This window comes from Pseudopodoces humilis, chromosome 3 (assembly GCF_049639895.1).
Source record: "Pseudopodoces humilis isolate 2021_Gansu_Grassland_sample_001 chromosome 3, ASM4963989v1, whole genome shotgun sequence".
NCBI classification, from domain to species: Eukaryota; Metazoa; Chordata; class Aves; order Passeriformes; family Paridae; genus Pseudopodoces; species Pseudopodoces humilis.
In genome coordinates, this window is record NC_142202.1 from 107,714,659 (window position 1) to 107,786,747 (window position 72,089).

General features: G+C 40.4%; 1 long non-coding RNA gene across 2 annotated transcripts; it reads left to right on the top strand.

Annotated features, from left to right (window-relative positions):
- Nucleotides 1-25,895: 25,895 nt before the first annotated feature.
- Nucleotides 25,896-42,940, top strand: LOC148184718 (uncharacterized). Of its 2 annotated transcripts, XR_015772331.1 has the most exons (4): nucleotides 25,918-25,983; nucleotides 36,797-36,840; nucleotides 41,978-42,056; nucleotides 42,612-42,940. It is a non-coding gene; the product is annotated as an uncharacterized LOC148184718 (long non-coding RNA). The 2 variants fall into 2 exon arrangements; XR_015772332.1 differs by lacking the exon at nucleotides 36,797-36,840 and having other exon boundaries at nucleotides 25,896-25,983.
- The last annotated feature ends 29,149 nt before the right edge of the window (nucleotides 42,941-72,089 follow it).

Here is a 72,089-nt window from a genome sequence, read left to right on the forward strand (position 1 = left end):
AGCCTCAGCTCTGCTTCTCGTGTAACAACTCAGTGAGGGCTTTTATGAAAACATAATTTCAGTTAGGGGAAGTACTCCAAATTAAATGCATAAAATTGTGTTTTAATTGCTTAGATACTTCTGGCCTCACCTGATTATATTTTCCTTTCTGCAGGGACATGAGATGCTTTGAGGCACAAGTTTGTTCCCCTTAAACACCCCCAAACATGCAGTTAATTGGAAGGCTGTGCCATAACTGCTCCTGGGTCAAAACTCCTTCCAAAAAACATTTTAGTTTCAATATTACCTGTTCTAATATTGTTACACATGAAAAACAGTAAGTGTAGAGTCATAATTATTTCCTAATAGGATTTTAAAATAATGGAATCAATCTACTTTAGGCATATGCTTAATTTCATTGTCTTTTCTGTCTAATTTTACATGAGAATTCTATTTATTAAACAAAGGCTGGCAGTGTTGTTAGCACTGAGTATATGCAGATAGCAGTTTCAATCTTCCTCGTGTTTTTTTTAATTAATCTCTTTGATGTAATAGACCTTTCCTCTGTATTATGGGGCCTGAACACAATTTTAGAAATATATTTGAAAACTAATAATACTGCTGTATTTTCATCTGGCATTGAAAAAATTCCATGCCTCCTCTTTAGAGAGGAGTTGGAAAATACAGAATTGTTGAGTTGGAAAATATAATTGTTATGACTCTGAAGACACTGATAGAAAGTTTGGTAAATTTTAAGAAATTCAAAGAATAAAGAAAATTCATACATGTTCTTGATACTGACTGCTATCAAAAGGGTTACAGACCATTGGGAAATGGGAATTTCACTTATTTTCATTTGTGTACAGCCCACGTGAGTAAAAGCAGAGAAACAGTAAAAACTGCAAATGTCTGAAGACTGCAAATTTCAAGGAGAAAGGGATTGTAAAGCCATTGTTAAATGAACATGAAGGAATAACTGTGTCTTTGGGAGAGAATTCATGAAAGGAATTGGTTTCCTTTGCATACTTCCTGCTGTGATGAACAGTTGGGTGCAAGTCAACATGGAGATTCACTGGGGAAATTAGTTTCAAATTCATTTTTCAGGATATTTTTGAATATTGAGTTGTCTCTCAAGAGAGGACCGTGCCTCCCATCAGGAATATTTGGCATAAGGAACCCTAGGATATGGATGAGATAAACTCTGTACAGTCATCCCCACTTGGTATGTACATTAGGGCTGTATGAGTCCAGAATGTGGGGCAGGAAAAAAATAAAGAGAATAATAAACATGTCTAGTTTGAATGCTAGAAAAGGTCAGTTTGTTGCTTTCCTTTTCTCTCATTTTATGGATATGGTTTATTTCCTTCCAACAGTCTGGAAAACACAACACTAACAATGACCTAGGAAAAAAAAACCCAAAGCAAAAGATCTAAATAAATTTAATTTCAAAATGAGGACATCTTAAACAGAAGATATAGTATAGAATTATTTAATTCTGTTTCATGATACATAGTCAAATTATTATTCAGAAGCTTTACATTAAAAAAGAACAAGACAAGGAGAAACACTTCTGGAGAAAATATCTCTGTTGGGATTTATTCAATAATTTTAATTATTCTATTTGCTTATTACCAAACCGTTATTTTGTAACATCTCAGGAAGGAGAAATTAGATATTAACACAACTGGCATCTTCTGGGTGCTTTCAGCTCTGTGATACATTTCATGACAACAAAGGTTGATGCTAGGGTCTGAGGTGATTGTCATGTGTGTTCTCCAACATCTCAGGATATCATGCCTCAGTATTTCCCCCCTTCTTTCCTTTTTCTTCTTCTTCCCTTGAAGTTAAAGCCCTGTGAAGTTAGGCCAGGACCAAGGCAGGAAGAACAGCAACAAGGAGGTATTAATTCTCTGGCAGGACACTGGCTGGTGAGTGGCATGTCTGGGATTTGGGACTCAATTTGCAGGAAGGGGTTTTTCAGGTGATGTTCTCATCACAGAGTCACAGAATGGGTCAGGCTGGAAGGGATCACAGTGGCTCATCTGGTCCCACCTTCCTGCTGCATCAGGGCATCCCAGAGCACAGAGCACAGAAGTGTGTCCAGATGGTTCTGGAATATCTCTATCTATATTGAATATATATTTATATATATACAATATCTATCTATATTGAATATATAATGTGCAAGAAAGGGAGAACTGCTAGGACTCTGCAGCCAAGAGTTCCTTAACTCCCAAGCTAGGACAAAACTCCCTTCAGCCTGGTCATTTTCTGGTCCCATGATATTCTCCTGTCTCAACATCAAATTGGTTTGTAGAATATGTTTATCATGGCACAACCCACTTTTTCAGTCTCTCCCCCAGAATTTTGTACACAATTCCCCCTCAGTACAAGGCCTTCCACTCTGTGGGTGAGTGCACTAAAGAGGAATTATCCTGTGGAATAATTACAGGGTGTTGGCACAGGTGGCCAAATTACTTATATTTCTATCACTGTTTGGTACCTTGGGCTATTTTAGAGCCTCCAGGCAGTCCTGAAACCTGGAGGTTTAGCTTGGTTGGTTGTGCTTCTCTAGGGAAAAGTGGTGCCCATCATGAAGAAAACAGAGCAGGGAACTGTGCTGCATGCTCTGAGAAGTTTCAGCCTGAGCAGGGTGACATTCACAGCTTTGAGATTCTTCCAACCAGCTTAATCAACTCTGGAAAACAGATGGGACTGTATGTCATGGGGGTCTGAAGGCTTCTGCTGCAGCATTGGAAAAGTGCTTAGAAGAACAAGTTCTTAAAAGGGGTTATTATCCAGTTATGATAGGTCTGGAGTAAAAGAATAGACAACAATGAAAACTGGTAATGGCATTAGCATTTTTAAATGGCCAAATAATATTTGGAATAGGTAGCTAGCAATATTTAATAGACATAATTTTTTAAAAGATGCTTTTCTGGTCTGGAAAGCTCATGGTTCCTGCCCTCAATTTAGGACAACCAAATGTAGCCTTAATGAACAGATTTGTTATTGTAGCAGCTTGGAAGGAACTAAAAAAACCCAAAACCCCAAACCATGAACCCCCTGTCCATTGCATTACAGCCATATTACTTCCTGGTTTTGGATGAGGACTACAGATCCAGATTTCATGTCAGCTGTACAGACATTGTCAGCATTATGTTTTGAACTTGTCTGCTTGCTCATCACATTTTAATTAATGAGGGCATGAGCCAAAACAGGTGTTGGTAACAAAACAGACAGCAGCTGGCAAACAATTTTTAGATCTACAATTAACTCATTTAAACTATTGTTCTAGAACAGAGGGTTCATACAATTTTACAGAGGAGGAGTTCATGTAATTTTACAGAGGAGGTTATTATCAGGCTGAGCTGTAGAGGCACATTCATTTTTTTCTGTTTCTGTTTTGCTAGATTTTTTAAAATGACTTTTTTCAGGCTTGGTTCTCATGGTAAAGCTGATTGAAAAGTTTAGGTTATTTTTTCCAGCAGCAGGCAATTTATATTACTAAAACAGTCTAATCAAGGAACTACATGGTCTTTGAATAAAGAACCCTAAATTCATTTCATTATCATATATTTTCCAGAGAGAAAATGGCATAAATTGCTCTGGAACTAGAGCTCAGCAAAACTCTTTTCCAAGTGTTTGTCTGTATAAATTGCCAGAATGAAAGTTGTATGAGTCCATCAAAACTTCAAGCACATTAAAAATCTAGTCAAACTCTCAACTTTCTCATTCAGGTGTCCCAGGCTGTTTAAATGATATAACTGACTTTCCATGTCCTTGCTGTTACCCATCCCAAGACTTTTCAGATATAGCTCTTTAATTGTGAACTTTTGGCATTCCCTGGTGTCTCTGCCATTCCCTGGAGGTTTAAACCTGGATGTCTAAAATGAGCAGGCAAGAATCCCATTGATCCACAAAACCATCAAAGGTAATAATTTGATAACTAGATACTATTTGCCATCTCCACATGGTTTTGTGTCACAGCAAACTCCATTAATTAACTGAAGAGGGAGTCAACAGTCTGAGAGAGAGCAAAGACCAGGTAGTTCTGATCAAATCATTCCTCAGGTCAGTTAACTGATTATTTTGAAGAAATGTTTCATGTTATAGGGATAATCAATGGCTCCATTTTAGGAACATTGCAGGGGAGATAGTGAACATCAGTCTGGTGACACAGCAAGCACAGAAAGGCTGGTAACCGAGGGGGGTGCAATCAGCTTCTATGCTAGATCTGCAGAGTGTGACTTCTGAGGCTTAAGGAGTGGGAGAAGACTTCAAGAAAAATTTTAACGTCTCCATATCCTTCCCTACCCTTATGAGCCCTGGAGAGGAAAACATGCACCCTGAGATCCCTCAGGATGGTCAGCCTGCTTGTCCAAAGAGGGGAACATCTTGACATTGGTATTGATGATCTCCTTGAGACAGCCGTGTGGATAAGGAATTTCCTCATCCTTGTTCTTTACCCACCAGCAGTTTTTTTTTAGTTATCTGGCTTTGATAGCAGCCATGTTAGAGTCTCAGTGGTGTATAAACTGCAGCTGAGATCAGCCAGGAACAAACTGGTGCCAGGATTCAGGCTCAGGCACGACCTCCAAATGCCTGTAGGGTTTAATGGCCAGCACAGCTCCTGGCACACTTTTGGTGTGTGCTAATTAGCACAGCCACAGACAGGGCTCTGGCACTGGCTGGGGACCACATTTCTCAGAAACTATTCCCACTGATAATTTGAATTTACACCTTATTTCAGGGGAAGGAGAATTTTGATATATAACCATCAGTAAAACCATATAATTTGGCCTCAGAGAAATGTCCTTAATAGCTTTACTTAGCAGGATAGGCAGAGCTGGGGGTCCAATGGACAACTAAAAAGCTTGCAAGCATCCCTTGAAATTGAAGGTTAGACCTGTGAGTTATTGCATGAATACCACAGCGTAAGGGAGTGCAATCTTTAAGCAGGAAGAGTTTATATGCTGAATGACCCAAAAGGCCAAATGAATATTAGCTGCTGTACAGGATATTATTCTGTGCATATAATATGCCTGGAATAATTATCAGAGTAATGAATTTGTGTTACTACAGTAAATTTATACTAGCCATAATAATTTTAATATATGCACATGCCTTTGAAATGATGGTAGCAGCTGTAAAACTTGTGGATTTCTTTGTTAAAAACAGCTAGATCAAAGGGTTCAAAGAAGGGTCAAGGACCAGATTTGTCAGGTAGCACTGTGGTTTAACCCCTGTCAGCAACAGGACCCCACACTAATTCCCCACTGCCTAGGAGTGTATTTATGATTGGTTAAAGAAATAGATGGAAATTAAACTCCCTTGGATAGGAAAACACTAGATTTAGTATTATTTTGATGGGAAATTATTTCATTAACTTGTCAGGTATTAGATGGGTTTAAAACTGTTTCAGTGCCAAATCTCCAACAGGTGCAATTCATTAGCTATTACCTGTATGGGTCCTTAGGTAATTTTTCAACTGCACTTAATATTTTTTTCATTTTATTTTAGGAAATAAAAATGATTTATAGCTAGACTGACTGATGATGTGAAGACTGACATAGCAGCAAATATGGGGAAAATTTATAATTTATTAGAATGATCTGAATATCTTGGTTTCAAGCCTGGAGATTTCAGCTTTTCCCACAGTAAATCTATATTAGATCAACTGAATTTCTGGACCTGATTGACTGCATTGAGTAAATCTTCATTTCCTGTCTAAACTTAGACATTTAACCTTTCAGTGCAGATAAACAAAAGTAATACACAGGGAAGGAAGGGGACAGGCTTTGTCATGGCATGTGGAGACTTGCAGAGGACCTGATGAAGATTCTGGGGCCTCTAAAAACTACTAATTCTGGGACCTGCAAAAAACTACATTTCAGACATGAAAAAAATATCCTTCCCATAAATAAGGCCATGATAAGATTTGTCTAAGTCATTTCTAGTTGTGGGACACCCATATTAAGATGTGAAAATAGTATTAGGGAGAATTCAGGAGAGGATTCAAGCTGGAAACCAGCCTTCCAGTGTAAAGCTCCATGGAGTTAATCTAATTCACTTCATTAAAGAGATGAGTTAATCCCTATGTGCAGCTATTTATATGTAGAGATGTGTGGCGGTGAGGTTCTCAAATTTATGGACAATGGCTGAACAGGAATCACAGGCTGCAAAACAAAGGTAAGGAAAATTGACCTTCAGACAATTCATTCCTGTACCTTATGTAATAAGGATGGTTAAATGCAGGAGTAGCTTATAGGGAGAGGAAATTGAAGGTACCACCATTAGAAAGATTCTCAATAAGAATGGGGTCTTTTAAGAGAAATTATTTGCTCCCTGAATATGGTGTTTGTGATGGTTCACTCTGTCACTAGATTTTGTACCCATCTTTTTTAGATGCAAACACTTCTAATCCTTTGAATAGTTCAGATATTAGCATAAAGATAACCTACAATTAACTAGCAGGACTTTCCCTAGTCACCAGGAGCAAAGCAATTATAAGAAATGGTACAATGGAAATTCCTGGACTGTATTTCTGGGAAATGTATTGTTAGCCATTCATTTGTGACAGAAAGATGAGTGCTGTGATGCAAATATTCCAAAAAGTCACATTTTTAAAAGTCAAATTTGGAACATATGCCTCAAAACTCAGCATCAGTTTTTGTGTGGAATTGATGTCTTGATGTGTTGTTATTTAGTCCTTCTAAAAGCTAAAATGAGGGGACATGTTAGGCTCACAAGAAAGAAGACTGTCACTTACTGTTGAATCAATATTTTTAAAGCACAAACACAATTTGGCACATTTACTGGAAAGTGTTTTTAAATGGTGATAGTAAAAAAGAAAAAAAAGCTTTCTCTGCTTCCATATTTTTTCAGTGTTTAACTTTAAGATGCAGAATGTGTCAACCTATAAAACCTCCTGTGAAATGAGTATCTGGAAACACTGATGTACCTCTGGGGAAAGTGCCATATTCCAAAACAAAATATTTTAAATATTCTCTGCAGCAGCAAAAGCTGTCACATACTGACCCCTTGCTCCTATCACACGCAGGCTGCAGACGTGGTTTAGTGTCCTGGAGTTAATTTCCTCACTTGTTACACCCTTTGGTGTGGAGCACAGTTGATTTGTAATCATGTCAAAGCCCCATTCTATTACTTTGGTCCAGTTTTTCCAGCACACATTTTATTTTATTTTCACTTTACCCAGGCTCTTGTTCCAGCACACAGTTTTCTAAGTAGTTTTTCTAGCTTTCCTAGCAGTATAAAGTAATGCCTACTTATGTTGGAGCCAGGGGGGTTGCCTTGTTTTGGGTATTGTGGTAGCACAACAAACCAGGCAGTTTTCCTTGCTTTTGTTTGCTGAGTTCCTAACAGACTCTGGGTAGTTATAGCTCTCTTCAGAGCCATTTCCCTCTGGATCCCATAAAGCCCCGTGGCAAAATGAGAGCTGCACTGGACAAAGCACTATAAAACAGGCTCCTGAGAGCAATGTGCAGTGCCTTGGAGCTCTAAGAGGTGCCTTGAATCTGTTTTCTGTATTTCATTCCCTTTAGCACTGTTAAGGTGAAAAGTTTCCCAGAGAGCTTTCATCCAAACATCTGGGAGCAGTGCAGAAAACAGCACAGTGGAAGTGAGCTCCCAATGGGCTGGGGGCTGTTCATTGATATCCATGTCCTCTCCAGCCTGGGGGGCAGAAAACTGGTTTCTCTTGCAATAAAGTAGGTTATGAAAGTGAATGGATGCCTGGAATTGGCTTGCAGATGTTATCAACAGCCAGGTGATAAGAGGATTTGCTTTCTGTGTTTGCCACCTAAGTTGTGAATGGTAATTCCCTCATTAAGAAGCTCTGGAGGGAAGCAGTAATGAAGGACTTACTGCTGAACTGGAAGTTACAGTCCATGGTAGAGGGACAACAGAGTTAGAACCCAGCTACTACTAGGGTAGTGGGAAAGGAGGGAATGAGAGAAAAAGAAAAATATTCTGTTTATTTATTTTGCTCTTGCTATCCCTGCCCCTTCCATTTCTATAATCTGGAATAAAAATGAAGATGCAGCACAGAAGTGTTTGTCTAACAAAGCCAAAATGTATGTACTGGATCTGCAGACTAGCAGTGATTGTGGTTTCCCCAGGTGACTGATGCAAAAAAAACCTTAACTGTGATAGACAGATGAACATATAGCCTTCCTTCCTTCCTTCCTTCCTTCCTTCCTTCCTTCCTTCCGCCACTTCCGCCACTTCCGCCACTTCCGCCACTTCCGCCACTTCCTTCCGCCACTTCCTTCCGCCACTTCCTTCCGCCACTTCCTCCCTCCCTCCCCCCTCTTTGGGTGAGCTGCCTCTTCCTTCTCTGCAGTAACACCTACAAGCCAGCTCTCTTTGATTCATTTGCCTTTCTGCTCCACACGATTTGTCTCTCAGATTCCTCTGACACCTTCCTACTTACCACCAGCTCCCCTGCTCCTGACCTGTGTCCTTCAGAGCTCTGTCAGGGTAACAAAACCTGCCAGAAGCTCTCCCATCCCAGGTGGGGGTTCACCTTTTAATGGCCCAAGCTAATGAGGCCCCAGCCTGCTGCTCTCTGGCACAGGGAGATGAGTGCTTTATTTGGAGATACATCTAGCCTAGGTGCTGTGTAGATGCCAAGTGGGAGCTGTGTTCTCCCCCCTAATTACACAGTCTGCATATTTCAGAGCAATTGCAAGGTTGGAAGTTCCTACTTGGCTGTGAGGGGTGGTAGTTTAAGGTAAAGGATTCAGTTCAGGAACCTTTAAGTAGAGCAGTCCAGCACCTTTTAATGAAAATGAAGGCATTCCATGCCACAGGGGATACCTAGACCCATCCTCTGGTCCTGAATTCAAAGGCATGGTGAGGTGTGTGTATATTACTGAGCTTTCGAAACTCTCAAGTCATAGGAAGGAAGCCTATGACTGTTTTGGCAAAGGAGCTGAGCTACCTACCATGTCCCTTCTTCCACTTTTTTCACCCATGCTTCTCATTCTATCCCACTGAAATCTGACCCTGACTAAATTTCAGCGACTAAAATGAATGCTCAGATGGCTTTATGCAATTTTTCTAACACGTTTTCTTTTTTTCACAAAAAGAAAATCAAAGGTGAGCTCAAGTTCTGTAAAGGTCTAGCCCACATCCCATTGACTTCCCTCAGTACTTGTGCAGATCCTTGGTAATGGCTCAGGCTGGTATTTTTCCATGTTGGAAAAAAATCACAAACACTCTTTGAGAAGTTTTCAACAGATCTGAAAGCAACATGGAATATATGTGCTCTAATATAGCTACAGCATTTTAATTGCAGGCATCTGCCATCCAGCTAATGCAGATATTCGTGGAAATGTTTACTTCATTACTGCCTCACAAGAACTTAATTAGGCTGACTGGAGACTTGAACAAAGGAGGATGAAAAGGCATCAATTATGTGTGTTAGCACACTGAATGGGGCTCTGAAACTCAGACCCGAACCTCCATCAAAAGGGGCTGTTCCGGAACCCAGGCTGGTGATTGCAATCCCTTCATTCTGCACGCCCCGGGGCAGGGCTGAGCTCCTCTGGAGGCAAAGGCAGAGTTTCATTTCGGTGATTCCACAATCACTGCTTGTTCAGTGGGAATATCAGCAGGGGATGGGGGATGAGCTGACAATTAAACCACTGCGAGTGACAGCAGGGGTGTCTCTCACATCCAGCAATCAAAGCCTGCCGTGCACCAAACCCAGAGTCAGGTGCAGTGCATAGATACAGATTTTCCATCAAAAGCCTCTCTGAGTTTAAGTTATGACACAGAACCTTTTCTTAACCAAAATATGAAGCAGCACTATGAAGAAAAATAAAATACCTCTGAAAAGAGTTTGGGTATGCATGAGGTATAACATGTCCATTCAACCTTATTCCTCCCAAATCCCAATGAAAACTACAGATACATTCTGGTAAATGTGTTTGGAATAAGAAGCATTTGAACAACAGCCCAGACTAACTAGTATTATATATTTTAGATAGGAAGAAATTATTTTTATTAAAGAGAAATTAACATCACTGGGTTTTCTTCAACATGCCTTCAAAAGTTTCAGGACAAAATTTGAGTTCAAAATAATTTGGAAAGCAATCAGTCTTTTGTTTCTTTCATGGCAGTTACTATATGATTTAAATATATTTTTATATTAATGGGATCTTAGGTCTTATTGTATTATAACATAGTAAAATAACAGGCAATTAATCATAATATTCTGAAGGTGAAATAATGTAAAAGTAAATCAAATGTATTAACTACTACATGAGTAGCAATAATTAACTGGAAGTGGAACTGGATTTTAGTACAAAAAATACTGCAAGGGCTGCTGAAAACTTTCAGCTTTTTCTTCTTTATTATTTTGGTGAAGGAATTTTCATCTGATTCAGATAAAGCTGCACAATTGTATTTGTAACAGATGCTCTTAAATGTGTTACTTTATATTTTTGGATCACAATATAAAGTGAAGAAATATTGTCAAAAAAAGGGTAAAAGTGTGTGTTTCCCAATGATATAACCCCACATTCAGTTCAACCTGCTACTCTGAAAGTCACACGGTGCTTAGAACTACATGAGATTCAACTGACAGAAACCATCTCAATACATAACTTTATTACTTCTGTGGTGGTTTGTATTAATTGTGACCTTATTTCCACTCAATCATTTTTCAGCTGGATGGTTGAACTGAAACCCATTTTAACTGATTACATTTGAGGCGTTTCTCTGATTCTTTCCTGTGTAATGTAATATTAATTCTGGTTATGATTAGTAGCACCAACCAATTTGAGACTTACACTTTGCCAAGTGATGTATGATAATGTTTTCTCTTTCTGTTGTACTTTGCAATGATCTTTGCCATTAACACTGATAAGGACAAAAAGAAACCAACAGAGGCTGCTGCAGAAGCAGAGACCAATAAAGATAAAACTCTTGTGTGTGTTGGGATTTCTGCTGGAGCACACAGCACTGTAAACAGCATTCCTCTTCCATAAAGAGGAAAACAAACAAGCTGGTGTCCTTTGAGGATTGCAGCCCATTGTTATATGTGTATGCATCTTTCTTAGCTGATTTTATTTAAGAATGGGGACATTTTTCCCCCCTTTATTCTGCAGCAGTTTTATTAGGTGGACTTCTCAGAATTCAGATAAGCCATAATCTAATGATCCTGCTCCAATACCGTGGTTTCGACTCAGTCCACTGCTCTCTTGAATAAAATCATTCTGTGCACATTGACAGTGATGTGGGTCACTTGATAAAGTCTCTTTCTAGAAAATCTTCAATCCAGAATTTCTCCTACTTTGAAGAGAGTCTGCAGTACAGAAGAACTTACAGAAACCTCAGGGGAACGAAACAGCATTAAGAAAATAAAAGTCATTAAACAAATCTGTTTTCTATTGGATTTCACTTAGTGAAATAGGCATAGCAACATCAAATCATCGTGCCTTCAGCTGGCATTTTTAGAGTGACAAAATGTTTATTGCTTCATTTCAAAATGTCTAATTCAGATTTTTTATTTGCATTACAGGAAAGTCAAACTCAAACCATATATTTTGAATATGTTGTAAGGCTGTTTTTATTTCTCCTCACTGGTTGTTTCAGTACTTACCTGTCCTTTGCAGTGGGGTTTGAAATAAAGAATTTTCAGTCTTGAAATCTGGAATTGATCTGCTGTTTTCTGTGACAGAATTCCCTTACAGCATGGAATTAACAATTTTTTTGTTTGTCTCTTTTTAATTTCTTAGGGACTGGGGCTACCTCAGGCTGAAGACCATGATTACCAACATAAAGCTGGATTTTCTTCTGTAGATGTCTGGCAATGAAGAAGTCAGATTAATTAAGGTCCCTCAATTTAATCAGTCTCTAGGCCTCTTCTGGACATCTACAGTTTGAATATTGGACCTGCATTGAAGACACTGTTTTTATATTCTAATTCCAAAAATTATCAGAATACATAAGATACGCAGAATAATTTTTGAACTACCATTGTGAATTAAGTTCTTAAGAAACAGACAATTGTTAAAATTAGGAGGACTGAGAAACAAGTTAGTTCATGTATTTTGGTGAGAGTTCAGGATATTTGTTTTAACGCTAATATAAAATTTAAGATTAAGAAAAAGCCAGCACCCCATTATCCTCTTTGTAAAGTTGCTGATAATACAAAGCATTTATTTATGAGGTGCAGCATTTCCTTTACCTCCAACACTCATGCTTTGATTGAATTTTAGAAATCAGAGTATTGGCATCCTAATTTAAAGACACTCCACAGATATTTCCTTTCTGTTTCCATGCTGTTCTTTCTTTTCTGCTCACAGATGGTATTCTGACATTTCTAATATATACTGCATTTGTGTGATAGTTTCCCAGAATATATTGATAAGGAACTCCAAAACCAATTTAGTTAGAGAGCAAATCTGATGTCAAACTGGAAAAGATTTTCCTTCCTATATTATTTTACCTTTCTCTCTCTCTTTTTTTTTTTTTTTTTTTTTTTTTTGCTAAAAGGAAAAAGAGAAGCAAGCAAACCTCTTCCAGGAAATGAAAAGATAGACTCTTCTTTCTCTTCTAACAACTGAAAACTCTGAGATATGTCAGGTTTTATCCTGACGTGATTCTTTCCTACTTACAGTTAAATATGGGAATGCTTTTGATGCCTGATATTTCTTTCCTCACCTGCAACCTTTTTGTTTCTGACCTCACCTTCCAGATCACTTAGGTGCTTTTAATCTAATTTTGAAGGTGAAAATATAACGTGGATTAAATACCACAGCTCTTTGTCTAAGCTAAGTTTTACTCGTCGAGGTATTCCAATTCCTTTCGTTTCCCTGAGTGACATTCATCCCTCTGAGTTTTGGATGTCCAAAAATTAGCTGTTCTCTCCAGGGTGGCATCTTAGTTCCCTCTGCAGGCAGTGCAAAAGGATTATTCATTCTCCCTGTCTGAGATATCTCTGGGGGGGAGTCAAATGTTTGCACCTAACAGTCTTTCAGTACTGACTGTGCTGGAAAACCAGCATGGCCTGCCAGCTGGAAAAGGAAAGGAGACTCCCACTTCTCAAATGCAGGAAGTTGCCACATAAAAATTTGCAAAATCTGTCTTTTTCATAAAGGTCACAAAAAAAAAAAAAAAAAAATCAGAAATGTCATAGTGTATCTTGTACACTTATTTTTAAAAGTAATTTTTAAAGAGAAACGTATATTTTGAGAAATATCAAAAATTCTGAAATGTCAAAGTGTTTTTCTAATGAAATCTAAACTTTCAGTATCTAGAATCATAGAATCATTAAGATTGAAAAAGACCTCTGAGCCCATTGAGTCCAACCTTCAGCCCAGCACTTCCAAATTCACCACTAAAGCTCATCTTTGATAATATTTCATGACCATCTGAAGGAATGAGTTCAGCCTCAATGAAGTACAAATGTGCAGCCTTTTTGCAACCAGGGCAGCTGGTAGCACCACATATATTTTTAGCTTGGATTTCAGCATAGAACAGGTCTCATTTGCTTAGTTGGAGTAGCAGGTTCCAACAGCACTGGGTGCCTTTCCATATGGGAATATGAGATTTCAGCTGACTGATGTGATGATCTCTTAACACTGTGTAGAAACTCAGCTTGTGGGCTACACACAGCCAGCCTTCACAGCCTTTCAGAGTAAGACCTTCAGGTTTTACTGACCTTGTCCTGGAAGCACTGCCAAAATCATTCTAGTGATTTCAAAACCCAGAGATGAACAACTTGAGAGCAAGACTTGTGAGAAATCAATTCAGCAGAGAGAGAGGGAGTGGGAATAAGGTTCAACTTTCAGATTTTCTGGCAGCACCAAGTGACATTCATGTGAGCCATGGAATACCTCCAAATTACAGAACAACTTCATTCCTTCTACTTTATTCCTTATCCTGAGAGATGTTATTCAATCCTTCAGAGTGATGACAAAGCACCGAGAGTGCACATGAATAGTAATTATACACAAGTGTGATCATTATAGGCAAATTTAGCGCTAAGTAAAGAGCTGTGCAGCGCAGAACAGAGGAACTGAAAACTGCAGGAACCTTTGCAATCTGCAGAGATACTCAGCACATCTTAACAGCAAGCAGCAACAAATCTGGGTTGTTTTTTTTTTTACAGGAATGTTGCACAGAAATTTCTGTAGCGAGTTATTTCTTCTGAGATGCTAAGTGTGATTGTACTTGCCCATTGATATTTTCCAGAAACTCTATTTTTTTTTATTTCAATATTGTCCACCAAGCCCCTTTGATTTTGATGAAATTTTGTTTCAAAAATCAAAAGAAAAAACTTCAAAACAGCAAATGTTAACAATTTAGAGGTTTTGGAATTTAAAAGTTTTGGTGTTTGTTTACAAAACCTCTTTTAATTACAAGCTGACTTATTATTTTCATAAATAAAGGTAAAGGATGAGACTGTTCAAACAAAAGGATCAGAAAAAATGTTTCTGTAAATGTGAAAATCTGGTTTGTTTTTATTTTTTCAAATACAGATTGTGTACTCATCCAGCATTCAGCAATGCTCCACTGACATTGCATTTCTCTGATAAGCAGGCACAGACACAGACACACTGACATTGTCACCTTCACAAAGAAATCCGTTCCAAGTAAAATATTAATTAATAGGGCAGTTGTTTCAGGGAGGGGAGTAGATGCAGTTGATAAAGCACCAATTAGAAGGTGGGAGAGGGAAGTGTGCTGTTGACTTACAAAGCTTTCCTGGACTTGACTGCTTTATACAGAATTACACTGCTGAGATGTGACTGATTAACTCGCAGGCTGCATAGTTCTCTTGCAGCTGAGAGGTCATTTAAAGCTATAAATGCCCCCTGAATGTCCTGAACATTTGCAAAGTGAACTGGTTAAGAACACAATTGAAGGGACATTGGGATCCCACTACTGTAAAGAAAATGGATCAGCCTAACACTTGGCTTTCCCTCCTCTCCCCCCACAGACTTGCCAAGCTGGCTCTGAGCTTCAAACTGAGGTTTTGGCCTTCACTTCAGGCTCTCCCCACTATTCTGCACTACTTCTGGCTGTCCTTGTGCCTCTCAAACCTAAAGCAGAGAGTGGTTATTTGACTCCCTATTCCAGAAACCTGTGGTCGTCCCACCCAAAGAAGAGCAACAAACTGGGTGAAGGCTCTGAAGGATCTGATGAGGAGCAGCTAAAGGGAGCTGGGGGTGTTTAGCCTGGAGAAAAGGAGACTTAAGGGGAATATTCTCACACTCTACAATCACTGAAAGCAGGATGTAATGAGCTGGGGTTTGATCTCTTCTCAAGTAACAAGTAATTGGATAAGAGGAAATGGTTTCATGTTGTGCCAGAGAAAGTTTAGTTTGGATATCAGGAAAAAATTTTCACCAAGAGGGCATTGTTAAGCATTGGAAGAGGCTGTTCATGGATAGTGGTCAAGTCACCATCCTTAGAGATATCTAAAAGATGTGCAGATGTGGCATAAAGGTGTTGCTGAAATTGGCAGAACAAATTCCTCAACAGCAATGTTGTTTTAAGGAGCAGGAATTCTATATTATAGCTCGAGGATATCTCCACCTATTGCACATGATGAGTACAGAAAAAGCTCCTGTTGAAATACTGTATTTTATGTGCATATTAGTAAGTTTTCCCAGAAGAAACCTGCATGTAACAATCGTTTCTCAGAAGTCATTAACATTTGCCCTCCCCTTGACCTGTGCATTCTCTTATCCCAAGGTCCTTCTGGTGGTCCTTGGTGGTCATCAACCCCAAAGCTCTCCATGAACTTGGTGTCACTTCCCAAATATTGGGCTGAGCTGGCATAACTAGTCTGGTTCACTCTTTTGTGAGACACTTGGTGAACCAAGTGTACATTCTTGTTCCTTTCTGTGTTTAATGTTTAATGTGACCCTATGGCGTAAGCATTGTATTTTCCACCAGTTGGGCAAATAGTTCTCCCTCTGGCAACATCTTCCCTCTTTGGGGCTTTTGAAGCTTGTTTTCCCCACCTGCCTTCGTAAGCCTCATTTTGCTTCTTTATAAACCTAACATTTGTTCCTTGTGTTGCATTTACAATCACATTTTTACACAACTTAAAGCAAGTATCATAATCACGATTATCACTACAGTCACAATTATTCTTTGCAAGTCAGAGGCCAACCAACCAGAGAAAATCTGAGTCCTTTCTAGAGTTTATTCAACCAACCATTTTCTAGTTACTTAATTCTTAATTCAACTTAATTGTCTGCTGGATGATGCAACTGATTTTATCCTCTCTATCCGGTCATCCAATTTGGCAATCATTTCTGGAATGTGTATAAGGCAGGTTTTGCCAGGCAGCCAGGAGACTGATTGCAGCAACTTATAAAGGACATTCACCACATGGCGTAAGATGCCTGATAAAGCACCCACGGTGTCCTGCTCCATACAGGAGTTCACTTCCATGACTTAATCCCCTTTTATAACATGATCCAGGGCAGGAGTCCTCTATGACTGGATTCCTGTGGCTTGAGAGACATCATTTAGCCTTGTGTAGCTGGGGGCCAATGGTTCTGTCATGTAAAGAAAGACTGAGGGATGGAAAGGCTGTAAAATAGAGTGAAAACCATCATCCCCACCACTGAACTAATAATTCACATTAATTTATATTAAGGATGACAGTATTGTCACTGGAATAGCTTATATGGAACAGAAGTACTGCTGGAGAGCCCTTGCCAGTGGCTGGCAGACCATGAGGGGAAAATATAATAATTTACTTAGCTTTTTGTTATACTCTTACACGGTATGTATTTGCTTGTAGTTGTTGTTGGTGACAGCACGCTGCTAAAAATGGACATTTACTATTGCTTGGAATAGGCATTTTTGTGCTCATATGTGGTTACTTAGGAAATTTATACAGCAAGATCACCCATCCATGAGTTTGTGAAGACTTACTGGAGCCCCCTTCACCTTCAATGTTTCAAATTCATCTCTGAGGCAGTTGCTTCAACATTTGATATGGTGCAATTTCAAATCCTTCCAAGGAAAAAGCTATTAAGGAAATCTGTCTAGGGAAGAAGTTATTTGGAAATAAATTTTGACTGCTTTTCAACTGTTCTCAACCTTTAGAGTCCAAAATGCGTAGGAAACAACAGAAATGTGTTTACAGTCACATATTATAGAATTAATAGCTGGAGACATTCAGGGAATAGCAGTGTGTTTAGTTTCCAAAGATAAATATTTATAATGGAAACATTTAATGACTTAATCATCTTATTTAACTGGCCTTCCCTTCCACTGCCTGGTCTAAACATTGTACAGAATTCTACTGGCACTAATTTCTGGAGTAAAACATTTATATCAGTGTTGTGTAATATGCTGGACAGGTATCTCCAGCAGATGTAATGCCCCCACACTGGTTAATAGGAAAATGTCATTCATTCCCTGGTGTGGTGGCAAAGAAAGAAGTGGGTAAACTCATTTATTTGCTGTTCCAGTGCAGGCTGTGAAAACTTGGCACAATGTTTACTGCCCCCATAGGGGTTGGTGAACCCTGTACTTATAAGCTATAAACAGAGTAATCCTCCAAAGATGGGCATGGTCTTTATGAAATTCACTTTCACGTGATGACAGGCTCCTCAGTGTTTGATTCCTGAGACTGGAATACCTGAAAGAGTCTTTTTTTTCCACAGGGGGGCAAGCATATGCTTTTATTATCTTCAGTCTAATTCAGCAATTAAGTCTATACAGAAGGTAGCCTTTATAGTTACATGGTTTAAAGGAGATGGACTGCAGTCTAATGCCATCTTCATACACTTCCAGCCTCCCACGTGGCATTTCCCTCAACAATTTTTCTCCTTTTTCTGTTACTAGCACACCTCTAGCATGTCTAAGCCATAGCACTGCCTTGTACGTGAATTATCATCCTGTTTCAATTCACGAATCTTTTCCCTTGTTAGACCCCAAAGTTCTCCCTAACAACACAGAATTTTCAATAATTTGAATCAGTTAGCCAAGCAAGACTAACCTAAAAACAATCAAGCCATCAAGTGTTGTTGGTGTTAAAAAAAACCCTTTAATGGTTACTTTTGGCTTTCTAGGTCAGACCTAAGATGTGGTGGATTTCTATCCCTGTAGTGTTCAGGCAGCATTTTCACTCCTGTGTTTCAGAAATACATGTTTGTCTGTTTGTGTGTACATACAATATATAAGCATACATTTTAAATGTCAACCTGTGTAAAGAAATCCAGTCTGGGAGACTGAGATGAAGACAGCCACTTTTAGAGGTCTCTTGCCTTAATTTTCCAGCAAATACATTCATTATAAAGCCAAAAGAAAATGAAACCGGATTATTAAGTATGGGAATGGATTTAAGGAAGGTCTTTGATCCAAAGGAAAATAGACATTTAGACCAAACCATTGAAGGGAGGAATTGTGAAAGCATTAAAAATGAATTAAAATTAATAGTGGAGGGAACAGTGACTGCATTTCTACACCTGAGCAGACAGTGCTTCTAAAAGAAATCTAATAAATGTGGCATGAAACAGAAGTGACAGAGCACTGGAGAAGGAGAGGAACAGAGTAAAGAGGCAAGACAGGCAGGAAAGTGCCCTTTGGGATCTGGAATGGAGTTCACTTAAAAGGAGCTCACACAGGCCACAGTGCAGCGTGGCTGATACTGCTTCATTCTTGCTTTGAAATTCCTGTAGCCCAACGTTCCGTTCCAAAAGACATCCCCTAATGTCTGAGCTCAGAGGTAGCAAATAGAAAAAAGTCGAGAAAGACACCATGGGACAATGTACAGTTTGATAAAATGAATTCTGGCACACATTAGTGGGATATTTGGCTATTGCTGCAGGTTTCTGGTGCTGTCCTAGAGGAGTGATAGGAGTCAGATATAATGGAAACGACATCAAGCGTAATCAGGGGGTGGTGTCTTCGCAAGAAACCTGCTACCAGCAGCACCACTGCTGCTGCTCCTGGCCGCTTTCAGGTGCTCTGCTGGAGGAAAACAGATATGTTTGCACCAGAGTATTATACTGTGTTTATAAATAGGTCATGATTTGTACCACAGGCAGAGCTTTTGAGGTGGTGGAGAGAATGCACACCCACCCCTTACAGCCTAGGTACTATGACTGATTTATAGATGTAGTTAACTTTATGGATGGCAAATGTTCACCCTGGTGATATATTTAGGAATGTGCCTGAATATTTTCCAGGAAGGGCTTTTGCTATCAGCCCTCTTCTGTCCAGACAAGGACAGATCATTTTCTTAAGGTTATGCAATAACTCAGCAGGGTGCCTTTCTCTTGTGGTCTCCCTATACCATTCAAATAGGGATAATAATGGGAAAGGAAAAAAAAACCAACAAAAAAACCCCAACAATGTTCTGCTTCAGCATAAGCAAATTTAAAGTTGAGAAACATTACTGCTGTGTATTTACAGAACTGTTCTGAGATCCTGATGCTGAATTCACATACACTGAAATTGTTTTCTAACTGGAAGCAAACTCCAGAGGAATTCACAGACAGAAATGGACCATCCTAGTAGATTATTTGGCTTGCTTCACTAACTCAATTTAGTTTGAGTTGACTGAATTTATAGAACTAGATAAAGAGTAGTTGTAGACTAGTAATAGGTATGATGACAGCTTTAATATACTGGTATTGCCAATAATATTAATTGCTTTCTTCAGAGGTTTTATCATTATAACACTCAATGTATAATTAATCCAAGGTTATCCTATCAGCAGAAGCACTGGAAACAGAACCCAACATAAACATTATTAATATCAGTTTATGTCTTCAGAGCTGGCCACTAATTGCTATGGACATATTTTTTATAATTTTATACACATATGTTATGTTACTATCAGGAAATAAAATTCTTCCTTTTTATTTTCTCCTTATTCAGAACAGATTTGACATAACTAGAAAAGGAAAAATGTTAAACAGTGAGTGATTGGAAGTGCTAAGTCCAGCTGGGGGCTGGCTCCTGGTGACATCCCGTTGGGATCCATACTGGGGCCAGTGGCTACAGCGTAACCAGTTTATTAATGAATTGGATGATGTGCCAGAGTTCTCTCAGCATGTTTGCAGAAGATATTTGCTGTTCAAGGAGACGTTGCCAGGCTGGAGATACGGGCTGACAGGAGCCTCACAAAGTTCAACAAAGGCAAAAGCAAAGTCCTGACACTGGGACAAAGTAACCCCAGCACCAGATGGGGGGCTGGGACTTCTGAGAAGCAGCTTTGGAGATGAGCAGCTGAGGATGGAGCACAGGCTGACTAGGGATCAGCCCTTGTAATAAAGAAGGCAACACCCTCCTGGGCTGCATTAACAAGAATTCAGCCTTATTAAATTGATCCTTCTCTTCTAGTCAGCACTTGTTACACCCATCTGGTGAACCTTGTCCTGAGCTCTCCAGTGAAAGGCAGACATGGAGATCCTGGTCTGAATCCAGTGGATGGAGTCAGTGTAGGTGAACCCTCAGGATGGATGGGGAGCAGCAGTGCCAGATGTAAAAGAAGAAACAGAGAAACGGAGTTTGTTCTGTGTGAATTAAAAAAAAGAAAGCTTCAGGGGTGATTTTTTTTGCTGTCTGCATGTCTCTGACTGGAGGATATAGAGAAGATCAAGAGACTTTTCAGAGAAGTGTGAAGCGACAGTATGAGAGGCTGTGGATCCAATCTGTAGCATGCACAATTCAAACTCAATATAAGGAAATTATTTTTTACCATGAGAGCAATCAGAACTTTATCACTGGTACCTGCAGAGAATCTGGAATCTCCATCCTTGGATATGTTCTCTCCCTTATTAATCCAAGTTCCAAGAAACAGTTAAAGGATTGTCTTTTTGTCAAAACTCTAAAAATTACTTCTAAAAACATTTTGGATGCAGCTGTTCCAGAAAGGAGGTCAGATAATTGGTCCAATTTCAGTGTCTAAATAGAACTCATTAATTTTCCGAAATGTATTTTTTAAGAAAATATTTCTTTAATGAAGTTTGCATGTCCAACTTGCCTTACTGAATTTACATCTGGGATCATCTAATCTTCTTCAGAAGCACAACAAATACTGATTTCAGTGCTGCTGCAAACTCTAAACAGAAGGTGAAGGTCTGGTTGTATTAGTTCTTTTGCCAAAGCAGGAGAAACCTGACTTTAATCCCTTAGATGGTGGGATGAGTATTTTTATGGTATTTCCACTAGACTAAGAACATCTAAGTGGACAATTACATTGCAGATATCAATGTTGTGTCAATTTGATCCCATCCTAAAATGGTGCTACAGCATGATGCACAAACAGGGTAACACTGGGGCACTACAAATCTGCCTTCTCTATTTTAAATCATTAAACCACTTGTTGAAACTTGTTTTTTCCCCCACAGTCTGGCTCTCCCAGACAACTTCTGGGCACAATTTGAAAGTCAGCATTAGCCAGACACTAATTCAGACACCTATCTTTGGAGGTTAAGAGTGTTTAAGGGTTGGGACATATGGGAAAAGAATGGAAGACGGGCAAGAAAGATTGTAAACATGCTCAAGACACTTGCAGCTGAGGGTCAAAACCCACACATATTATACTTGTTGTTGTTTGGCCTTGTCTGTTAAGCAAATAGAACATTTGAGTTTAGATAGCAGGCTTCTGGTGGGCTTAGAGGCACCCTATCAAACATGCTTGTGATTTCTGCTTTGCTGTGGAAAATACAGAGCCCAGCAATAAATTACACCTGTGTGGATGCCTGGAATACAGGTGAAAACAGCAAGTTTGTTGGTCTTACAGCACAGATCAATGGTGCCTGCATCTTCACTTGTGTGCCTCTGCCCTGGTGCTGGTTTAAGGATCCCCTCTTTGACAAGGCAAGGAAAATAAACTTGTTCTTTGCATTTATCCATGGTTTTGTGGTTCCTGCCTCTTACCCATGCCAGGTCACACAGCACACAGAAAAGCACATTTTATCTCAGATTTAGGAGAAAATCTCTGGTGCTGCTTACTTTGCTAGTAGAAATGTAGCTAAGGTCTTCTCATGTTTATTCTTCAGCATCTTATTTGTACAATAACAGAAAATAAATCTTTTCTCTCCCTCTCACCTATTAAATTGCTCTTTCCTTGTCCAGGAATCACCTCTTTCACTGGGAATAAACAGCACCTCACACAGCAATCTTCTCATCTCTTAGGAGTTCTAGACAAAAGAGGAATATAAATAATTAACAGAAATAGTAATTACAAGAGGCCATCTGTCCTTTTGCAACTGTTTTACATTCTACGGAATGTCAATACCAAAATACATTCATCAACTTTAATAGACATCTGGAGCATAATCATCCAGCAACCACTTGTATAAAAGTTACTGTATGAAATAATTATTAGTGAAATATGGTAAATTAAAAAAACTGTCTTTGAAAGCAGTGAAACAGAAACCAGATTTTTCAAGCTCCAAGAATAAACAAAAAGAGAAGCACAGCTACCACCAGATTTTGCTGCCGTATAGTCTTTGGTGTCTCTTTTTCAGACAACTTATTTAGTCTGTGTATAAAACCCACTGGCATGAGCAAAAACTTCTAATGTTGGAGGATTTAGTCTTGATCTGACTGTTCTAGTTTTTTCCTTCTTTCCTTCTCTTCTTTTTTTTCATGCAGCTTGCAAATTTAAGAACATGGCTAACATTCAAAATGTCTCCTGGCTTGTTACTAGGCAGACCCAACGATGCTGATTCCATTCTTTCCTCTCATTACTGCTTATCATTGTGGGGTCTGCAAATAGCTCGTGGGACACAGAAATATCCAAGAGAACAAAGACTGTGTCAGAAAGATGAAGGGCACCTGAATTGCAATGAGGTAGCAGACCTGCTTTTAGATCAACGGTGGTGTTAACTATTGAGCAAAATCTGCCTTCCTTCTGTCTGGAAGCAAAAAATACAGCAGTGCTGGGACTTTATTTCTACATAAGGGTACTGCCAGGAATGTTGATCTAGGATTGGTCATTCTGTGATGTATTTAGGCATTGGCACAGGGCAGATCAGAAGCTGCTGAAGCCAATATGTTATGTCCTCACATATTTCAGAGCTCTCTCTCAGGTTCCTGAAGCGTTAGAAAGCAAATAAGTTAATTTCCATCTCTTTAGCAAGAAGAAGTTTTGGTGCAATTTTCTCTGGCCTCCAGGCACCGAGCAATTTGCACATGCAGTACAGTCCCATTTAGAGGAAGCAGAAAATACCATGTCATAAATAGGATACACATGACAGTCCTTCCTCAGGTATCGGATGTCTTTCTGGAGACCTGATTTGATCACCCAAGTGCCTGGGTATTGCTAAAACATTTTGGAGTAAAGCAGAGACCTGTCAGTATTTTCCCATAAATTATTATATCAGGAAACTGCTTCATTTCTGGGTCGCAAACTCTCTCTTCCCAGAGCACCAAAAGACAGTAGGTTGGTTAAATATGACAGAACAACACACAAATAATGTGTTCATTGTTAACTTAAAATATCTCAAATCCTGGTTTAATTGCCAGTCCTTTAGTCCCCATGCACTTTTCTTTTTTTTTTTTTTTTCCTTTTTTATCAATGTATTTATTGAATCAATCTAGCCACTGAATGGCAGGAACACCATCTTTGTGAATCATTCCAGGTTTTATTTCTTTTCCAGAAACAGTCTCACACAGGTACAGTTGCAAGTTATTTCCATATTTTTCCTCAAGTAGTTAAACCCCAATTACTTCAGAAAGTCTCTACTGAAGTGTGCAGTCATCAGAGACTGAGAATAGGCTTTTGTAGGGGATAAAATGAGCAGGACAACAAAACAAAACAAAACAGGTCCTCCTGCTAACATAGCAAAGATCACCTCCTTCAGGAATTGTCTGGTTAGTAGATGTCATACTGGCCTCTTGCTGGACATTTTAGAAAGTTTGTTTTCTATCATCAAGCACCAAATGATGCAGCATCTCTTATTAATATGAAAATTCTCAAAATAATTTGCATTTAGCATGGACAAAGCACTCAGAGTGTGAAAGGGAAACTGGTAGCAGATGTATGAGGTTCTCAGATATTTGTTCTGTGCTGATATGTAAGTAAGTAGCAGATGTTTTTGAAGTTTCTCTCATTACTAAATGATGAAAGGGGGAGAGGACACACTGGATTACCAATTCACTTCCTCATTTTAAATGCCAATCATCAAATCCATTTAAATACCAATTAATTAAACCCATTAAAACACCTCTGTAGTTCATTAAAAGTTGTTTAATCGCTGAATTTCTGCCTTTTCATGTTTTTCTGAGAGCTGCTACTTTGAAAACCTTCAGCAGGTTTGTGTCCTAGACTGAATGAATTGTGTCAAAAGAGTGGAAGAAGCCAATGGGCCGAGTGCACCGGGTGGGCCACAGGAGGTGTGTCTCCACCTGGGCATGGGTTTGCAGGCAGGGCTGCTGCCTGTCCCTGCCCAGGAGAAAGGTCCAGAACCTTCCTGCAGCCTGAGCTGCGCTCTGCATTGAATCACAGAACTCCCTGAATGGGAAGGGGCCCACCAGTATCACAGAGTCCACCTCCTGGCCCTGCACAGGACAGAGTCCCTGAGAATCACACCACGGATTGTCACACACTCAGTGTCCAAGTGCTTCTGGAGCCCTGTCAGGTTTGGTGCTCTGATCATTCCTTGGGAATGTTCCAGTGCCCAACCACTCTCTGGGTGAAAAACCTTTTCCTCGTATCCACCCTAAACCTCCCCGGTTTCAGACCAGTCCCTCGGGTCCTGTCACTGGTCACCAGAGGGAAGAGATCAGTGCCTTCCCTTTAGCACCTTTGTAGGCCTCCTTTGCTTGCTGCCTAACACCTTTATATCCTTCTTATGTTGTGGCAGCCCAAACTGCCCCCAGGGCTCAAGGCGAGGTGGGACAATCCCCTCCCTTGCCCGGCTGCTGTGCTGGCTGTGCCCCAGGACAGGCTGCTCCTTTTGTCCACCTGTGACCACACCACTCCTGTGGTCACTCCTGTGTCATTCCTGGGACATCTCCAGACACAACCTCTGCCTTCAGCAGCTCTGTCTGTGTGCAGGCATCGGCCAGCCCTGGGCAGAGCAGCAGCCTTTCCCCAGGGCTCTGCCTGGAGGGGATGGCAGGACAAGTGCCCTTGGCCTGGCAGGAGGCCACACACACAGAGGTGCTCAGTTGCTGAGCTTTGTGGGCTTTAAGTCCCTCCAGTCAGCCGGTGGAACATCCTTCTGTCAAAAAGTTGTCCTCTCTGCACATCCTCCTGCCTCAGAGGCCACACAAAGATGCCATCCTGGGCCTTGGCTCAGGCACTGGCCCTGTGTCACTGCCCAGGGCTGCCCTTGGTAGGGGTGGGGGCTGGATGCCATTAGCCCTGGCCCCCCAAAGCCTCATTAGCTGCTCTGGAGAGCTTCTGGAGGATCTTGGCACTCCCCTGGGCTTCCCCCATCCAGGAATTCTCTCTGTGTACTCTGTGATCCCCTGACCTGACCTGACCACCTGCAGAAGGAGCCAAGAGCCTCTGAGAGTGATAAATACAAAAAAGTTAATTAGATTGCTAACTAAATGCCATCCAAGATGAAATGATTAAACATTTATAGGAAATTTTCTAAAGATATTCTCCTTCAGAACTCAGTGAGCCAGCCTGGATTTAATTTTTGCAGCAATATGAAGTACCAGTCCCTTAAAAAAGTTCTCCTGCCTTCAGTGGGTGCTGTGCTCGCCCAAGGGCAGAACTGAGCAGTGTGACAGCTATTCTAGAGGTTTCCAGCCCCTTCTCCTGCTCTTCTTCCCAGAGGATCTCCTTACACTACTGACAGGATCCTTCTGATGCAGTTATGTCCTGCCCAGGTGCTGGATGTGAAGCTGTGAGGCCTCACAGACACAGCCGTGCTGCCACTCCTGGGCTCTGCCAGGGCTTCTCTCTCAAGAGAGATGAGTTCTTGCACGGCAGGTCCTGACATTCAGCTTTTCCCTACACTCCATAAAACAGGCACAATGCCACGGAGACACCTCCAGTGAGACTTCGGAGAGCACGTTTTAAGTGTGAGTTACAGTGCTGATAGCCGATTTCATTTGTGCTAAAGTTCTGTTCCAGCTATTCTGATCATCAGTGAGATAGTAGCACTTTTTTAGCTCTGGCTGGGGGAAGAATTTGCTCCTCAGAGCCCTAAAAGCATTTTTAGTGTTTTTGTAGAATATTCTCATTAAATGTTTTTGGAGTGTCAGTAATACCTCTGCAATTCCAGAGATAATGGGATAGGTTAGATAGAAGTTTGTGCATTACAAATGTCTCCCTGAAACAATTTCAGCTGCAATTCCTAACCTGCACTTAGAACATGTGTATGAAAGCTGCTATTTTTGCTGCTGTTGCAGTCATTGAATCAGGGAACTGAGAACTAAAGAACACGAGCTATTACTTTTAGGAGCTGAGGCTGTTTTTATCCTGTACTTTTGGGATTAGAGCACAGGATGGATTCTGTGGCATGGACTCCTCAGAGCTCTGCCTGTACAAAGCTGTTTTCTGTGTGCTGCCCTCAATATTTTGGGTAGTTTGACTTTATGGAAAACAGAAGTTAATAACTTCTGCCTGCAGAAACACACTTGAAATGAAGACAGCTTCCCTTGAGTCAAAGGGCTGCTTTATAAAAAACATTGTATTTGAGCCACAGGCTTACTATTAAATTCAAGTAATTACAACAGAAGGAGAATTTGTAACTTGAGTAACAGAGATTCTTAATATGTCACACGTCCCAGGTCTGAAACTGTACAAAAGGTTTCAGATCATCTTTTTTCCATTGCAAAAAAAGGTCAGATTTCATGATACTGCTTAAAGTTTTCCGAATTCCCAGTTCCTAAAGCAACAGTAATATAATTAGAAAATAGTCACCTTTCTTTAATAACAATGGCCAAAAAGTGTTGATCCAAAATTATACAAATTTTCAGATTTCTTTGGATTTAGCATTGGAGAAATGACCAAAACTGAAATGACTGTGGAATCCAAATGATATTTATTTCTGCATTTTGCCTTGAAAGTCAGCAAAAATTATCTGAAGGTTTTTTGTTGTTTCAACCAAAATTTTGGGGTTTTAGTTTTTTATTTGTTTTGATTTTTTTTCCTTGAGCTTCTACTTTCCAGAAGCATCAACAAACCACAAAAAAGTAAATTAATCTTTTATCCTGATTTACCCCAGTGCAATTTCCAGCACCTGCAGGACTGAAATACGACTGGTTTTCTTTGTCCCATTTAAAACCAGCAGGTGACTCATTCTCAGCTCTGATTGCCAGGATATCATTACCACTGTCATTTGCAGTCACCAGCCTTTGGGCACAGGAAATTGTAGGCATCTGCACATTCTCCCAGGCCTCTGACACACCAATGCCCTCAGGCTGGATTTCATTGAGGCACTGAGCAGAAGACACCTCTAGTGTCCTGGAATTACCTCCAGTCTCATGATGCCATTGAGCACAAGCTCACAGTGTCTGATGGGAAATGGGGTAGGAAATGGGATGAAGACAGGAAGTTTAGGAGCTGACCAAAAAAACCCATAAATTGAACTGGATTTTCTTCTGTTAATTCCGTTGTGGGTGGGTTTGGTTTTAATCATCCCTTCTCACTCGAAAATTTTTATAAAAGGGATTTTCAAAAATCAGACCTCTTCTAACTAAAGACCTACTGTTATCTTGATTTAAGGTTATATCAGTTAACACATACTGTAATAAAATCCATGTGCCATTGGAAAGAATTGGGAATGTACTGTAGTTGTAGTATCTTTGCTTAGATATAATTAATAGATACTTATTAATCACTTCTCATAAACTTCACCCAACCTAAAAGCCATCCCATATAACAACCCCAACTGAGTCTTGGAATGATAGTGAGACACAAAGAGGGATGGATTAAGCTTGTACATTATCAATTCCCACATTATCAATTCTGATTTTTGCCAGAATGCTAGATTTATGTCATGGAACCTTCTTTATCATTTGGATTCTTATCAGATGAATATGGTGCTGGAATTTTAGATGACAAATGAATACTAAAATTTTGGCCAAGAGCAGAAAGTGGAGACAGTAAAGCTAAACAGCCAATGAGGTCCAAAAAGCAGAGTTCTCACTTTGCAAAATGTGCTTGCCCAAGTAAAATTGATGCTCATCCAAGCCCTTGGGGGACCAGTCAGTAAAAAATATGAGCAAAAGTTGCAAAAAATAGTTTTGCAAAAGGTATCACCACTCTTTTTCCTTGTCAAAGTATCTAATCCTACTAATTCCTATGCACCTGCATAATCTGAATCACAAATTTTTATCATTGCTTTGGAGTTGCTTCTCTGCTGATTTGTGTCAGAAATGCTCTTCATGCTGTTTCCATTTTGTAAAAGGCAGCAATAGGAAATATTCACACACACCTTTAGGCCCTGGCCTTGCTCTGTGCCAGAGAGGTGATGGTTACTCTTTGCACAAGGGGCAATGGAGCTTTTCACATATCACACTTGATTGCTGTCTGGATAGGACTTGCACGCTTCCAAAAGCATAGGCTTCTGCTGGAAGGGGCTGCTATTGTGCTTCTAAAGGTGGAAGGAGAGATACAGGAGAGTCTGGTGCTGCAGATGAAGGTCAAAATAGTCTCCAAGAGTTCCCAAGTAATCCTACATATGTACAGCACACACAAATCAAGGTCTAAAGTAGACCTCACCACTCTTAGAAACACCATACAAAGAGTAAACTGAAGAGGAATGACACATTTTTGGTTTTCATTGAAACCAGAAAAACAAAAAAACAAAATCAAAACAAAAAAACCAAAAAAAAAAGTATTATTTAACCCCAGGAAAAGTATTTGGCTGCAATTTCAGGTGTCCATGCTAAGATCCATCTCCCTTCTCCACAAGAAGCAAGAGCAGCAGCTTCTTAATTCAGTTCACCCAAGAGATAAATGAGGGTACTTTCTGGAGTGAAGAAGAGTGGACTGAACTGTTTTGAATGGGGCTGATTCTCAGGAAGGTGTTTATTTTCACAAACACAGAATGTCTGTGCTGCACAGCTGATGCCAGGGAGCACCCACAGTCTCTGATGGTGGCTGGTGTTGTCTTACATGGGAGGTGTAGGTGGACCCTGGCAGACCCCAGACCCCCTGAACAACTCAGAGACTCCAGGCAAAGCTTGTGCAAAGGGCTTCTAGTGAGAGGGAACAGTCTTTTGGGAGCTGGCTGCTATGGCAGTCAGAGCAGAAGAGAAGTTATTTGCACAGACATTTTCTGGGGCTGGTTCACAGGATTTGTCTTTGGCAGGTTAACACCATGAGAAACAGCTAACACTGACCAGGTTAACAGGGACAGAAAGCAAATCATAGAATCAGTTAGGTCGAAAAAGACTTTCAAGATCACTGAGTTCTTTGAACAGCTTTCTCCATATCTAAATAATATCTAGCTAAACCATAGCACTAATGCCATGTTCCGTCATTTCTTAAACACTTCCAGGGATGGTGACTCCAAAACATCCTTGGGCAGATCATTCCAACACTTGACAGCCCTTGCAGAGGGGAGCAGAGCCAGTGATTCTCCAAGGATTATCTGGAGTCAGGGTTGGCATGGCTTTCTGCTGGTTGTTGAGGGAAAATCAAAGGATTCTGGGCAGTGTCAATTTGCAATGACAGAAAACTAACAAAGGCTTCTGACTCTCTGTATTTTACATTTGTGACTGAATATTACTTTAAAGTGGGGTGGCTGTGATAAATCCTACCAGTGATCCCCGGCATACCAGCAAGTCCAGCATGGGTATTTGAATGGCTACAGGCATTTTAGCCCACAATTAATGGGCTTTTCCTTTCCCTGGAAGCCCATCTGCAGGGGGATAAAGCCAGCTCTCTGTTAGACACCCCTGAGGCCAGGCAGCTCTGACAAACATGGTTGTGTTGTTGGCTGAGCACTTGGCAGAGGCTCTGCGCCTGACCCTTCCTCTTTGCTTTGGCTCTCTGGCAAAGCACAAGTCAAACTCCCTTCACCACCTGATCGTTTCAAAGAACATTTTGTAATACAGATGCCACACAGCTGAATGCAGCCACTTCTTTCTAGGGCAGACTGATCTTGAAGGGATTTAATGTTCAGATGGAGGGAACACGACCTTCCATTTTTAAGCTTCCATTTCAACACTGTTTATAATTAATTGCATGCATAGGGCTTCATGTACTTTGAAAGGCTGAGGTTATGCTTGTGTTGCAGAGCCGGGGCAGACAAGCTTGTTGTCCTGATATACTTAGACCATCAAGCTGCTTTTCAAGGAAGAGCTGAAAAATAGTTTTAATTAGTAATGCTGTAATGCTTTGATGTGTGCAATGTGATGATCAATTGACTGACCTGGTTGAATTTTTAAAGCAGACCATCAGATTCAGTGTGTTTGTGGTTCTCATTTGCTTTGATCCTTACAGCCAGAGATGGTTGAGCAACTGCCAGAGGAGGGTGCCACCAAATAAAAATTCCCAACAACTTTCTCTTTCCAGATTGTTTCATATCAAGCTTTTAGAAATTAGGCAAGGAAAGCTGGAAGCCAATGGAACATCAGTCCCAATACCAGTTGATTCAGACATACTCACTTTGACAGTCTCCTCTGTATTCACAGATAAATTTCCATGCATCTTTTAGTGACACCTTTCCCCCGAAGTTCAGCTTTAATTTCTGGGAAACAAAGCAGCAGCACTGCAGCTTTCCATGCTAGGTGCATTTGAAATACAAGGATCTGACTGCTTCTCTGCCTCTTGGGCCAGGAGGAGGAGATAATTCCAACAATAGTTGCAATTGAACAGCTCAATTACAGTAGCAGCAATTTTCCAACATGATTACTTGTGTCAGGTGATAATCTGTGAGCCCTCATGCACAGTGTCACTTGGCAGCAGCCCTTCTTGCAAGACTGGTCTGCCACACAGCAGGAATGTGAGGCTTTGCTTCACTATATGTTAGCAGCGTGAGGTCACTCTTTAAATATTAGCTGAATGTGTAGGCACTGTCAGTATTGGGCCTCAAAAACTAGCTCCAGTGAGCTTCATAACAGTCCCCATTCAAATTAGCAGACAATGCATTTTGTCTCAATCAGATGTTAAAGCAGGTGGAAGAACTCTAATATGAGCAAGACTGGTAAAAAATACTGACTTTACTAGTTGTTTTTTTTTTTTTCACAAAATCTAGTGAAATTTCATTTAAAAATTATGATAAAAATAAGGAGAAATTTTTGAAAGAGTAGTTTTGACGTTTCCAGAATTACTTAAAAATGTTTTTACAATGCACTTCAGATTCATTTTCTAAAGGTTGAGAAAATATTTCATCTGTCATGAAGAATATCTTTGTGTTCCTTCAACTTAACATTTTAGGTGGATTTTATCTAGTTAAATTGTTGTTATATAAGATCCAGTGCAATGGAGTGGAAAAAGAATTGACTGAAGAAGCAAAAGCACTTGACTCTCCACTCAGGTATTGAGTTGCATCTCCTACAAATGCTTTAATTTGTGGGATTTGATTTTGGGGAGTCCAAATCTGTCTGAAACTGTCTGAATCTGGGGGTACACAGGCAAAGAGATTCCTTGCCCTTGCAGAAGACTGTGGCAAAGGTACTCCCTTCAAGCAGCCACCCTGCTGAAGCTGACACAAATTGCAGGAGCCATCCAGTAATCTTTCATTCCATTCCTCAGCAGAGGAAAATACCCTTTTAGCTTCGTTTTGGAGAGGAGCCATTTCAAGGCTTTTCAGCACTGCAGGCAGGAATGAGATAAACTGCCTTAGGATGATATCCAAAGGATGACAAAACTCACTTTTGCTGTGGCAGCAGACTTGGTTCAGGAAGAAAGGAAGGGCTTGCTGCAAGTTTGGGGAAAGGACAAGAGTAGAGAGCTGAGTTACATCAGCAAGCTCAGTGTGGATTTAGGGTGTGCAAAGGTTTAGTGAGGTCTGACACAGTTTAGGTGGGGAGCAGAGCTTTCCCTTGCTTTGGGCAGCTGCTGAGGATGCAGCAAAGCATTGCCTGCACTGCGGGTGAGAGCAGCCAGTCCTTCCTCCCTACTGCTCCTGCTGCTGAGCATTGATCTATTGATCTGTGCTCCTCTGAGTCCTTCACACTGTCCTAGGGCCTTCATGTGGCTTATAAGTGGCAGGATGCTCACTCCCAGAAGGTCACAGTGAGAGCTGCTGCGGGAGAGCAGAACTGCAGAATGCCACAGCTCCAGAACCTAAACCCCACAATTCCCCATCCCTGCTGCATGTCCCAGCACAGCCATTCTTACACTTGACCTACAACTTTTCCATGGGGAGAAGGAGACTCCTAGTGTGGATGAAGAAACACTAAAGGGCTGGTATTTGTGACTCCATCACTTTCATTTCCTTGGCTGTGCTGTCACCCTTGGCTGTGATCCCTGTTCTGGCACTAGGGTTTTCTTTAATGACACTGGCACTCCTGGCTATTTTGTTATATATATTCCAATTCCCAGTTACTGGTTTCTGCTGGCCTGATTAGATATTTGTGCACTAAATTCATTGTGCACAGTATATAGCCTATATGCCATGTAAACAGCATAAGACCTTTTTAGACTGGCCAACTATTTTTTAAAAAAAATGCAAGAGGGAGAATAAGTGCAAGTGTAAAATTCAGAGCAATTTAATATCTGGCATAACAGAAGTTCATTCAATCTAAAGAGAAGTTGGAGAGGGACTGAGAGCATGTGCCAGTGGGCAACTCCAGCTCTTCCCTCTCATTAAACCACACTGCTGAGCAGTGATGCCAAGAAACTGCACATCAAGGGGATGACAGAACTTAGCAGACATATTTCTGGGAAGATGAAAAACAATCAGCATCACCTGAAATCAGCATCACCAGAAAATGGAAACACCCCACTATGATTCTCTGAGGAATCAGAGGAAGCTGGAGAACAACTGTATCTCTCTTGAAACAAAGGAATAATTTTGATTTATAAAACAAATGCTTCCTCCTGGAGTCAAATGTTATAAGCATCCAGCAATGTAATTTGTTTCTTTGGTATTTAACACATTGACAGGAAAACCCCTTTGCTAGGAAGGCTTGCCAATACCAGTTTTTCCCCTGGCATTAGCACTGCTAATTCCACAGGTTCCAGCATCCCCATCATCTGCATCTGTGCATCCTGTGAGAGCTGTGATGGGAGGTTCTTCCTGCCACAGTCTTTGAGTGGTGGAGAAACTCAGAGCACATACAGTGTTTTGGATCCTCAGGGATATGGGCACAGGGAGGAGGCTTCTGAGTTTTACTTCTCCCTGAATGTCCCGTGGGCTGCTTGTGCTATGGGAGGATGCTGGAGGAAAGGCTGCAGAAAGGCTTTTTAACAGCCACCAGGGACTTGGGAGGGACAGGGGCTGGTGCTATGGTGAAGGAACTGAGGCTTTCTGCAGCCTGGTGATTTCATGGCTCTGGAGCAGTCAAGGGGAGCAGCAGAGCTGTGATGGATGTGCAGCTTTGTGGATGGCTGCCCAGCCAAGCCGTGTGTATCCATCCTATACCTGAGCATACACGACAAATTTTTCCACACACACTCAAATGTTGACTGACTGTCCCTGCTGAGTCAGGTAATGTGACATGCAGAGGACATTAGCACCACTTTGGTTCAGGTGCCCCAACTCTCTTATTTTTCACATGCTGCAAAGGGTTCCCTGCCCTGCAAAGATCTATAACTCAGTATGAGAGAAGAAACCACACATCTCCTCCTAAAAAAAAAAACCTTTTGGCCATGGAACTGAGGAATTGTTGTGCTGGCAGAGCTTAACACTTGCCTTGTTTTTGGCAGTTATCATATAGAGATCATAGAAGGTGGGGATGCAATAAAGCTGGTTCCCAGGTGTTTATGGCATGACAGACCAAGCTGAAGGTGTCTGAAAACTTAACATGCTGCTGATATCAAGAGCAGCCCTGATGCACCTGTGCTGCATTGAATAAAAGAGCCCTGGCAGGTCTGGCATAAACTGTCCATGCCTGAAGTTTGATGTGTAAGAGAGCAGGAACTGAAAGAGAATCTTAAAAAGGAGAATATTGACACATGACAGGGAAGTTTCTCAAACTGTGAATCTCCATCTCTGAGGCTGGTGTTAAAATAGGACAGAAGGCATTAAAAGAGATTGCTCACATAATCCTGACAGTGCTCAGGGAAGGGGACAGCAATTCCCTCTGAGCCAGGGAGTGAGGATGGCTGCAGCTCATGGCTGTGAGCACACCCTGGAGAGTGAGGAATGAACTTCAGACCTGATCCTGGAGGGGGTTTAGCTCTGGAGGCAGAAGGGGGATTGATAAACCTGTTTCTAATGGGAAACAAAAGTAGAGTTGTTTGGAAGGTGGGAAGAAATCAAGACAGGATAACAAGGATCTGACTGAATTTTCTGTTCTGTGGACAATCAGGAAAGAGACTGTGCAGAAATGATCAGAGGTGTTTCACTAGTTCTGACTATCCAGACCTGAAGATTGGCTAGCTAACTGCACAGTCTTCCAACTGATGAATTTGCAAGTTGCCTTAGGAAACTGTCTCAACAACTTTCCCTTGTAACAGAAATACATTTTCTTAACCATTATGATGCAGTATTATTTTTTTGTGTTCCATTAATGCCATGGAGCTCCAGGCATGCAATAAAGTTTATCTGCATTAGTGCCTCATGAGTCTGTAAGTCTAGATACTGTAAAATAGAAGACAAGCCAGCAGGTAGAATGCTGTGCTGGAGATACCACAGAATATCCCTGTACCCAGAATATTCTGGGTACCACAGAATAACCAAAGAGCATGGCAGGAAGGCTATCAAAAATAAATGTAATGAAGAGAAGCACACTAAAAAGGATTCAGGGAAAAAAAGATAATCAACAAATTACACAGAAAAGAGGAGAAATAAAATAGGAATATTTAGAAGATGGGGAAAAAATAATATGAAAATTAAAAATAAATCTGGTTTTAATCCGAGTTCTGTGCAGCATGGAGACTTAGGAACTCTTGTGTGCTGCACCACTGGCAGCTCTGCAAAAGGAACAGCAAGGGCAGCTCATTTTCTTTTCTCCTCTTACTCCTCTAATGAAGAGACACATGCTGCCTGCTGGAGGCCAACAGGAGCACATGGGTCAGTTTATTTTGCTGCTTACTTTCAGTTTGGATTCTGAAAATTTTCCAGGAGAACTTTATTCTTGCTCTCTCCAAAGCTTTTCCTACTTTGCATTCTCCAAGGTATTTCTGAAATTCTGATTATTTTTTAAAATTAAATCCTTTTGGTTTTATTTTTAGCCCTTATATCCTCCCTTATTTCTTAGTAATAGCTAGAAAATAATATTTCAATAATTGTGATATGGAAGGGGAGGGGGAGCGCTTCCCTGCTCTGAATCTGCTGACTTAATTCTATACAAGCTCTAGCTAAGGGGAAAGATATTTCTGAGCTCCCTTAGAAAATGTAATCAAAGATTTAATTCTATAGTACATGGTTTTTGTGGTGCTGTTGGCCAGCTTCATTCTGAGGCCACTTTCTATCACCTTTAAAAGGTTGTGCCCATCGGGGTTTCCCTGTGGATTGATAAAAATAAAATAAAAATATAAAATAAAATGAAATAAAATGAAATAAAATAAAATAAAATAAAATAAAATAAAATAAAATAAAATAAAATAAAATAAAATAATAAAATAATAAAATAAGGAATAATTTCTCCCACCTGAAAAAAGTCAAGGGGAAGCTGACTGTCAGTTCTTGCCAGAGAGATTGCTGGAGGAAGTCTCCAAGGAAGCTGTTTCCATGTGCATAAAGGACATGAAGGTGACTGGGAACAGCTCAATTGGATTTACCAGGGTTAAGGCTTTCTGTGCTGACCCAATTCCTTTCTGTGAGGAGAAGATGGGCTCTGAGAATGATGAGACAGAAGTGCTTGGTTTTTCCCCTTGTCTTTAGCAAGACCTTTCAGTCTCCCACGCTGTCCTTGCAGCCAGAACAAGGCAGTGAGACTGGATGGCTGAACAGAGAAATTACAGATAAACTGGATTGATTTGGCAAATTTCTGGATTGCAAAAAATTGGGGGAATAACTGATCACCTGGAGGACAGGGCTGCTACTCAAACATGGGATAGAAAGAGGCTTTGCAAGAAAGGTCCTGGAGGAAAGCAAACAGAACAGAGTTCAGCACTGTGCTGAAATGATCACTGTGTTGTAGTGATCTGGAGCACCCAACTCGTAGGGAGAGGCTGAAGGTGTTTGGTTTATTCAGCCAGGAAACAGAAGGTAATGGAGGGGATTGACTGAAGTCTCCCCTGTCCTAATGAGTGACTGGCAGGAGAAACAGGCTCTTTGCAGAGACACATGGTGAAAATGGACAGCAGGAGGAAGTTACAATATATTTTTTTAATATGTTCTTCATAATGACAATGCTAAACGCTGGAACAGCTTGACAAGAAATGGCCTCAAGCTGTGCCAGGGGAGGTTTAAATTGGATATTAGGAAAAATTTCTTCACTGCAAGGTTGGTCAGATGTTGGAATAGCCTGCTGAGAGGAATGGTGGAATCACTGGAAATGTTCAGAAGGTGTGTGGATCCGTCACTTGGGTATAGGGTTTTGTGATGAGCCCAGTGGTGCTGGGTTAGCACTTGAAAATAATTTTAAAGGTATTTTCTAACCTTAAAAACTTTGATTCTGTGATGATAAAGTTGGAGATTTTCAAGATCTGAATAACCTTGAGCAATCTGACCTTACTTTGAAGACAGCTCTTTGAGAAGGAGTTTGGACTAGACCTCCAGATATCCCTTCAGATCCAGTAGCTTTTCCTGTGGTTCCACTGTATGAAGGACTTTTATGCCATACTGACTATGAGACCTTAAGTTTCAGCTTTCATATTTTTCAGATTCTGTGCTGCCTTAGTGTGTAACTCTGAACTTCATATGAAGTGTAAGTAAATTCTCTTCACAAGGTAGGTAGACAAAACAATCCTTTTCCAGCCTGAGAAGCAAGGACACTGTTGCAGCCTTGGGCCCAAAAAGCATAAACAGGGAACTGAAGAGAGCAAACAAGGATGGGACTTCATAACCTGAAGCTGTAATTGGACAATTAACCCAAATATGTAAATGGACCAAAACTTATAAAAGTGTGAAAACTCGTGACCAGTTGTCCATTTTGTGACCATTTTGAGTCCATCTTGGGTGTAGCCCTGGCCAGGCTCTTGTTCTGCCCAAGGTGTAGCCTTTAAGGCCTTTTAATAAATACCTACTTTACTCTTTAGCTCTGCCTAGCCTCTGTTCCAAGTGAACCTCTCTAGGCATCAACTACAAAATAAAACTCTGCCAGCATTACCTAATAGAGCCACTAGAGAGAGACGGGAAAATGAAGTGTTCTTGGTTGGCATTTGTCATATCTGTGTGGTCAATGCACCTTTGGGGAACAAATCATAGGCACCATGGCTGGAACAGATCTCCAGAGGGACTTAATCCAACATCCAACCTCAAGCAGAGCTGCTGCTGGTACCAAATCATGTCAACCACACATTGCTTGGTTGGATTTTGAGAATCTCAGAAACTGGAAATTCAGCAGCTTCTCTCAGCAAGCTATTACAGACCTGCACCACCCACCTAGTGAAAATGGGTTTCCTACTAACCCACCTCAACCACCCAAGCTGCACTTTATGGCTATTGCTGAATGTTTTACCAACAGTCACTATTACTGAGCAGAATTTGGCTCCATCCATTTTAAAATCCTTCAAGTGGTCTGCAATTAGATTCTTTGGATTCCTTTTTCCAGGTTAAACAATCTCAACTCCCACATCTTTTTCTTGACAGTTGTATCCTCTAAGCCCCTGACAACTTTGTTAGCACTCTGCAAGTGTTTTTCCAATCACCTCTTGAATAGGAGACCCAAAGCAAATTACAACACTGCAGGTGTGAATTTCCTATAAACAAGCAAGAGAAGTTTACTGATGTTGCAGCCAGTTTGAAAGACCCATGTGCAGAATTTTGTGTTGTTTAATATTGTGAGATTTCTGTTGTTCCCAGGCTCAAGTTTATCAAGTTCCTTGTAACTTGAAATTAATTGTCATTTGACATACTGCCACACACTGCATCTTCACCTGGAAATTTGCTGAAGATGCATTCTGTCTGATCATTCAGGCCAGTGATAAAGAATAATATTGGAATAATATTGTCCCAGAATCACTCCCTATTGTACTCCACTTAGTAGTTGCCAGCTGGATGCTGAACTATTCATTACTGCCCTTTAAGCCTGGTAATCCAACTAATATCCAGCCCATTTAAACCCATTCATCCAGCCTGTATTTTTCTCAATCACAGAAAATGCTTTGCAATCACATGTCAAAAGCTTTACTCAGGATATTTTACCACCACTGCTTTTCACTAGAGCACTCACTCAGGGTGATGGGATTCAGCTATAAGCAGTGGCTGGCTGAGGCTTGGATAATGCACAATAAATTACTGATATCAGCCATCAGGATGGAGGTTTTCAAAGGGCAGCTGAGGTCTCACTCCACAATCACATAGGATGTATTCCCAGACAGTGTGACACAGCCTGCCTCAGCCTGGGAAGTGGATTCTGTGCGTGAGTTTTTGCTCAGCCTTGGCTGAGCTGCCTGCCTCCAAACCAAGGCTGGGACTCTTGGGATCAGGGTGCAGTTGGAAGGGCACATCCCATTCCCTGACTGCAGACTTGCCACACACTCCCTCTCAGTTCTGAGGATGGGCTGTGGTATCTAACACTTACCGTTAGCTCTTCAAAAATTAGATTGAACAAGTTGTTTTGGCCATATTTTATAGACATATAAATAGTGTTACCCCTTCTTCATTTGCAACCACCACGTATAATTGAGCACAAAGAAGAGGTTTCCCATTAAGTCAGACGTGTCTGTGTTAATTTATAGTTCATGAGGAGTCAGGTTCCTCAGCTGGCCCAGTGTTGTGACAAGCACACCTCACACTCTTTGCAGGACACTTTGACAAGCCCCCTTCCTAACACCAGGACCACATCTGAAGATGTCCATCTCACAGACATGTTCATCCACCTACTTATGAGGAAGGCTCTGCTTCCTTTGTGTAGAGGGTGGGAGATGTGTCCTGAGCTGCTGGCTGTACAGAACTGAAACTGGCTGATGAAGCTGGATGATGCTCGTTTCAAAGCAACATTCCCTCAAATTAATGTAATGTCCCAGAAGAGTGCATCACTAATCCTTCTTCTGCACTTGTACAGAGAAAGTACAGCAAGGTCACTGCTTCTCAGCCCTCTTAATTAAAAAACAGACCTCATGATAGGCAATTGTCCCTCAGGCCCAAGGATTTGCTTATCTCTTGCAAGCTCAGTAGCCAAAACCAACTTTATCCAGAAGTGGGATGAGAAGAACTGAAGAGCAAGACTCCCCAGCCCTGGTAAGCCTTGTACTAAGCCTCACAGAAGTAAAAAGACATCTGCAAGATGATTTTTAACATAGTGCAGGAAGCACAACAGCGTGTGGTGTCTTAACAGTACTGAAGCATCCGATCATGAATTGCCTGAGCTCCAAGTGAGGCCAGAGACTCCTGTCAGCTTTTCAATTTGCTAATGCTTGCAGAAATATTAAGTGAGCAGCAGGTAGAGTCAGCTGTGCCCAGAAACTAATAAACTTGCCCAAACAAGTGGAGGTCTGTGTGTAGTTTACTGCCAGATGCACTGTGCTTCAGCTATGTGAAATGTAATACAGTCCACTGGGATCCATGAAATTGTGTTAGCACATCAGTAACATACTTGAGGATACACTTGTATCCTCTCTTGTGTACACTTTTACACTTGTAAATAGTTCCCGTGGTTCCACAACTCCACTCCTGGCCTGCCAAAAGATTCACATCAGTACTGCAGAAAAAATCTGATTACAGTAAAGAAGTCTGAAAAAAGCAAGTTACAACTTTCTACAGCCCCTGCTTCTAATTTAGCTGCCAACCTTCAGTCAACACTGACTCTCTTTGGGATCCTAATGACATTGTCTTTTCATTTGTCTTTGTGTACCGAGAATGTTAATAGAGAGACCACTATCTGTACTTATTTCTACAATAATAGATATTCAAATTCATTATGTACATGCATACCAAAGTTATGATAGTGTGCAACTACTTCTTTCTCTCTCAACACGGCAAAGAGAGCTGTTTAATGAGGTTATATGGCAGGGAAGGAGCAAAGAAAATGTGATAAAATTATATGGGGATTGGACCAGTTAATCCATAGCTCTCACTAATGGGATTTGCATGGGCAAGGAATATATGGTTTGCACTGTAATATTTTCTTGAGACACCTAGGATCATTTATCTATTCAGGATCCTTTTCTATTCAAAACAAAGGGAATAACTGCACGTTTTCAAGGAGAAAATTTAACACATAAGTCTCCTTTGCAATTTTTTCCTGCGAACCAAACGTAAAATGGCTGCCAGATGCTCTGGTTATGGCTGTTAGGGATTTATGGCTTCAGCCCACAGGCAGTGAATAGAATAAGCAGCTAAATTTAAAGACAATTTTATCAGTATAAACACAGAGACATGAAAAAAGGAAGACTTATTATATGCCAGGAATAAACTTCAAGGGGAAAAGACCACTGGGAACTCAAGCAGGAAACTATGAGAGCAAATGGCCTCTTTCAACATCTTTTAAGTACAACCAGTATTAATTTTGTAGTATTAAAATTCAAAGCCAGAGATGCAGTTTAAGGTGACGTGGCTGTCATCCTTTGTGGGAGAGCTTGCACAGCCCACTTGACAAACAGCCTCCACAACTGTCCCTGTTTGCCTCCAGTGTCAGAGCACACAGGGACCATGGATAAAACACACAAACTGGAGGTCAATGTGCCCCAAATTCATCATATTAAGAAAGAAGATGACCATCAGCCATATGAAACAGTAACTGGTGAGTTATAAAAGGATTTCTGAAATGAAGAGTCATCCCAGATAAAACTAAAGGAGTAGCATGAAAATTTGTATTGTAAAAAGAGATCTTAATGGGAGAGGAGTAGCAGAGTGGGCCTCGTTTGGGTCTGCCAGAAGTTGTCCTGTGGCATCACCATCCTGCCCAGGCTGGGCCAAACATCTCTCCTGGGATGCTGCAGGGCTCTGGTACTCAGCCAGTGGGGGACAGCACAGATAGAAATCTGCAGGAGCATAATACTTAACAGTATTAGCATCTGTAAGTATCCAGCCCTGTGATCATCTGTCACACAACTGATCCTGACTCTGAGCAGACAGTTCACCATTTGTCAGTTAATCATGTGTTGATAAAAAATGAATAAACTGCTTCTATTCTGACTTAGCTTAAACACCTATGTAGGTTTCCCTCCTGAAACATCCTCTCTCATAATCTCTGATTTCTGTCATCTTGGAGCACTTTCAGACAAGCCCAAGTCATCTATCTCCCACTAAGTTTTGGGTTCTATGTTCTGACAGATAAATAATGCATAGACTCCACATTTCTGGAGCTAAATTGGCCTCCTGTGGAGAAAACTCTTTGCCTATAGCATGTGCTTACAGACTAATTTTGTTATGCTTTCCACAAACTCTTTCTCTTGCAAGCTATACTCCCCTTTCCCAAAATCAAAGTCACAAGGGCTCCCAGAACGGTGATCTCTCATGAAAAAACAGAATAGCAGCCAAACCTCTTGTCACCATTGTCTCACAAAACTCTTTGATTTTCTATTTTTCTTCCTCCTGAGATATGTCATTTCAACCTATATTTAAGTGTAGCACTGTGAAAGTTTCTCACAATTTCTGCATTGAATTTTATCCTTTCAAGGTTCTGTTCCATGGGAAACAGTTGCTTTTAGGAGTGAGGATCTTTGATTTTTCAGAATTTACTTTTGATGACCTTGGCAAGCTGGAACAGAGCAATGTTAAAACCAATGCACCACTGTAAGAAATATTGTATTGCAATTTTAGCAAAGCAGTAGCACTGATTTACACTTTTAATTGAATGCCACAAATAGACCTGCACTGGATGAAGAAATATGGCCAACAGAAGCTCTTGTTTTATTTGCTTTCCTCTTTTAATTATGATTTTATCTTTCTATATGTAGAGACAGTTGTTAATTTCCTGGACCACTGTCACTCAGAAACGTTTAGGACAAGCTGTCTCCTCTGATCACACATTAGCAGGTATGATTCTTCCCTGATTAACCTTCTGGTCTGTGCATAATTAAAACTGGAAATATTAACAAAGCCAGATTGAGAATTACAATTGATTATATTTTTCCCTAGAAAAGCCATTTGGGAGAAATCATCCCATATTTTTGTGTTCTTCTCATAAATTTTAGTTTTCTAGTCTTTATCTGTAACTGTCATACTCCCCCAGTTTTTCAATAACAATTATAAATATTTTATTCTATGACATTATAATTATAGAAATTATAAATATGGCAATTCTGGGCGATAGTTGTCATAAATAAAGTTGAAGTTAGGAAAGCAAACAACTTTGATTATAAAATTTTGAGGTATTCTCTCTATGATAAACAATTGTTTATTATTGGGCTGTTTTTCCCTATAAAACATCTGCTACATATTTAAGCTTACTGAAATCTGGCTTGGAGACAGCACAAAGTCAAACTATCCAAAATCAAGGTGTGTCCTTGGCTCCTTTGTTACAGTGGTTGAATTTAAAGCAAGGTGGGATTATCTTTCCTAGGGTACAGAAATTGCCTTTTGTTTCCCCAGGGGAGGTTTGCACAAGATCCTCATGGAAACAAAATCCTCATGGAAAGAGTTGGCAAACACTGGAACAGCTTGCCCAGGGGAGTGATGGAGTCATCACCCCCAGAAGTGCTCAGAAAATGTGGAAATGGCACTTGAGGACATGGTTCAGTGGTGAATATGGTGGTGGTGGTAGATTCACAGCTGGATTTGGTAATCTTAGAGGTCTTTTCCAGCATTAATGATTCTATGTTTCTGTGATAATACGTGTGGATACCTTAGAGTCAGTAAACACTCAGAAACCAGTAAGAGCCCAAGTATTGTATTTTCTCTTTGCTTTCAACTTGGGTAAGAAAATTAGGCTAGGAAAGTTTATTTTATCACTTCTAATTACCTCTCAAGGTGAAACAACCAACTGGCTACAAGCTTAGTAATATTCTTGTTTATCTTCTGCGTTTCTTACTGTTGAGAAAATTTAACTTTTCAACCATCTTCTTAGAGCTTGACTTCCTCTCTCGCAGCTGGGCTGTGCAGCACAGAGGGACACTCTGGTGCAGATGGGCTTGTCCAGGGTGGCAGAGCCAGGGCAGGTGGGTCTCACTTTCTGTTAGGGATGCTCAGTAATGAGAGATGCCTCTGCTGGTCTTGGAGCACCATTAAGATTGATAACACCAGCAACTTGCTCAACTGAACAAGAATATACAGAAGCAGACTTCAGCTTTCTAAGTCAAAAAATTCTCTAACTCTCTCCTTGGGATTAAGTGGAGATCTCCCCATCTGCCTGCTAACCTTTAGAGTAAAGCTTTGTTTAGGACTTAAATGGATGCTTTGTCTCAATTATTTTAAATATTGTTGGATGCATAAAATATATGAGCATAAGCAGAAATTATGCTGAAGAAGGAATTGCCTTAGAATGAATACAAACTCTTGCTGGAGTATAACAAACTTTGGTCATGAGGCTCTGGGGGTACAGTGAACACTTGATGCAGTTCTTCACGAAGTTGTGCTTTTTAATAAAACTTCATATTCAACACAGCCAGACTTTACTTTGCCCAGCCCACTCTGTCTGTTCCTAATGATGCTGTCTGGAACCTCACAAAGCAAAGGAGCAGCTCTGCCGTTCCAGCTTCTCCCCGCTGTCCCCACCTTTGTTTGATCCTTTCATAGGCTGGCACTGTACAGAGTGCACAGGAGTGGAGAAAGGGGACAGGAAGTCTGTGGTGTCAGCTCATGTGAGATCCTCCAGTTCCAGCCCCTGCCATGGGTAGGGACACCTTCCACTGCCCCAGGTTGCTCCAAGCCCCATCCAGTCTGCCCTTGGACATTTCCAGGGATGGGACAGCCACAGCTTCCCTGGGCACCCTGTGCCAGGGCCTCACCACCCTCACAGGGAAAAATTTCTTCCTAATAGCCAATCTAAACCTGCTCTCTTTCAGTTTGAAGCCATTTCCCCTTGTCCTGTCACTCCAGGCCCCTGTAAAAAGTCCCTCTCCATCTTTCTTGTTGGCTCCCTTCCAGGTACTGGGAGGCCACAATCAGGTCACTCTGAAGCTTCTCTTCTCTGGGCTGAACAATCCCAACTCTCTCAGCCTTTCCTCATAGAACTGCTCCATCCCTCTGATAATCCTGGTGTCCCACCTCTGGCCTCACCCCAAGAGGTTCACATCCTCCCTGGGTGCTGGATACAATAATCAGGTACTCCACAGGAGTGTCTCTAAACTTAACCAATAACAAGTCAATTACAAAGGAACTGAAGCTCTTCAGACTCACTTTGCAATGCCCACAAAATCTTAACAAGGAGAGGAGAATGGAAACAGAAAACAACACTTGTAAGTTTGCTAGACAAATATTTTCCCTTACAGGTGGCTTAATACTTGGGAAAGCTCACAAATAGAATTGAGCAGGGAACAAGGTAGATTAACTCCCACAAGGAAGTTCAATTGCTGAGTTGTTGCTCAGATTAGGAAAAAAAACCTTTTTTTTTCTGCGTAAGATCCATGTAGAGTTTGTTAAAGTTCATCATCATGTGTTTAATATCTGGTTTTATGCTACAAATGATTTTAAAATAAATTGAACACATGAGAAATTTAAAGTATTTTTACAATATTTTACTCCTAAAATACCAGAGATAGTTTTAAGTGTATTGTAGATTCTTCCATTTAAACAGAATGAATGCAATACTTGTTTTCATTGAAACTTAATTTCTTAACAAAATATGAAGAGGTTTTCCAGAGAAGTTGTGGATGCCCCATGCCTGGAAGTGTTTGAGCCCAGGCTGGATGGGGCTTGGAACACCCTGGGATAGTGGAAGGTGTCCTTGCCCATGACAGGGGTTTGGAACTGAATAATCTTTAAAGTCTCTTGCAACCCAAGCCCTTCTATGATTTATGATTACCTTCCCTCCAAAATGTTGGGTGTATAATGCCAACCCTTCCTGCACAATTAAGCTGTGAGAGCTGAGGTAAATTCAGATGATATCTGGAATTATTTCCAAGCACTTACTGGCTCTGCAAAAGTGAGTTTAAACAATCTACAGATACTCTGAGATTCGTGAAAGCAATAGTGCTATGGACAGTCCCAAGATGTGAATATGCTGATTAGGGCATGAATAGTTCTGGACTTCACAGTAAATTTTACTGGATTAAATGAAGCTTTCTGAAAGAATAAAACCAAAAACAACAGATCAGCTGGAATATAACCTTTTTGGATTGTTAAACAAATCCAAAAATCCAACAAATTTGTCAATATAGATTTCACACTGGGTATTAGTAGAGTCAAGTGTTAAAACAGTGCTGCCTTCACTGTTGGACACCGTGGTTTTGCAAGACAGGTGAGTCTCACAAACACAGAGTCTGAGAATGGTAAAGTGGAGAAAAATGAACTCATTGAGCACTGCTCATTTTTAATAGGTATCTAATATTATTCTCCTCCATCCATGGGTCTAATTTAGTCTTAATAGAAACAGCTATAGCTCCTGCTGAATTCAACCTTTAAGTGAAATGATAAGAGGGGATAAAGGCCAGACTTGCAAGGTTACAGAATCTAGTGATGCCCCATTACACTCCAATTTAAAAGTGCTAAAAGTGACACTTATAATCATTTGAAAATGAATGAAAACAGGGCTGAGATGCATGTTTTTGTAAGACTTTTTTTTCCCCTTGGCTATGAAAAAGGAGGTGTTTGAAAAAAAAATGCTTATTTGAGGATACTAAAAATTAGATTCCATGATTGGTTTTTTTGCTTGTTTATTTGGGTTTTTTGCATGTGGAATGAAAGAGGGGAGAGAAGAACCTCTCTATAATCGGTGAGCTGAAAAACCGGACTGCTGCACAAAGTGCAAGACACTAAATCTAGTCAATTTTATAATCCAATATAGCAAGCCACAGAGTCCCCTAAAAGATGTTTAAAATGCAAATTTCACTGATTTTATTTAATGTATTACTTTGGATACCTGAGGGCTTTTCTTCATCCCAGTGCTTTCCACTCTTTGATTATGTACCGTGCTCAGGTGGGACAGCAAAAATCCTCCCACCAACACCAAGGAAAAGTCACTTATAAGGTCTGGCTTGAATTTTGCCATACAATCCCTCTCAGCCCCTATTTCTCATGTGTTTCTGGGAAACTACCTCCACAGTCTCCAAGCTGTGACTGTGGCCTTCCAGTACTTTTCCTTGGGTTGTAAGAACCAAAAATTACCAAAGCCACAGCTCCACACTTGGCATAGGCAGAAGAGATAATTTGTTAAACTTTACATGCTGACAAACATAAATCACAGGACATCAAAGGGTTCACATTAAGCTACAATTAAATAATTTGTTTGATGTACTGTTTCTTAATTTTACAGTTATGTAGCCCTCAGCTTGTGGCCCAGACCTCAAGGAGCACCTCCCATCCCCTTGCTGTCATGGTACAGCAGCAAAACGCCCCAGGCTGCTCCCATCCCATGGCAGATCCTGGAGCTGAGCTGCTCCTGGGATCTGCCACTCCTTCCATACACAGGGAGAAGTTTGCTCAGCTCCATCAGCAGCAGTGGCAGCTGAATGAGGTGATTTTGTGATTGTGAACTCTCACTTCCCCTGTGTGAACAGCAAAGCAGGGACTGCTGCCAGCACATGGGAAGGAATGGAAGGTGCAGCTCAGAGAATGTCCCAGCTTTGAAGGACAAGTGTGAGTGTTCCCAGAGGCAGATCTGGGGCACTGGCTGTCCTTCACTCCCTCTGCAGCCACCTCGCTGCAGAGTCCTTCCCAGGGCTGCCAGTCTCAGCTGACTCTGGCTTTGCTGACTATTTCTATCAAAGGAAGCCCTACTTATTAACCCTGAGCCAGACCAGGAGTATATTCTCTGCAGCACAAAAGGAATGCCAAGCAAAATATTTCAGCTGAACAACCTGGTGTTCTTAACTCCTCAAGGTTCAGCTTCTGGGTCTGCTTCCCCATTCCTGGAGTCATTCTTTTACTTTGAGAATTAATAGGGCTGAAGTAAGTAATTATTGAAAATTCTCTCCCTCAGGAGATCAAAGTGCTCCAGTCATTTGCAATTGGCTTGCGGAGGGACATCAGTATTAAATGTGAGCTCATCTCCATAGTGCTAAAGACTTCCTCTAGCCAAGATACTCGATGGAAAAAGAAAAACACAGGAAGAGGAGTGAAAATTTAAAACCTAAGCCCATCTTTGGAGACTATTGACTCACTGAGGTTCAGAATGAGGAAAGCTAAGAGGTGATAAAGTCCAGCTCAAGGGATGGACAGATCAGCTGCAACTGGGAATAAAATGTTGGGAAACTGGGAGCCAAAAGAGAAAAACTATTTTCTAAAATAATCGGAATATTTTCTATGAATATGTATGGATGCTTTGATTATTGCATTCTTATTATAGTGAGAAATAATGTCAGCCCAGTATTGAATTTCTACAAATATTACTTTGTTTCACAAGTTTAAGAATAGTTGAACCTTGGGATGGGAAAACAGCCCTTGTCACCAATGATAATTTCAAGGCATGTCTAGTTCTGCAATAACATCTCAGGGCTGGATTTTGGCTCTAATTGTTTGTTTCCCATAAAGTGAGAGAGACATAGAGCACTGCACCATGCTCAGAAGTTTCCTGGGTTTATGACAGGAAAGCCTGGTAAGACAACTACCAGGAAGAAACAAAAAACTAGGCTGAGCAGGAGGGTAGCCTCTGGTTTGAAGGAAAATTATGGAGAACAGATTGGGAAGGTGTTCACTGGGGACATTGCACAATGTTCTAGAAAGAAAAATAAAGTATGAATGGGATGACATGGAGAACGACAAAATAGGAAGGCTCACATCTTCAAAAAGGCAAGGTAGTGAAGGAAATCCCTACAGCTGTTAGTCTGTGAAAAAGAGGAGCACTGCTGCATATTCAGCCTCAGGACAAGTCAACATGGTTGAAGTATTCTTTGAGATCATCTGAGCATCATTTAGGATACATTGCTGAAATAACTATATATAAATATATATACATATATACATATATTACAAATCAACCCAATACCTTATAACATCAAATAATGAAATCATAGAATGGTTTGGGTTGAGAGAGACCTTCAACAACATCTAATTTAAAACCTCTTGCCATGGGCAAGAACACCTTCCAATATCCCAGGTTGCTCCAAGCCCCTTCCAACCTGGTCTTGAACACTTCCAGGAACTGGGAATCCACAGTTTCTCTGGGCAATCTGTGCCATTGCCTCACCACCCTCATAATTAAAATTTCTTATTCTAGTGGGACTTAGATTATAGTGGGAAACTGTGCAACATCCTCCAAGAGAACCTTCCAAGATGAGAGCAGCACAGTTATGTGAGCTGACTGAGTTACGTGACTTGACTGACTGTCAAGTAGACAAAGCTGAGATATGGTGCTTATAATAGTTGTCCAATTTAATACAGACTTCCTTAGATGCTCACAGTACAGCTCCACTGAGCATAGATGTCTCTGAGATGTCTGGGGTTACCCTCCTTAGCCTGAGGGTGACCTCCCAAAACACACAGGTCTCCTGTAGATTCAATGCTGCATCTGCCAAATGTGTCTGGTTGTCTTTGGATACCCCAGCTCACCTCAAAGGGCATGAGATTCCTTCGTGTCTGTGACTGAATTGAGCCCTGATGTGCCACTTCATTCCTGACTTCTGAAACAGGTCTAGGATTTGAAAGACTTTCTTTTCTGGAATGAGATATTAAGTGAGTTTGAATGGGCTCTGTGGGCAGGGTTCAGTCTCAAGTTCAGACAACACAATACAAGAGTCTGCATGGAAATGCCTGCATGGAAGAAAAGTATTGAAGTAACAAGAGAGCAGCAGAGCCTGGAGGGTAATTCAGCCAATCAGTCACCAGGTGCCTAGTTTAGGGAGATCTGAGTCACTGTTCCCAAAATGAGGAGTGGTGGAGATGTCTTTATATATTGCATCTTTGGTTTTGGCAAAGTTGTATCCCCTAGAAAATCCATCTGCTTTTCTTTTTTAGGCAAATTGTGTTCTTCTATCCAACACCCCTACAGGAAGAGTTGTTTGTTTAACTTTTTTTTAATAGATGAACAGATGTTGGTGGGAGCATCTCAAATATACACTTGAATATGTTATACTTGAAAATGCAGTCTGAAAAGGCCTAGAATTTTTAATAATTTAGGAAAAAGAAAAGATCTAGCTGCACAAGGAAAACTTTTTAAGACGCTGTGAGGACAAATACTGCTGCAAAGCTGGAAGGAGGCCAGGAGAACACAGTAAGTCAGAAAGACAGAAGAGAAAGTAAATGAGGGAGTGAAAAAATAAGACACAAGAGAAGACAGCTGATAGAAACACAGAAAAACAGGCAAAGTACAAACACAGACTTGAGGAAAGATGTAGAAACTGTAGAAGACACATACAAGGATGGTGAGAAAAAGAGCAAACCCCAAATCTGGTGTGCTGTTGCACCAACTGGTTGAATGGGATGCTGAACGAGAGGGCAGATTAAACAAAATTCTACTTTTGATAGTAAAACTGTCTTAAAATACATGCCTTCTCCTTCTGCTCCCACACATATCACACATATTCCCACCTCCTCAGCTACACTGCTTGGAGAACTTCATTCTGTTTCCCTGCTCATTTTAAAGGGCTATATTTCACTTCTATGCACCTTGTGCTTCTGTGCTTCTAGTTACAGAGCAGCCTGATGAAAAGTGATAGTGTGACAACCTTGACCTGCAGAGGAGGACCAGGAGAGGAAGGAACCACTGCCTGTGCAGAAGGCCAGGGACTGTGGTAGCTGCTATGGCTTTGCCATCACAGCCAACAGATCCAAAAATACTTCCTGACACAGCAACTTTTTGGTTACCCTGTTCTGTTTCTCCTTTCCCAAAGCTGTTCCCGCTGGGGAGAAGCTTGTGATCCCAAAATCTGGGCTAATTCTGGCTTCTCACAGCAGCCCTCATTGTAATGCATGCCAGGTCAATACACATAGTCGTTCCAGAAAAGAAAAACCATGGAATTTATTTTTAAATGTTTGGGTTTTTTTTTTTATCTTGTCCTTACCAGGTAAACTGTTGGTGAGAGTGCCACAAACGGGAGTACATCTGGAACAGCTGCTATTTGAAGGGATGTGATTTCAGCCACTGTGTGTTCTTCTCAAATGTGGCCAAGGACACATAAAAAAAGGCTTTATCGTGGTAATGTACATGCTGAAATCTCAACCCTACAGCCACAATCTGGCAGACCCCAGCCCTGGTGGGCTCTTAATATAGGTGGTTCTCCAGAGGATAATGTCCAATGCCATCAATGCCACCAGTAAAATGATAAAAGAAGGACAGATGCTTCCCCTGTAATTGCAGCCATCACTCTGTAGCCTGCAGCTCAGAAACCACTGGTACATGACATTCCCATGAATTTAGTGAGGCACAATTCAGAGCAGGGTTAATTCAAGTGCTGCCCACCAACAGAAGCTTGGCAATGATCATGTTCTAGGAAAGCTGTTGGTTGCGTACCCTCAAGTGGATCAACAAGAAAATGAAGGCAGCAGCATGAGACACCACCTTGAGAAGGAGCTGTGACAAAGTGAATGAGTAAATAAGATGCTACCAGATTTGATCACGTTTTGATATCACTTTTCTTCGTGAAACAGGATGAATGTTCAAGGTTTTGTTGAAGTGTGAGGATGCTAACAATGTCAGAGCTCAAGGAGTGTCCAGATCATGCTTTTACTCTTTAAACTAAATGTGGTTTAGTTTTAGGTAGTCCTTCAAGAAGCAAGGATTTGGACTTGATGATCCTTGAGTCCCCTCTGACTTGACATACACCAAATCCTTGCAATCTTACTAATGATGCCAATGATCAGAATGTACTGGGAGGCTCTCTCCCCTGAGACAGTAGAACTTTTAATGCCTTTGTGTCTTCCTAGTGTCAAGGCTTTTACAGGGTTTGCCCTCTGCAAAATTCCCCATCAAAGAGCAATCCAGGATAAGTGATGAAACACAGGAGCGGGTTAATATTGCACTGAGAAGCAGTGTATATGTTTTACAGAAACAGATGACATGTGGAAATATCTGTCAGGTCATTTTAACCCAGGTGAGTGTGATTCCTCACAAAGCAAGTAAACTGCAAGTATTACTTGCTTCTTATTGCATACACTTAATTATACAGTTAGAGCTGGTGCTGTAATTAGAGCAGAGACCAGCTCTGCACCAGCCCTGGAGCTCACACTGCAGAAGCAGATGAAGCTTCTTCAGAGAGTAGTGCTGATCAGGGCACAAAGGCTCCAAGAGCAGAAGTTCAGCCAGAAAACAAGAAAAATGTAAGGGGAAGGAAAATAAAGGCATAAATGTTTAGGTGCATTGGGGAAAGTAGCAGAGATTAAAACAAGTGGTGAAGCTTGATGACATATGACAGAAAATCAAAGAAGCTTTGTTGGTTGCCTGTGGTTGCACACTTACAGCAGTGGACAGTTTTGTCCTTCTGTGTCCTCCTACAAGTACAAACACCTATTTCATCCATAAGACGAATTAAACAGTCAATGAAAGTTGAAAGAGCTAAAGTAAGCACCCATAGAAAGGAACAACTGCTACTACTTTGACAGTCTGCTGCTTTTTGGGTTTGTTTGCTTGGAGTTTTTTTTGGTTGGTTTTGTTTGTTTACTTATTTGCTTTTTGTTTTGGTTTGGTTTGGTTTAGTTTTGTTTTTTGTTTTAAGCAACTGCTGTGAATTGGAGGACAAAGGGACATTTTTGATGTTTCTGGAATTCTTTCTTGAAGCAGTGCTTTGAAATATTTGACGTGACTCAGAAAATACTCAAAGCAGAATGTTTGGGCATGGATCTTAGGATCTTCAGGATCCACGAGGATGTCTGGTGTTTCACATGGTTACTGTGTTAATCACTGACAGCAAGTGCATTATTATTTATCCTCCATGTGTTGGAGTCAGACTTTGTGCACCAAGTGTCCGAGTGCTGAAGGGAAATGCACACGCTTGTAAATATCCTGCATGTTTTATTTCTTTGGGACATACCATATCTGCCAAAAAATATAAGACTCACAGGTTATGCACAGGCAAGAGGATTGAGTCCCGGTGGCCTTTGGGATAATCCTATGACAAAATTATCCTGAGAACCTTGACAAACACTGGGAACAAGGTTCTCCTCGCCTCTTGGGTAGGCAGTATTCACATGCTGCCCTGAATATGGTGAGCCCAAGATAGAGGTACCTGTGTTTTGAGCAAATCATAAAACCCTATTTGAAGCTAGAGCATGACTGTGACACTGGAACAGTTAGAAATTCACTTGTGAAACCTCTGGATGACAGTTGAGTCTAAAACTCTTCTGACTTTCCACCAAAAGCTTGGTTTTGTTTGCTCTTATGAAATGGCAAATCTGGTCCTACTTTTTTTGTCCTCTGTCCTTCATTAGGACTGTGTGCCTGGACGGTGTTTTTTTTATGAAGCTGTTGTGCCATATGCAAACCTGTTCCATGGTGCAAACCCCACATAAGAACCTGCATGAGAAAAGGGAGTGTGCAGGAACAAACCATGGGCAGCAAAGCAAAGTAAGGTTTAATCTGGCAGCAAACTGGGAAGTTCATGCATTTTGCTCATTAAAGCACCTTTAATGCATCAAATGGGTTCTCTTGTGGAGAATACTGCTCCTGTACATTAATTATAAGTGCCTTGTGGGAGCTGTAAGAGCAGCTTTGTTCGGTGTTACCTTGGTGCCTGACACCTTGCTGACACCACCAATCTGTTACCAAGAGTTTCTGTGGGACTTTAAAGTGCTCTCTGCTCTAAGTGGGGTGTGATCAGAGTTGTAAGGTAAACTAAGCTGCTGTAGTAAATAAAAATCTTCACTCCTCCCAAACTGTGCTAGACTCAAAATTTGTTGACTTCACTGACACTTAGAAATTCCTGAGTCTTCTGCTGTGATTCACTGTGGTTTTGCATTAAGGGATGAAGCTCCACAAACTTCAACAGATTCCAGGTTTAGTGGCTTTAACAACTGCTGAATTTAAATAGAACTATAATTGATAAGAAATAATATATTTTTAAATAATTTGGACTTTTTTGAACCTTTGCAGTGGGATGAGGTGAATCCCAGTTTCTATTTCACTATACTGACTAGAAATAAAATAAGCTGAGGGAGTGTCATAAAAAGAGGCATCTAAAATATGGAAACACACAAATTAATCCCTTCTATTTTATCTGAGTATTTTATTTCTGTTTAAACATTCTTAATTTGGGAGGCTTGGGAGCTTATTAATAATTCATCATTTGGGAGGTTCAACAAATAGAAACTCCACCTAAATTTGCTCCTTACATAGAGTATAAAAGACTATTTCCAATCCCTTTACTGCATTTAAAATAAAACTGTAAACATTGCACAGTGGTTAACTTTTTCTTTATAAAGATCTGCCCCTGTAATGATAGATAAATATTTACAGTTATTTTTATATTTTAGACTTTTAGCTGACAGAAAGAATCATTAGGGTGTTATTTAGCAACAAGGAATTCAGCAGTGTATCCTTGAGCAGTGGAAAAGCACTGCAGAGCTGAATATTCATTGAGGTTCACCCATTTCATTTCAATGCATTTTATTTGGATGAATGTGATCTAATTTTATATGGAGTCCCTTCTAAAGCTCATAAAATTCTATGGATTAAAAGAACTATAATGAACTATGTTCTATTCAAAACATTTACATGTCTCCCTTGATCTCTGATGTGTACAATTGTAAGTGCCACAGTTCTGATGATAAAATTCCCAGAAATTTATATAAATAGCAGGACTATTTATATATTTTAGTGGTGAATTTTTTAAGGATTACATTTGATCTCCACAGATGCACACATTCATATCTCATGAATTCTAAGAGCAAATTCTGATAGTGGCCATATCAAACTGTACTTGGGATCAGCTTACAGTACGAGAGCTGCTTGTCTAAAAGTTCTTTTACATTTTATCCTCAAATTATAGTTTGGAAAGTTTTATTCTCTTTCTTGTTTTATTCTATACTTTAGTCTATGATCTTCCCAAACTCATTAGCTACATGAGCTAAATCTTTATATAACATTGTTTTACTTTCCTTTTCTGGCAATATTTCCAACTATAAATAAGAAATTACAGAGTAAAAAACCAGAAATATTATTTTTATATGTATTTATTTAAACATGCTCACCATAAACAGTTTTGTTTGTTTTTTTTTTTGCAAAGAGAAGCACTAACAAGCATGAAAATAATAAATTAATAGAGGTCTAGGGAGCCTTAAATCTCTTCCCACTTGTGTATGTGTTTTAGTGAAGGGTGGATACAGTTCTACATTTTCTCACTTACACCTTTGAAATTCATTTCACCTCACAGACAGGAATTGTACCTATCTCCTCTCCTCAACTTTGCAGCTTAGTTTTCAAATGTTTTCCTACCTGATCATATTTTTTTTTTGTGGTTAAATTTTTAAAAAATATTTTTTTCCTGAGTTTACAAATGTCTGTTTTGCGGAGAAATTTGGCCATTTCCTTCCTAAACCTCTGCTGCAATCGAGGCTGATAACAGGAACTTTAGTGCTTCTCAAGTCCCCCAAATAAGTTTGGAAATCTGGAGTGATTAACAGCCTCGATTAGGGCCATCAATATTGTCTTTCTTTTGCATGTTGTTTAGCTCATTAAAAGACCTCCCCAGAAACAACTGAACTTGTGAGCTGGCAATTTTGGGAGGCAATAAAACTGATTTCTAATCAGGATTCTTCTCGAAGCTATTTATCATCCTCTTGTCCAAAGAACTGTTAACTTCCAGCACTCCCTTGTGTCAGTCCTTGTACAAATATTTAAAAAGAAAGTGTAGTCCTAGAAAGATTCAAATATTTCACAGAGACAAGGCCCAACAGTGACACTGCAGAAGAAAAAAGACAGACAAAGTGATTAGAGAATTAAATAATTCTAGAACAATTCTAGTAATTTTAGAACATTTTTTACAGAATAAATGCTTTTTAATAGATATTTCTTATATGACCTTCCATTGAACCTTGGTAAAGACACTACATTTTCTACCTCTTTATCTATCAAATGGAGATTTCACAAAACGTGACAATTTTGGGAACTAAAAAAACCCAGTTTTCAATGACCTTTACCTACTATATACATGCCAGCATATCCATGTGTACATTCATTTAGATCAACAACTGAGTTATCAAACAACAGTAATTACCCAGAGGATGATTTTGGAGTCAGGTCCTCACACTGGCAGTCTAGCATTTACCAAACCCCAGTTGTTAAGGGTATTTAAGAAACTGAAAAGTTGTTCTATAGCAAGCAAACTGTTATATGATAGTAAATAAATAAAATTATTCTTTTTAATAACAGTAATCATATGTGCAGCTGTCTTAAGACAATTATACTTTCTGAATGCCCTGAACTTAATACTAATTTCAGCATATTTCTTTGTACAGTATTGCAATATAATATATATCTAATTTTAAAAAAAGGTCATAGGTAAATACAAAGAGTAAAAGTTATTTTCCTAGATATTTAGTTCTGTCAAACAAGCAATGAAATCTAAGATGTGATCCAGCTTACCTGATGCAGATGCCTAAATTTAATCAGCTGAGTTTTGGCTGTTCCCAGACACCCACAAAAAGAAGACTGTTATGATGAGAAGGCAGTTTACTTATTTTATCTGATTTTTCTGCCTGTGATATCTCTAAGAATCTGCTGGGTTTTACTATTTCATCTTGCTTTGCACATCAATCTGCTGCAGTCTTGTGGCCACACAGACCTTTTCACTGCTGCAGTACCAGTCTGAAAGTAAAAAAAAAAAAAAAAAAAAAAAAAAAAAGAGGCAAACTGAATTTATTGTAATTATTGGGTGGCAGTGACCTGTAAGTCCTTGGTTAAAAAGCTTGCACAGCACTGCTACAATTATAGTGTGCTCATAACCTTCTTATAAAGGGAGTTCCATGTAGGAGGCTTTTCCTCAGTGTGTATTTGTTTTTACTCTAGGTAGCAATGGCAAATATGTGTTTTTGGGAGTGTAAGGAATACTTTGTGCATAATTTTTCAGGCTCTGTATTTCCTTTCCAAGGGAAATGCCACAAACACATCTACCTCCAAGAGCTGCTGCCCCTGTGAGCCTTTGCCAGCCAACATTAGTCATGGTTAACAGCACTCGAGTGGTTTGCAGAACACAATTACATTTGGAAAAATAAATCTGCATTTCTAATAATTGTTTATATGGGATTGAAATGGAACAGCAGAGAAAAGTGTTTGTAAATAGAACAGACTCTGGTGAAAAGAGCCACATTACTCTTCATCCTTTTCCCCCAGGAAAAGGATGAAGTTGTGATTATTTATTTTCTTGCCTGTCAGACTGTCCTGAGTCGAAATAGTTCAGGATTCCAAAGAGTGAACCACGTCCCATGAGGGAGGTGGCAGCAGTCAGATGGTGTCTCCTCACAGGAGCTGGGGTTTCATGGTGCCACAGCCTCACCCCTGACTCCTGCCACTGAAATCTTATCCTGTTTTTTCCAAGGCTGTTGGAACCTAAGTAGATGCAGAAAAAGATGGAAATACAGGGAAGAAAAAAAAAAATATAAATAAATAAAAAATATATATATATATAAATGAGCCATGTTGAAATCATCTTGTATTCTGAAATATCTGAAACATCACACTTTCCTGTTCAGTGATGTGCAGGGAACAGGATTCAGCCCTTGGAGCACCTTGATTCACTTCTCATTTCTGAGGGAGGAACATTAAATCTGTCTGGGGTGCCACTCTAGACAACCTGGATGCCCAATGCTTAATTCATGATTGGACATGGATAAAATTCCTCAGAATTCTCTGGTATTAAGGGACATGGTTTACTTTTGTCTGCTAACACTGACTTCTTCTAGGGCATGGATGAAAATTGAGATAATTCTACCAGCACAAATTAATGGGTTCATTGAAATGATGACTGATACACCCTCAGTGATAAAAACGCAGTCAGGTGGAAGGTTTTTTTGTTTGGTCTTTGTTTGTGTGTGTGTGTGTGTTGTTGTTACTAAAAATGGTGCAGGAATTCACATTCTGTATTGAATAATATGAAATCCACTGAGATATCTCTGTATCACATACAATACCAGAAAGTGGAGTGCATGTGGTTGAAATCCTTCCTCCAATGATTTCCAATTCCTGAAGTTAATTAAATACAGCTTGTAGAATGATTACTAATAACGCAGTGATCACATTCCAGCATCACATTTCATGAATATGCTGTTTATATTTTCTCCATTTCCATGATAAAGCGAGATGAACAACTCAAAAAATAGGTTTATTGCAATACCACTTGTCTATATTAGTCATCCTAAACCATGTTAAATTCAGCATTTTTTTCATACAGTGGAAACTATCTTTTCTAAAAACACTTTGCTCCAGCATTTCTTTACAGCAAGTGATTCTGAGATCCTTACCTGCAGATGTCTTTGCTTTATGGAGTTTTAGGATGTGCTCTGTGGCAAAACAAAAAACAAACTGGAATTCAAGCAGAGGGAAAAGCTCTGTGTGCCTGGAGCTGCAGCTATAAGGGTCGCCTGATTTAAGAATGGCTGCAATTCCAGCTGTGCTGCCAAGAGCTGGTGGGATTTCTGGGGAAGGGGAAGGGGAAGGGGAAGGGGAAGGGGAAGGGGAAGGGACGGGAGGGGGAGGGGGAGGGGGAGGTGGAGGGGGAGGGAAGGGAAGGGAAGGGAAGGGAAGGGAAGGGAAGGGAAGGGAAGGGGAAGGGAAGGGAAGGGAAGGGAAGGGAAGGGAAGGGAAGGAAGGGAAGGGAAGGGAAGGGAAGGGAAGGGAAGGGAAGGAAGGGAAGGGAAGGGAAGGGAAGGGAAGGGAAGGGAAGGGAAGGGAAGGGAAGGGAAGGGAAGGGAAGGGAAGGGAAGGGAAGGGAAGGGAAGGGAAGGGAAGGGAAGGGAAGGGAAGGGAAGGGAAGGGAAGGGAAAGGGAAGGGAAGGGAAGGAAGGGAAGGGAAGGGAAGGGAAGGGAAGGGAAGGGAAGGGAAGGGAAGGGAAGGGAAGGGAAGGGAAGGGAAGGGAAGGGAAGGGAAGGGAAGGGAAGGGAAGGGAAGGGAAGGGAAGGGAAGGGAAGGGAAGGGAAGGGAAGGGAAGGGAAGGGAAGGGAAGGGAAGGGAAGGGAAGGGGAGGGGAAGGGGAAGGGGAAGGGAAGGGGAAGGGGAAGGGGAAGGGAAGGGGAAGGGGAAGGGGAAGGGAAGGTGCGGGAAGGAAAGGAAAGGAAAGGAAAGGAAAGGAAAGGAAAGGAAAGGAAAGGAAAGGAAAGGAAAGGAAAGGAAAGGAAAGGAAAGGAAAAGGAAAGGAAAGGAAAGGAAAGGAAAGGAAAGGAAAGGAAAGGAAAGGAAAGGAAAGGAAAGGAAAGGAAAGGAAAGGAAAGGAAAGGAAAGGAAAGGAAAGGAAAGGAAAGGAAAGGAAAGGAAAGGAAAGGAAAGGAAAGGAAAGGAAAGGAAAGGAAAGGAAAGGAAAGGAAAGGAAAGGAAAGGAAAGGGAAGGAAAGGAAAGGAAAGGAAAGGAAAGGAAAGGAAAGGAAAGGAAAGGAAAGGAAAGGAAAGGAAAGGAAAGGAAAGGAAAGGAAAGGAAAGGAAAGGAACCCATTAAATAGATATGTTTCTAATTTACTCTGCTTTTTTTCCCCTAGATTTCTGCAACAACTTGAGAAACATCACTCAGTTCTTTAATTTATTAATTTCATTCTAAATTTAGAAAGTGATTGATTTTGCTGCACCCATTTCAGATTGGCTTTGTTTGCTTTCTTATTCTCAGCCTTCTGTAACACTTGTCATCAATGTTTCCCTTCAACTTTAAAATATTATTATTTCATTTGAGACCTTCTATATGAAGGAAGCTTCTTCCATGTCACAACACAAAGGATCTGGTTGATGCTCTTATCTACTGAAAACTGACTGTCAGCTGCAATGTAAGTTGCCTTCTGAAAGAGATGTGAAACAGTTAGACAAACAATGACTCATTTTTTACTTATTTCAGTCCATTTCTCACAGTGACAATGATTTTCCCGTTCTTTTTCAGTCTGAGGACCCTTAAAACAAGATCAGTGTACCTGTGGACCTCTGCTCAGTAATCTAAGGCAGTGACAATAGGTTTGTCACCATTTGTGGGTTGTTATCAAGTAACACAGTGGGCAGGAGATGAGTTTATAACTGCTGATCCTGAAGACATCAGTTGAATCCATGAACACACACTTGTATGAAGCTTGCAACTGTGGTGCTGTATCTTCCTTACCTGATTCCTGAAGTGCATGTGATGCTTTTTGATCCCAGATTTTCTGAAAATTTTTGCTGTTTATTTAGCTGAAAATGGTTCAAAACCTTCTGAGGTTCAATGGAAGGTCATATAAGAACCATCTATTAAAAAGAGGTCCAAATTTCTTAGATTAAATCAGGGATTTAGATTTCAATAAAATTTGCACTCAGTCAATCAGCAGAAGTAATACAACTTCTCAGAAGATGCAAATTAATCTGCCTCAGACTGGAGACGGTGCCCCATACTGTATTGTAGAGATTTTGGGGACAGAAAGCCTTTCATGCCTGTTTTCAGGAGTGCCTTTTAGTGGCTTCTAAGCTGTGTGCTGCAGCAGCGATGCTGTTGCTCTGCAGTTCCCAGAGAAGAAAATATATCAGCATGAAAATGAGCTGGACCAGTTGCTCCCCTGTGGATATGTTCTTCAGCTGAAATAAATTTCTTATTAATGGAAGAGAGCTCTGAATGTTTGCTGGAAGGTGGAGGGCAATGCATTTATCTGGAATTCTTCTCATTCTGATAGGAGGGGCAGGACTATTTTGCTTGACAACAGAGCATCTACCAGAAAAGGAGAGAAAAGACAAGCTCTGAATTAAAAGTACTTCTGGAGTGGGTTTAAATTTGTTCCACCGTAATAGAGGGAAATTTTAAGAAGGGCCAGATGCCAAATTGGAAAGGAGTGAAAGCTAAAAGTGAGTCTGCTACAAGCTCAGAAAGAACCTATTTAACTTGTACATTATGTTCTCTTGTGTTCAAACCTGTCCTTTGCTGTATTTCTTGAACAGCTGTACCCAGGGTTCAGTGTTCCAGCAGGCAGGTCTTCTCTTCCTCTCTTTAAATCTTCCAAGTGAGCTACTGAATTAATCTGACTATCATTTGCATATAAAGATCCTCACTCAGAGCCAGATAGTTAAAGATATTTAAGAATCTGAAACTCAGAGAGAACAAAAATACCCTTAAAATTTGGCTCCAATGGCATTCTGAACTCCAGGTTCCTCTGCATTCGTACTCAGGTCTTAATTTGTTATGTATTGAGATTAAAATTTCAAACATAACGTGTTAGTCTTTTAAATCTGAATATGCGCAAAAGAGCATCGGAGTAGAAAAACACACCTGGAAAGATCTGAGTTTCTGTGATTTAAGGAAGATCTGAGCTGGGAATGTTGGGGTTATTTGACAATGTTATTTGCTGTAATTTTACCTGTAAGGAGTTGTGTTGAGCTGCTCCAGCTAGAAATAACCCAAATCATATAATGCTCAGTCATTTTATTATCATTGTTCCATTCAAGAAGTCAAAATAATTTGGAACATGTTGTAGTTATAGGCATTATTCAAATAGCATGTAGTGACTCTTTGTTGATCCATAAGTATTCCTTTCCTTCTACAAATGTTTATAATTAAAATCTAAAAACTGGAGGCTACCACTGGGAAAGCTACTCCCATTTCCATGGAGAAAAATGAAATCTTGAGATCCAGGACATCTCACTTGGATTCCTCACTTGCACATGACTATGAAGTACTTAATAAAGCAACCTTCTAATGTTGGTGTCTGCTTGACAACCTGCCAGGTCACTGCAGGCATCCCTGCACATGAAAGGCCTCCCACTCCGAGGGTCTGATGAGAAGTGAAATGGGAGGAACTTGAAATGTGTGGAAGAAAATGAGTGTAAGCCAAGGATGTGTCTGGCTGCACTCTAGAGCTGACTCTGGCACCTGGACTGTCCCTCTGTTGGCTGAATCCCAGCTGTACACAGGGGTGAGTCATGCACTGCTCCATTGGTCCAGATGCCTCAATTATTGCATCCTTATGGGCAGCTACAGTAGCTGGACACAAATGGATCTTCAGTGAAAATCTGCACATTTTTCTCCATCATTGATGCAAAGGTCTTAGCAATACTCAAAGACAGTTAATTCCTATAGATGGCAGAAGTATACATTGTTCTAATAGTTTTTACTTGTAACTGTAAGTAATCACTGTTTTCTAATGAAAAAGGAGATCAAGGAATATTGAAACATTCTTCAGCTTACAAATTTCAGCAGATGATTAAAGACCTCAGCTGATGCTTATTCTAAGGCACTGCACACTTGTATTCCTCTCATTCCATTACATCCCAGGAAAAAGAATGTCCTGTATATTTTCTATTTTTCTATGGAATCTCTTACTTTGCTATGCTTTGCTCTCTAACTCCTCTATTCCTTTGGAGACAGGGGAATCAGGACAGCATATCATATGCAATCAGTGGGTGCACCATCCATTTACAGAGCTGTGTAATAACATTTGCTATTTATTTTATCTTCCTTCAGAGGCAGTTTGTAACCTCTTGCCTGCCCTACAAAGCACTGATACAATATTTTCAGTGAACTGGTGATGATGATTTCGATGGTTTGTGAAGCCCAGCCCTGATCAAACAGGATGGAGATGCTCATCATGGGTAAGGCTAAGGGATTTTGTGACAGGACCATAAGGGAATGGTTTCAAACTGAATGAGAGTAGGTTTAGATTAAATATTAGGAAAAAAATTCCATACTGTGAGGGTGGTGAGACCCTGGCACAGGTTGACCAGAGAAGCTGTGGCTGCACCATCCCTGGAAGTGTTCTTAGCCAGGCTGGAGGATCTCTGAGCAACCTGGTCTAGTGGAAGGTGTCCCTTTCCAAAGCAGAGGGGTTGGAACAAGATCTTTATGGTTCAATCCATTCTGCAATTCTGTGTGTTTATGTGTCTATGTTATGTCATAACATCTCTCTTGCCATGGGTAACTTGTATTCCATATGCCTTAAGGTGAGGGCAAAAGCCAGCAATAGCTGTGATCCTGTCAGTCTGTGTTGCAGCCTACTAAGATTTGCCTTTCTCTCTCTTCTTTGAAAAGAGGTATCAGAGATTCCCTGGTGGGGAAAAAAACCCTTTGAAAACAAACTTAGAAAAAGCAACTTTCTGAACTCTTGAGCTGAAAAGAAGCACCTAGAAGATGTGAGAAGATGTGATGATACAAGGGAAACATTCTCACTGAAAGAAACAGGAGAATGCCAACAGTCAGAAGTGTTCAACTCTCCAGGGTCTGAGCAACTGCTTTGCTGATTATTACATGGACCATTTTCCTAAGTCTTTCTGCAGATCCCTTTTATCATTTAAAGCCATTTTCCTAATTTCTCCCATTTCTCAGCTCCTAACAGCTGTGTGTTGTGTGCAGGATATGAGTAATCTTTTACAATATTGTCTGACAACCAGACTTTACCTGAGCCTTGTTTTCTCTTCCATGGGATTCTCCTTTTGCACTGCTATTTTACAGTCAGAGTAACTCAGCAAAGTATAATGAGACAGAAATATGTGTTCTTTAAAATGGATGGAAAACCCTGGGACAATCTACTTAAGTTGCAAATAAAATCAGCTTAAACTTTTTGTATCTTCACTGCTCGACAGCAAATGCAATGTCACAAAGGAGCTGAGGAGTGCACAGAGGTCAGAGTTTTAGAGAAAAGTGCACTGGTGCTGTATTTTAGTAGAAGGACAGAATACGCCTAAGTTAGCTATTCACTTCTTTTCTTTAATCTACTATTTTAAGCTCTACAGGTTTTATAAGCTATATCAGGAAAGACAGTGGAGAATGCTCAGTAAATAACAATACAGTTGCATGACAAAGAGATGGATTAGATAAGTTTAATATACCTCTTACAACTCTAAAATATGTGCTTGTAGAAAATAATGCAACTGAATACGGGGTCTATTGATTTCTGTCTCCAGTGACTTCAAATGGCAGAGAAATTTTTCCTTGGGCTCAAACAATTTTCTTCTTCTATATCCTCTTTTCTATTACAAAAATGTAGACATCTTCATAGGTATGGACGACCTTTTCCAAATCAAATGCTCATTTTTAATGAATTTTTTTCTATTTTTTAAAAATATTTTTGATAGATAAGGAAATGGTGCCTGGGCTCTGCAGTACTTAGATGATCAGGCTGTCAAGTGACAGATTGATTGAAATAAATTATATATGCAGCTGGGTTCACAATGATAAGGCAAACAACCGAGTCACTGGCTGGGATCCATGTTCCAGCAGAGGGGGAGGAAGCCCAAATTTCTTCTGCATTGCCAAGAGAGAGAAATTCACTAGAACATCTTATATTGACCACTGGTAATGGGGCAGTAGCTCAGAAATAGAGGCTGAAGTCATTGTTTGATCCATGCACTTGCAAAAGGAATTAAAAAGACCAAAGCACCTGCACTCACAGAGGAAAGAAAAGCCTATTCAGAAGAAACCCAAGCAGGTGGGTCAGAGGAAATACATGAAATAATAAATAGGCGAAGAGTTTGCTGTACACAAAACACAGGGAAGAGCAGCTGTGTTTGATGTCTGTGGGATCAGAAACTACACAAAAAATTATTCAAGTCAACTGAAAGTCAAATAAGAGACACACAGACCTAGCTTCAACTAATTAAATGACTAATACTTGGATGACTACATATTTTCCAGAAGAAGGTGTCCTGAAGCGGACAGAATAATTTGGAGGAATCATGCATTAAGGTTGTATATTTGAGAAATTTTTGGTGAGCTGAAAATTCTGGAAGTAGCTATGTACGTACTGGTTGTCTAAATTTACATTAGATGAATCACAGTGCCTGGTTTTATCTGCCCTCTGTACAGGACTTTTGAAAATAAAAAATTGTTTTATAGCTCACGTGGGTATATAACATTCAGAAGAGTCCTGCAGGCTCTCTGGTGTATGAAGAGAGGAAAGGAATTCATTCACAGTAAAACTGAAAATCTCAAAAGAAAACTCAGTAACACAAAAATATTTGATATCCACAACATATGCAGGACAGATGCTATATATTAGTGGAGGAGCAGTTAAATAATAATTAAGGTTTTTCCCTAAAGAATGTTCAGTTTCTCCTGACAAAATTTGTTGTGAAGACAATTAAAGGAGTTTCAGCTAATTGCAGAAATACCTGGAATTTTTCTATTATACTCCTGTGCTCTTTTGGATCACTAATAAACCATCTGGAAACAGGATGGCAGTGCTGACATTGGAATTAAGCTTTAAAATAAATAGACATTCATGTAGTCTAATATTCTGACGGTAGTAACTTGTCTGCCTTCAGCCAGAAACCCAAATCTTTGTGCTGAAGGTGCTCACTGGCACAGCAAACAGCAGAAAACATCAATGAAATAAATATTTGCTCCCACATTGCTAAGAGGAATCAACTCCACTGTGGCAGTGACAAGTATGTTGATGTGGAGACCAAGACCTTGACTATGGTGTAGGTGTATTTTCTTAGTCCAAGTTATCAATGAATTCTCTGGGAAGAAACCAGTTTTTGAACTGACCCATACAATCAGACAGCAGGTCCAGCCCGCAGGTATCCTAATCACTACAGCATTTTATTCCAGCAGAGTGATTTTTAAAATTGTATTTATTTTTCCTGTCATTAAATCTGGCAAGATAAAGGTAGCAGGAGGTGAAGTATTTTGTTCTGATTCTATGCTTTATTTCAGTAATTCTGTGAAATTTATTTTCTCAGCAGACAGGAGGTTTTATGTTCATCAGACTATGATTTTGTTTTGTTGTTTTCCAGTCTTTGCTGTAGTTTAAATTAAATTGATCAAGTCCAGAGGAGGCCACCAAGCTGCTCAGAGGGTTGGAGCACCTCTCCTGGGAAGTCAGGCTGAGAGAGCTGGGGTTGTACAGCCTGAGGAAAAGAAGGCTCTGAGGAGACCTTATTGTGTCTTTTCAGTACCTGAAGGGAGCCTATAAAAAGATGAGGACAAAGATTTTAACAGGGCCTGTGGATACTGGTTTTAAACTAAAAAAATATTGATTTCAATTAGAGAAGAAATTTTTTCCGAGTGACGTGGTAAAACCTTCACAGATTGCCCAAAGAGGTTGTAGATGCCCCATCCCTGGGGGCACTCAAGATCAGGTTGGACAGGGCTCTGAGCAACCTGATCTAGCTGAAGATATCCCTATTCTTTACAGGGGTGTTGGACTAGATGACCATTAAAGATCCCTTCCAATCCAAACTATTCTATGATTCTAAGATTCCATGTTTCTATGATTCTATGTTCTACTATTCTGTGATTCTGTGATTGATCCTATGTTTCTGTGATTCTATTCTCTGGCTCCATGGCCAGCTGGCCTGGAAGAGCTTTTCTCTGAGCTATTCAACTTATCAATCTGCAAGGAAGAAGGCCACGTGAAAACCTGCTTCTGAGAGCAGTTCCTTGCTCATACTAATTTCCAGCCGTGCCCAGGGTTTGCCTGGGTCAGTGCTCACTACAGGGAGGCAAACACAGGATGCTGGAGGTCAGTCTGACTGGCAGAATGGTCCTCACTGGGGGTCTTCTGCAAGTGCCACCAGCTCCTTGGTGCATTTGCAATGGGACAGGACTGGGCCAAGATGAGCAAAAATACAACTGAGCTCACCAGGCAAGACAGACCTGCTGATTTGTGAAGGGTGAGGGCAGCCAATTACTGCTGAGCTTGCAGCCAGGCTGGGAATATGTTTTGTGGGAGCTGGAAAGATACAGCGAACTATGGAACAGTCAGTAGTCATTATTTCTGCTGCTCGTGGAGTCTGATTTAGGGTAAAATTCCAAATTAATTGGATCAGCCTTTTAAAGTCACTAGTAAGGGAAGCACAGTGCCCAGCCTCTTGTTGGATTATATATTAGGCACAGTGAGTGTCATGCAGCAAGTAAATTCCCATTTTTATCTTAAAACAGCCAGTGAGGACCCCCTTCTTTTAATCTTCAGGGAACTTTTTCAATGCCATCTTTGTAAACTTCATTCAGAGCCAAAGAGTATTTTAAAAATCTAGCAATGGCAAAGAAATGCTTTTCAAAGAGAAATTCCCTGCAATACAGTGCCATTGTTGTGCTACATTTTCTTTTGAAGTGCCAGCAAGAAACAATTAAGTAGCAGCACTTGTAATGTATAATTGATGGTTTGCAGGTATCTAAAAACTTAGAGCAATTAGGCCCAGGGTGCAGCATTACTTATTCATCACCATCTGGAACTTATAACTTTATAAGCCCTGCTATAGTTTATGTTTGTCTGGCAGAAATGGCAAGTTTAGTGTTTAAGTGCTGCATTATGCTGCAGAAGGTAAATATTTAATGGTGTCCCCACATAACGCAGCTGACAGGGATAAGAGGAACATGTTCTGTGGTCAGAACGCAGCAGCATGTGGATGTTGCAAAATATAAGGAATAGAATGCACTCTTGAGAGAGAGAACAGAGAATACGTCCAAATAAATCCAGAGCATTTCTATTACATCAATAGAAGGATGTGTCATTATCCTTGGGTCACAGCATGCATTATGTGGTAACACCTGGGATTCAACTTTAGATATGATTCAGACAGGAGAAAGAGTATCACACTATCTTTTTTTGATGCTAGATTAGAAGGAGACTAAAGACAGGTAGTAAATCTTGGAGAAAATATTTTCTTAAAAAAAATAGAAAGACATTTTATCAAACATCAAACTTGTCCTATTTGCTGTTTTGACAAATTTCCTACCTGAAAACAAAACAAAATCAAATAAAATCAAACTCCAACCAAAAACAAAGAAAAACAAAAAAAAAAGCAAACCACAAATCCCAAAAATTTAGTTTTATGAGTCTCAAAGTTTTCTAAAGGATATAGTCCTTCCTTGGACGGTGAATTAATTTTTCTTTGTCATATTACCCCCATTTAAAACCAAAAAGCAAAATCTGGGTGAAACATTATGCCTGGATCTATTCCAACATTCTCAAGATCTTGAGTTTAAAGTAATGTTCAGGAGATTGGCTTGATTTGTTACTAGAGAAATTCTTACAGCATCGAAATTCTTATGGTTCTGGATGATCAGATCCCACTCTGCTCTGGTCTGGTAACCCACCCTGGCTCAGCTGAGCTGGCTGGCAGTGGATTGATCTGCTCCACCTCCAACCAGCAAAGAGAAGGGGATTCTGCAGTTAACTGCTACCTTTTAAAGAAGCAAGATTGGTAAGATTAATTGATTTTTCTGCACTGTCACCTGTCTCACAGATCTTGGTGAGTACAGTCAAACAGCTTAAACTATTTGGTAGGTGACAGTGTCCCACCTTAACAGTGCTCTACATTCATTCAGTGCCCAGGGGTGCAAAGCATCTGTAGGGATAAGGTAAAGGTCCCATTCTAATTGTTCCCATTAAGAAGGGGACATGTAGGGCACAATTGCAAAGAATGGTAATGTGCAGTAGATTGTAGTGACTCACAGTGGGATTCAGGGAGGTGCTGTGTTGTTCTGACTCTCACAGGCTATGTATGACATTGACCATCCTGGATTAGCTCTATCCACAATATCAAACTGAATGAAAGCAGTGTTTGTTTTTCTATCTTCATTTATTATTTCTGATTTACTTAGTTGCCATATTTCACACACTTTCATTCATCCATTTAATTGATTTACTCGATTTGTTTCAAATGCCCTCATATAAATCTACAGCTGTGCAAACAAACTGGACTTTCTTTGGCAGCTGGGTTAGAACACCAGCACTTTCACTCATTCAAATAGTTCTGGCTCTTGTGTCAGTCTACATGAGAACAGAATCATGGAATCATAGAATGGTTTGTATTGGAAGGAACTTTAAAGATAATCTTGTTCCAAACCATGGACTGGGATGCCATTTATCAGATGAGGTTGCTCAGACCCTCATCCATCCTGGCCCTGAACACTTCCAAGGATGGGGCAGCCATGACCTCTCTGAGCAAACTCTGCCAGTGTTTCGCCATCCTCTGAGTAAAGAATTTCTTCCTAATATCAAATCAAAACCTGCCCATTTTCAGTTTTCAATCATTGCCCCCTGAATAGAATATGTTACTGCCAGTGTGAGTTCCAAAATGTTGTCTGTTTTGCAAATAGCTCCAGTTCCTGGAATCCAGTGATGACAAAAATGCTTTCGTTTTCATAGTTACATAGAAAAACCAAAAGATATGACCTATAAATTCTCAAAACCTGAAAGTGAATAAAAGCAGCACTTTTGCTTGGATTGTTATTGCTATAATCTCCTAATTTATTGCAGAGCTCAGTGTATGATGTTTGAGGATAATAATAATTAGCCTCTTCCCTGTTCAACATTTTATCTAACAATATTACAGCCCTAGCTGAAGCCCTGAGCAAAGAGAAACTTTGCTTTCTCATGTTCTGCTGCAGAAGAGATTAAAAGTATGCATTATTAGTATAACAGCACAGATTGTTATTCTCTCCAAAGTGCCTAAAGCATCATTTATTACCACCACTACAACATTTAACAGCACTTTTAAAAATTTGCAGGACAGGAAAGTCAGTTTTATTTCAAGTGCAATTTTCACCTGGTAGATGGTCCTGGGCAGGACTGATCTACGTTGGAGCCTTTTGCTTTCAAACATCTTGTGTCCAATGGCTGAGCACTGGGACATATATCACACAAAGCTGGAGAGTAGCAGTGTTTATCACAGCAGGCTCAGGGGTTGATTAAGGTCCCTCCAGCCCTGAGACCTGGGTAGCAGCTGCCAAGGTCTCCATTATAAGACTTTTTATTTTTATTTTTTTAGGTCTGTGTATACAGTGTTTGTGCAGGACAATTCACTGTCATTAATCAGATGAGGTGCTGCACTGACACCCAGACTGTCTTCTGAGAAACAGTCTGACATGAACTGACATTAGCACCATCCCAGTAAACAAAACAAAACAAAACAAAACTAAACAAAACAAAACAAAACAAAACCCAAACAACTTTCTGGAGCAGGAAAAGCACAACCCACCACTACACTCCAAGCACAGTGGCTCCATCTCTATTTTTGAGGAGCCAGAGACATCCCATTGTGGTCTTTTCCAACCTTACCCATTCTCTGCTTCTGTGATTTACCCTGGAGATAGCCATCCTTGGGAGAAGAGAAAATGGACCTTTTCTTCCACCAGGCCAGTCTGGAAGAAGCAGGGTTGTGAAGTACAGCAGAACCCCGTGTCCCTGGCATCCAACACTGTGTCCCAGCTGTGCTGTGTCAGATACTGCAGGTGTGCTTGAATCCAGTGGGACATTGCATTTCACAGGAAATCCAACAGCTCCCAGACCTTCTCTCCTGCTTTCACTCAGGATTCCTACAGGATCGGGTGCATCTGAGGGGAAGATGCACATTTCTGATGACTTTCCACCTCTCATGGAAATCTGCAGGGAAAACCTCCCTGAGATAGCACATTATTACCAGCCCAGACATAACAAAAGTGAATAAGCAGCTCTGTGTTCCTGTTTTCCCATGTGGCCTAATATCAGTTGGGATGGATCAGACATTTGACACTGGGAACTGCAGCATGGAAGGTGACCTGAAACAAAAGAAACTGAGGCAGTTGTAGCTGCCAGGGAGGGCTGCAACACAACTTCATTTACATTCTGTTTCAAGAAAGGTCAAAATTATGGTAACCAACACCTTTTATTGTAGTCACAGAGTAGGAAGGCTGCAGACTCTCATATCTTGGAATAGCCCTTGCCATAGATGGCAGGCAAAAGAAAAAAAAAAAAGAAAGGAATCTAAACATCTTCCAAGCGTATGTTATTTATGAAGAATTTGAATGTTTGCATTCAAATTTAAGTGGTTTTGTCAATGATGAGTATTTGTTTATATCACAGACAAATGTAGGAATAATTTCCAGCCTATTCAAGAGCTAAACTTCAGCAGGATAAAACCTGGCAAAGAGGTATGTGCTTATAGCAGAGACCTGCACCCCTCCCAAAAGGCAGCAACAGCCTCAGTGGATCACAATAAACACAGTGAAAATAGGAACTGATTGAGAGCAGCAAGAAGTACTGCAAAGCAACTTAGCAGGGATTTTTGATCTTTTTTGTTAGCAAACAATGGCATTTACTGTCAAGAGCTGCAGAGGTCATCAACTATCCATCTCCTCCATTGGGTGTCCCCTGGCTATTTTTGATTGGATTCCTTTTCATCAGGAACTACAGACCTGTGCTGTCCTCTAAAGTTTAGTTATTGCATCACTTTCCCTTGTGCAGCCTTCATTACACAACTATTTTTCCAGCCTAGATTTATTTGTGAAGGTCACAGAGGACTGGCTGTGATAAGAGCCCAGAAGCCTTCACTTTGCTTCTGAATTGTTCTTGTTAATTCAGTGCTGACTGAAGATTGATACAGCCCTGGAGATCAAAGTCTCCTATTCCCCATGACAGCTCAAGCTTCTCCTCAGGGCACTTTTGGCTGGACCCAGAGGTAGTACAGGTTCCAAATCCATTAAGTCCTTCACCCTTTTCAGATGACTCTCATTGCTCTAAGTTTTGGTAATGGTTTTGTGCTGTGAACGTCTGTTCTCCAGAAATTAAACTGTCATCTAACTCCTTCTGGTCACTTGGCTGAACTCAAATCACAACTGAGAGCACTCTGAAATCAAGTTATATTATTTTTCATAATCATTCAGTTGCTGAACTACCCTTTGAATCTTCAGGCATGATCACTGTCAAATCTAACACCTATGAGAAAAGTGACATTACCTTTCAGTTCATTTCTGTGTAAGTAATATCACTGGTTTAAAATTACTCAGAGCCTGAGATACTTCAAAACCTATATACAGGAATTTAGGTTAATAACACATTTGAAGTAGAAAGACCAGGCCACCTCAGATAAATCGCTTTTTCACATGTACAGATCAAGCACAGTAATAGAGCAACAACATGGCCATAGAAAGTCTTATTGGGTCAGTTTACCACAGAAACATAAAACAGAAACAGAAACAGGACTTCTAATTATGGAAGTTGTTTGGGGCTTTTTTTTTTGGTTATTAAAATATATTTCTTTTATGTATATGCAGATAGACACACAAGTACACAATTTAATAAAAACATACTCATCTGTTATAGACTTAGGCACACAATGAAATTTCTGTGAATTTAAGCCCTTCTTCTACATTTGTATAGGTGACCAATGTGTTGTGGAACTTTCTTATGCTTTCATTTTGAAAAAAAAATGCTACTATTATTATTAGTCCCACATATTTTTGTTAAATGTATATTTATTCATAGAGAGATTTTTCATTTTACAATTTGAAGTAAATTTCTTCCAGTCTTTGTCTGATGCTCCAAAACCTGTAAAGCACTTTTGCATCTCTGGTTTTTGGTTGGTTTTGGACAATGGAAAAAGTAACATTTCCTTGGTTTTGCTGGAATTCAGGGACTGCAGGGCTACATGACACTTGTGAAAGAAGTGCTAAGGAAAAGAGCTCCCCACACTTTTCCATGTAAGCAAGGGACCATCATCCTAATATGGAGGAACACAAGCACAGTTTGTAGGGTTTGCAATGTGCACACATTTAATGGATTTGTCATCTTCACAGAATCACAGAATCATGGGTTGGAAGGGACCTTGAAGATGATTTTCTTCCAACTCCCTGCCATGGGCAGGGACACCCTTCAGGAGGCCAAATTGTTCAAAGCCCCATCCAACCTGGCCTTGAACACTTCCAGGGATGGGGTACTCACAGCTCCTCTGGACAGCCTGTTCCAGGGCCTCACCACCCTCACAAGTAATTGATTTCTTCCCTAATAACTAATTTTAACCCGCTCTCTCTCAGTCTGGAGCTACTGCCTCTCATCCTGTCACTCAAGGCTCCTGTAAAAAGTTCCTCTCCATCTTTCTTGTTGGCTCTCTTCAGGCACTGGAAGGCCACAATTAATTCACCTGAAGCTTCTCTTTCCCAGGCTGAACAATCCCAATTCTCCCAGCCTTTCCTCGT